This window comes from Planococcus citri, chromosome 4 (genome assembly GCF_950023065.1).
Source record: "Planococcus citri chromosome 4, ihPlaCitr1.1, whole genome shotgun sequence".
Taxonomy (NCBI): domain Eukaryota; kingdom Metazoa; phylum Arthropoda; class Insecta; order Hemiptera; family Pseudococcidae; genus Planococcus; species Planococcus citri.
The window spans coordinates 12,775,965-12,847,608 of NC_088680.1; the positions used below are offsets into that span (position 1 = coordinate 12,775,965).

The 71,644-nt window shown below is 35.5% G+C and overlaps 7 protein-coding genes and 1 long non-coding RNA gene across 11 annotated transcripts; all 8 read left to right on the plus strand.

Annotated features, from left to right (window-relative positions):
- The first annotated feature begins 10,143 nt into the window (after positions 1-10,143).
- LOC135843909 (galactose-3-O-sulfotransferase 3-like) lies at positions 10,144-16,191 on the plus strand. 4 transcript variants are annotated; one of them, XM_065361956.1, is made up of 3 exons: positions 10,144-14,025; positions 14,131-14,617; positions 14,894-16,191. In XM_065361956.1, the coding sequence occupies exons 1-3, from the start codon at positions 13,814-13,816 to the stop codon at positions 15,176-15,178; spliced, it is 984 nt and encodes a 327-aa protein (XP_065218028.1). In that variant the 5' UTR covers positions 10,144-13,813; the 3' UTR covers positions 15,179-16,191. The 4 variants fall into 4 exon arrangements, 2 of the variants coding, with proteins under 2 accessions (XP_065218028.1, XP_065218027.1); XR_010558410.1 differs by having other exon boundaries at positions 10,144-14,029; positions 14,131-16,191; XR_010558412.1 differs by having other exon boundaries at positions 14,097-16,191.
- Positions 16,192-19,733: 3,542 nt separating this feature from the next.
- LOC135845384 (uncharacterized) lies at positions 19,734-21,453 on the plus strand. The gene is made up of 2 exons (XR_010558748.1): positions 19,734-20,340; positions 20,418-21,453. It is a non-coding gene; the product is annotated as an uncharacterized LOC135845384 (long non-coding RNA).
- Positions 21,454-26,200: 4,747 nt separating this feature from the next.
- LOC135844521 (galactose-3-O-sulfotransferase 3-like) lies at positions 26,201-27,771 on the plus strand. Its single transcript, XM_065362743.1, has 2 exons — positions 26,201-26,454; positions 26,560-27,771. The coding sequence occupies exons 1-2, from the start codon at positions 26,294-26,296 to the stop codon at positions 27,608-27,610; spliced, it is 1,212 nt and encodes a 403-aa protein (XP_065218815.1). The 5' UTR covers positions 26,201-26,293; the 3' UTR covers positions 27,611-27,771.
- A 3,141-nt stretch (positions 27,772-30,912) lies between these two features.
- On the plus strand, positions 30,913-33,714 carry LOC135844677 (galactose-3-O-sulfotransferase 3-like). The gene is made up of 2 exons (XM_065362989.1): positions 30,913-31,219; positions 31,308-33,714. The coding sequence occupies exons 1-2, from the start codon at positions 31,068-31,070 to the stop codon at positions 32,332-32,334; spliced, it is 1,179 nt and encodes a 392-aa protein (XP_065219061.1). The 5' UTR covers positions 30,913-31,067; the 3' UTR covers positions 32,335-33,714.
- A 637-nt stretch (positions 33,715-34,351) lies between these two features.
- On the plus strand, positions 34,352-37,217 carry LOC135843427 (galactose-3-O-sulfotransferase 3-like). Its single transcript, XM_065361308.1, has 2 exons — positions 34,352-34,544; positions 34,622-37,217. Exons 1-2 carry the CDS (start codon positions 34,408-34,410, stop codon positions 35,652-35,654), a joined length of 1,170 nt encoding a protein of 389 aa, XP_065217380.1. The 5' UTR covers positions 34,352-34,407; the 3' UTR covers positions 35,655-37,217.
- Positions 37,218-46,396: 9,179 nt separating this feature from the next.
- LOC135845297 (galactose-3-O-sulfotransferase 3-like) lies at positions 46,397-48,844 on the plus strand. Its single transcript, XM_065363777.1, has 2 exons — positions 46,397-46,549; positions 46,632-48,844. The coding sequence occupies exons 1-2, from the start codon at positions 46,407-46,409 to the stop codon at positions 47,662-47,664; spliced, it is 1,176 nt and encodes a 391-aa protein (XP_065219849.1). The 5' UTR covers positions 46,397-46,406; the 3' UTR covers positions 47,665-48,844.
- A 2,306-nt stretch (positions 48,845-51,150) lies between these two features.
- On the plus strand, positions 51,151-55,517 carry LOC135844148 (galactose-3-O-sulfotransferase 3-like). Its single transcript, XM_065362273.1, has 2 exons — positions 51,151-51,462; positions 51,589-55,517. The coding sequence occupies exons 1-2, from the start codon at positions 51,305-51,307 to the stop codon at positions 52,646-52,648; spliced, it is 1,218 nt and encodes a 405-aa protein (XP_065218345.1). The 5' UTR covers positions 51,151-51,304; the 3' UTR covers positions 52,649-55,517.
- A 7,746-nt stretch (positions 55,518-63,263) lies between these two features.
- Positions 63,264-66,130, plus strand: LOC135844865 (galactose-3-O-sulfotransferase 3-like). The gene is made up of 3 exons (XM_065363248.1): positions 63,264-63,419; positions 64,117-64,345; positions 64,426-66,130. Exons 2-3 carry the CDS (start codon positions 64,227-64,229, stop codon positions 65,492-65,494), a joined length of 1,188 nt encoding a protein of 395 aa, XP_065219320.1. The 5' UTR covers positions 63,264-63,419; positions 64,117-64,226; the 3' UTR covers positions 65,495-66,130.
- Positions 66,131-71,644: the final 5,514 nt, after the last annotated feature.

Here is a 71,644-nt window from a genome sequence, read left to right on the forward strand (position 1 = left end):
ACTGCGACACCCGGTGACGAATTTTAAATCCAAATACGATTTTTTTCAAATGCCACGAACAACAGGCATGAGCTTACAACAATTTTTAAACGCACCGATAAAGCCGCCATTGCTCGGAGTTGATAGTTTCAAGGCGTACAGAGGATACAATCAAATGAGCGTCGATTTGGGCTTCGACCTGATCCAAAGTACGAATCAAACTGCGATCGCCGAATTTATCGCAAAAATAGATCGAGAATTCGATTTAGTAATGATCATGGAGTATATGGACGCGTCGATGGTAATCTAATGGGATGGCCATTGGAGAATGTGGCTTATTTGAAAATGAACGAGAGACTGCCTGGATCGGACGATTACAAATTGACCTTACGTGATGAAATTACCATCATGGATCTGAACGGAGTTGATACGCTGCTCTATCATCATTTCAGGAATAAGTTTCTGAACTGTGTACGACAATATGGTGAACAGAAGATGAAAGATCAAATTCAACAATTGAAATCGATTAACGAGCAATTTATACGCAGATGTGTGGCCGAAGATGTTAAGCAAGGGGTATGGTACGGTGTTCCAAAAACAGTCGACTACATGTCTAAAAATCAATCAGACTTAGAATGCGTTTACGCGGTTAGTCCGCAGAATACGTTGGATTCTATAGTTGGATACATTCAATTTAAGAGGTTTGAAGGTTTGAAAACGAAATAAAAAAATGTAAAAAAAATGAACCAAGAATAGATAATTTTTCAGAATTAGAAGCCATATCATAATGTACATCGTAGGTCAAATGTGAATTCAAAAAAATAAAAATAAACTATAGCTCTGCAGGAATTCTGAATTTTGTTGTTAGTAGCTCATTGCTAATATTTTTCTCTTTGAGAGGTTGTTGATTTAGCTTAGGTTCCTCAGACACACAGAATATATCCTCAAATTTATTTTTGACTGGGATTAACAAAGATGATTGAGATTGTAAAAATATGGTACCCTCGTCGCGCAAAAATTTGATTGTAATTGTCTGTGCAACGACATTATTCAAATGGAATTCAATTTCCGATTTTTTGGTATGAAAAAAAAAATGAATTTCGACCATTTCCATCGCGATAAATCCAATTTTTATGTAGCAATTTTTACCCGTTTTCAGCATTTTACAACATTCTATTAAAAATTGGGAAATATATAATGGCAGAGCAAAGTTCAACGACGAAATAGGGTGTTTGCACAACCACCATAAATGCACGACGGCATAAGTGATTTGAACGACGAATTTAATAGGTTTTCGAACGACGGCCAGTGTCACGACAGAGATATTCACTTTGCACGCCGAAAAACAAGTAATTCCCGACAATAATACTTTTAGAATTAACCTTTTAATTTTACGAGATTAATGAGACACGAAACACTTAAGACAAACCTACTACTGAAAGAAAGAAGGGAGGTAAGATACCTCCCAGTAGCTAGATTAATTCATAATCTCCAAAAAATAAGAAGCTAGTGGGAGGGAGGGGGGTCATGTGTCCTAAGCTTTTTTCATTTATTAAGGTTTGCCGAATTCGACAATTTTTTGACAGAAAAGTCTATGTAAATACACAAATTTAAATTTTGAGATCCGAAGGACTCGGCAAAGCCTAATGAGCGAGAGAAGGAGAGGGGTTACATGCTCCAAAAATTTGAAAATGGTACATATTTCAATACGTTTGGTCATCACATTGACTTCTTAGATCCTATGAGTAATTGCTTGTTCATCATTGTCAAAACTTAGCCAATTAGCAAGCAGTATTTTAGAAGATCCAAGTAACGAGGAGTATTTGTATAATGCTAAACAATAGATAATATTTTGGGGCCAAATTCAAAAAAGTTACGGCAGTTGATAATTTGACATTTTGGAGCGGGATTCATGAAAAATTCCCAAGCAATTTTTAAATGTTGCAATTGCTTAGTTGAATGTTCTAATTGACGAGAGATTTTTTGACTTTATTTTAATAAAAATAGTAGGTACCATGGTATATTCTACTCTATAAATTATGAAAAATATCTAGAAATGAGAAAATCAGCTCCAAGTTGATATATAAAAGCGAACTTAGCAACCATAATGCAACCATCAACCAATAAGTAAGATGAAAGCAAATGCAAAAACTATCTTGCGATCAGCGAATAGCTAATGGCTTATTGTTTACAGTTATTATAAATTTGGCACTTTTGAACCATAGGCCAGACAAAATATTCTCTTCTTCTAAATGTAAATGTGAGATCATGCGCGTGGTTGGTGCGAATGCTTTCTTTAGCTCCTTGAGTATTCATTACTATAACAGGGTGTCCACTCATTTCTGAAAATGATTTTCCCTGACTTCTCCAGGTTTTCCAGGCTTGTGGACGGCTGGACACCCAGTATAAGCATTTCTCATATAGCTTTATTTAAATACTTAGATGTTGACACTGTTGTATCTCAAATACATAAGTAGAACTACGATATTTTGAATCAATCCGCAATAATTTTCAATTTTCATCCCTTCTAAAATTTTCTTAAAGCAGATTTTCAGTTCTGGAAAATTTTACAAAAAAAAAAATCAAAATGAAATCAGGTATCTTTTCAACGCGAGAAAACATGAAAAATCTGCTACAGACCCCATAAGGGTTTAAAATCACCACTAATCAATATGCAAGATATGAAATAAGCTACACATGAATCAAATTTCAAATTTCTACATTTGTTTCATCGAATTACGATTTAACCAGGAAAATTTACATTTAGACAAACAATTTTTAAAAATTTATCAAAAATTAAAAACAGAAAATTCAGCTACTAAAATTTGGATTTCGTCAAAACGCTTTATTCCTACAAATTTCAATCCAATATCAGTCAAATACACTAGTTCGCAATCTAAATCCTAATCATTCCCACGTCTCTAGTAAATACACTGTACATGGTATAGCTAAAAAAAAAAAGATAACACTTTTGTTTTCGAGTATTTTTATCACTTCGATTAACAATTCTGGCTCAAGGATGTGCCAAAGCAATAAAGTTTTTTTCCATAGGTCCACAGTTTTTTCAAACGTAATTCTGCAAACGTCATTCAATATAAGAGGCCTATAGAATATACCTGGGTAATTCTCAAAAAGTGGTAAATTTTGTGTCCACAGCAAATTTCTCAATGGGTTTTGCATGATTTTTTTTTTGGTCCATACAAGCATCACCTCCCTCGCATTTTACACTTGATACTGAGCTGTTCAGCCCCCTCTTTCATTGGTGTACATTCGATTTTATACCCCAAATGTCCTTCGACTTCTCACACCATGCTTTTGAAAATGAATGTAATAAACTATTATGAAATCTTTTTTTTTTTTTTTTTTTTGAAAAAATTTACACATTCTCATCATCATAGAACACTAAGGTATATAATTGTGCAAATTGCAATCTCAATAAGTCCATAGGAAGCTCACATTTCACATTTGAAAACTGTCTCATACTTTTTGCGCCAATTTTAGAGCGATTTTTAATTATTTTTGCTGACTTCCCAATCAAACATTTTTTTCTGGTGAGTGGCTGCACTGGTTCGCAATGTACAGTCCCAAAGACTTCAGAGCCAAAAAAAGTAGATTTCAACTTTCATGTTCGGTTTGCAGCTACAAAAATAATTAGGTATGCCGCAAAAATTGCACGATAGTTTTTTTTTTCAAAAATTCAATTTTCAATGCACGTTGAGAGTGCTGAAACTGGTTTTCGGGCACAAGGTGTTCGATTTCCTCACACAAAAGAATTTAAGTTTCAAACAAATTATTCGAAATATATAATTTTTCATTTTCAATTTTAGCTATTCAATTCTCACACTGAAAAAATGGAAAAAATATGGCATTTCTAAAGGCTCAATTTCGATTGTAAATGACAATTTAAAAATTCAGAACTGAAGGAAGAAAGACTTCTCCTAGGCTTTTTTGAAAAAGGACGACCATCGAGCAGAAAAAAACGTACATTCAGCTGACTACATTATTTCATAAAAATCATTGAAAATTCAAGAAAAAAGGTTTCGACTTCGACGAAATTAAGAGGTGCATGGAATGCAATTATATAAGATTACCTCAAATTTGGGCCAATTAGGTATTTTGCTCTTTAGTAATTTACAAAAATTTGATAAAATTGACCCCTCATTTGCAAAATAGTTTTGAGGGGCAGGGGGGCATACTACACATTAAAAAGATATTCATGTAAGTTCCATTCAACAAATTAAAGGCATTTTTTCGGATCACCTCCAGTTTGGTTCAGGCCTTTAAGGGTTAATGATACTCAGTCATAAGTCATAACTCATAAGTTGATAAAATGCAAGACTCCAACAATTTTTGCAAAAAACAAGACTTTTGGGTATTTAACAATTTATGACAAAACTGATTAGCGAAAAAACTGTCTGAGGTGAATTTTTTCATTATGAGAAATGGAAAAATCTGTTTGAAGTGACCTTTCACCGTCGACCGTATATAATGGACGAATAATTCAACGGTGAAAAAATGACAAAATGTGAAGCGTAGATTTTGGATGCAGAATCCTGGAAACCTTCTGCTCATGCGCCAAACATGACGTTTACGGAGTTGGTGGAGAGAGAGACGGTTTACTGGTTGAACATGGGTTGAACCAGGGAACCGTCTCTCTCTCCACCAGCGCCGTAAGCATCATGTTTGGCGCATGTGCAGAACGTTTCCAGGATTCTGCATCCAAAATGTGGGCGTCATTTCCTGCCATTTGAATTATTCGTCCATTATATACGGTCGACGCCTTTCACAAAATTCCCTGACTTTTGAGTAAAAAATGCTGTAAATTCCCAAAATTCCTTTTCCAGACCAACCAAATACCCTGACTTTTCCAGGTTTTCCAGACTTGTAGACACCATGTATTATCAAAGGGCTGCCCGGTACCCGTACCCACCCGATGAAAAAATCAATGCTACCACGTCTACGCCACTGAAATGTATCAAAAATAGTAGACTTAGAAACGGTTTGAGGAAAAAAGGGCTGTTTGAATTGCGGTTTGTTGAATTTTACAAAAGAAGGATCGATATCTAACTCAATTTTCGTCGTTTTGAACTTAATGCAGTTTTGCACTCATTAGCTCATTGCTTCGCGATAATTTCAAGCCGATAACACGTTCCTTTCTAAAAATTTCGTACCTTATCGACCTTGAGGAAAACGAACAACGTCATTATAAAGTAACTTCCCGTGCATAATGCATATTTCGTTGGAAAACGGCGATTGAAAGTACATACGTAAAATGTATTGTTTGAAAAAGAAAATTTTTTTCAAAATAAAAAATGTTATATTGAGGCACAAAATAATTTTACTTTCGTCATTAGGCGTCTCAGTTGTGTTACTGATAGTGTTATCCTTGAACTTAGAGAGCTTACGACCAAATCCGATACAACAAAGATCGTAAGTACAGAAAGTTTCCTTGATGTTATAACGTGAGCAATACATAGGTAAATAAAGTATTCTAAAGTACAATAATTCATCAACACCAAATAAAACCCTAGGTCTGCCATTGGAGATACAGCTGAACCATTGGCTTACGCATGCTGTACATCGTCGTTGAATAATTCATTTCGTACGAACGTGTATTTCGTCAAAACTCATAAGACCGGAGGTACGACTGTTAAAAATGTAATAATTCGATTCGCATTGAGGAATTCGCTCGATGTGATGAACGTTATTTACACTACATACTACTTGCCATTTTCTGATTTGTCCATATATCCCTATGCCAAGACACCTAATAACAAATATCACATCATGGCACAACACCTAAGGTATAATTCCGTATTGAAATCGTATCAGTACCCGGATACATCGATGGTGACGATTTTACGACACCCTGTAACGCAGTTTCAATCAAACTACGAATATTCCGCGCTCAATATGACAACAGGTATGCGCTTGGAACAATTTTTAAATGCGTCGAAGAAACCGCCATTTTTGGTTGGACTTGGTAGTCAGTTTTCGTACAGAGGATATAATCAAATGAGTGTCGATTTGGGGTTCGATGTGAGTCAGAGTGAGAATAAAACTGCCATCGCCGAATTCATCGAGAAAATTGATCGAGAATTTGACTTAGTTATGATTATGGAGCACATGGAAGCGTCGATGATTCTACTCGCTAATCTACTGGGATGGCCATTGGAGAATATGGCTTATTTGAAATTAAACGCCAGGGTAACAAACTCAGATAGTTATGAACTAACTGAACGCGATGAAATTACCATTATGGATCTCAATGAAGTGGATACTCTGCTATATGACCATTTTTTAAATAAATTTTTTAAATGCATTCGACAATATGGCGAACAAAAGATGAATCGTGAAATTGAACAATTGAAAATTATTAATGGACAATTTGCACAACGATGTGCAGTTGAAGAAGTACAGAAAGTCATGTGGAATGGTGCCCCGAAAACAGTCGAATACACACCTAAGAACGTATCTGACCTGGAATGCATTTATGCAACTGCATCGACCACTGCATTGGAAAACATTCTCACGAACACCCAACTTCAGAAACTTTGGTTTTCAAAAAAAAATATGACTACCATCTCGACTTTGCAAATTTAGTAAATAATAGTAGATTGGTATTCTGCATGAGGTAGAGAAAATTGTAGCAGCGGAATTTCAAATTTTTCATACTCATCGAATTAATTTTTTTGTATTGTTTTTTTGTAACATTTAAAAAAAATACTACTATCTAGAGTAGAACGAATTCCAAAAAATAGAATAAGAAGCCAGGAGTTCATTTTCCATAAATTTTTTAAAAATCAAAGTTTACCTCATTTTTAGTAAAAAAAAAATCAAAATTTGATCAAACTGACATTTTCAATTTCCTGAGTGGATTGGTGATTATTTCGAACTGTTCTGGAGCCTTCAGCGTATTTTCAAATTTTCCAGTTTTCGAAAAAAAAGAAACGGTGTAAGGTACAATAGTGATTTTCTGTTGTTTCAACCAAGTATGAGTAGATTCGATAAGCAATACTATCAGGCACCATTCATCTCAAAAAAATTTCCGATCCAGGGTGTATCGATTTTCAATTTTTTTCATATTTTTGGTTCAAATATTTAGAAATGAAAATTTACAAAAACTGGTAATTTTTCTGGTGATTTATGAGGCCAAAAATTGGCTATTATTTGAACAGGTACGTAGAGTCGATAACAAAGTCGAAAATCCTAAATCAGACATGAAAAAATATTCATCAGGTAGAACTGGAAAATTAAAAAAAAAACACGTTTTTCAATAATGTATCTACATTTGGTTCTAAGCTCAAACTAAACCGAACGAAACCACACGAGCGACGCTGGGGAAATTTTTTCCAAAATAAATACTTACACCAAAACAACTTCAATTATCAAAAAATTACAGACAAATACTTTCAAAAAATTCCCTGGCTTTAGAGGAAAAATTGCTCGAAATTTCTGAAATTCCCTGACTTTTCCAGGTTTTTCAGGTTTTCCAGAAGTTTGGACACCCTGCAATCGACTCGGGAGGTCAAAAACAGAGTGAAAATTTAAAACCCAACTTGCCATTAGTGGAGGCAAATTAGCATCATATTTCGAAAATAAAAACATTTTTGGCTACCAAAGATTTTATGATGAAAAATGGTCAAGGGTGGTCCCCTGAATAATCCCTGAGAATTGCCACCCCACAGACACCTTGCTAATTTTTTTATGGGGGGGTTGAACCCCCCCCCCAATGGGTTTTTTGCAGTTTTATCCTCAGGGGTTGATTTTACGTGAAAAATAGCTTTATTTTTGAGTTCTACGTCAAATTCCCGATCTAGTGACATATCAACTGTCTTTCTACCTCCGGGGGGGGGGGGGGGTGGGGCTGGAACCATTCAAATTTGAAGGGTTTTCTAAAAAACACAAAAAAGCTATGGGCGCGTACGAGGGGTGAAATGTGTCCCGAGAGTGTTCGGGTTGATACTAGTATATGGAAGGTAGATACCATCGAGAAACTACCGCGTGAAAAATTTCAGATCCACACCACCTCCCCTTTTTGGGGAACCCCCCTTTTCTGAAATTTCAATAACACTTTTCTCAGCCCCATTTTAACCGATTTTGAAAATTTTTCAGGATGTTATGTATACCCTTAGTAGGTATCCCTAAAAAAATTTCAACCCCCTTCCCTCTCTTTCCATTCTCCTTTCCACACTTTTAGAAAAGAGAGCTAGGCTTTTTCGCAACATTTTGATAAAAGCAGGACTATTTGGCAATTTTTGACACAAAAGTGAGAATATTTGGAAATTTCAAGCGACAATGCAAGATTTTGAAAATTTCTTCAGAAGGCAGAGCTTTTTGACATTTTTTGGCAAAAAAGCGAAACTTTTTAGCAAAATTTTCAACACAAATGCGACAATTTTTCTGTTTTTGATACCGCAATAATTTCCAAAAAACGAAATTTGCAAGTTGTCCATATCAAAAATGTAACCAAAAGGTATGTTTAGTAACTTTGGTAACTTAATTACTAAAAATGTAACCGAGTACCTACAAGCCCTGCAAAATAACAAATTAGTCAAAAATTCGTTTCTGAACTGGTACTCCTGGAATTTTGGGGTAAACACCTAAAATCGTTGAAGGGTGCTAAATAAGCACCGACTCAAGTTACAGGTCCTATAGTTCATTACTTGAAGGTTTCTGGAAAAATTGGAAAATTACTGGAGGCTCCAGAATGGCTCAAAACTAGTAGGTAGATGTTGATATTTTGGGAGTTGAAATTGAATTGCAGAAATTATTTACATTGCTTCACTTTGCTTCAGTAAATTGGCTCTTATAATTCATGAAAAAATTTTCAATCACCCTTAAAACCATTTCGCTTTTTCTTTTCCAATTTCCAACGCTAAAATTTTCCTAGAACTAAATGACTCACCTATTCAGGTGCCTGGAAACCCATTCGACAACTTTTATCGTACTTTTATGATGGAAATTTGTGCTTACCTGAAACAAGAAAAAAAAATACAATACGGATTAGCTCATGTGAAGTAATTTCTATACAATTCCACACGACAATAATAGGTTTCAGGTACTGCATAAGTGTGCTTCTTCATTCAGAATAAAAATGGAAAAGGATTATAATGATTATAATTTCAACATTCTGTGCATAAAAGGTACACTCTCGCATACCAAATTTTGAACCTGTCCTCAGATACGATGAATCTTCAGTTTTAAAATTTTCATCAATCTAGTCTAGTCTGATAGATGGACGAATGGATTGCTTACCGAGCTATATTCACTTTCAATGCATTCCAGCTAAGATTCCACTTCACTCACAATCGTGAAAAAAAAACCGTATCAAGTCAGGTGTGAAAAGCTTTAAACAAGAAACTTGTCTTCAACTCTCAAGAAATTCATGAACATCGGTGGCAAGTCTGAAACTTTTTTCCACTCGAAATTTCTTTATCAACTCACAATAACTCCATACTTTCATAGCCTGCCTTTTATAGGACGTTCGCTATGTACAGCACTGTTATCGCCAATAATCAGTTGAGGTATTTTCTGTAACACGACTCATTAGGGACACTTGACAACAATACATGTGGCTACAAAATACCAGACTTTAGTTTCATGAATGCCATTTTGAAGCCAACACGATGTACCTTTTGAAAAATAGAATTCTGGTAAAAATGCAAATTCTCACTTTGAAGCGCAAAATAATCTTATTTGCATCGTTATGCACCGCTGTTGTGGTTTTGATTCTAGTATTCGTGGATTTGAACACTTCGGAGACAGACTTCGTACAAATCACATCGTAAGTACCTACACTTATTTTTCACGCATATAAACACAGGTATACCCATGCACATAAATACTCATTGTGGTCAAAAGCACTTCTGATTTATACATAATTATAAACATTATGTTGTTAGATACGCAGTCGAACCATTGGCTTACACATGTTGTATCCCATTGAATAATTCAATACGTACAAACATATATTTCTTAAAAACTCACAAGACGGGAAGCACAACGGTTCAAAATATCATTTTACGATTTGCGTTGAGGAATTCGCTGGATGTGATGAATACAATGTACGCCATGTACTACTATCCGTTTTCAGATATGTCCATTTATCCTCAGACGAAGACACCAAACAACAAATATCACATCTTGGCACATCACGTAAGATACAATTCCATTCTTAAATCGTATCAATACGCAGATACATCAACAGTGACAATAATGCGCCATCCAGTAACACATTTCGAATCATAGTACACTTATTTCGAAATGAACAAAACAACAGGAATGAACTTGCAACAATTTTTAAACGCCCCCAAAAAACCGCCAGTCTTGTCCGGACTTGGCAGTTTTATAGCGTACAGAGGATACAATCAAATGAGCATCGATTTAGGATTTGATCCGAAGCAAAGTAAAAATAGAACAGCAGTTGACCAATTTATCGAAAAAATAGATCACGAGTTTGATTTCGTCATGATAATGGAGCATATGGAAGCGTCTATGGTTTTACTCGCCAATCTAATGGGATGGCCATTAGAGTACATGGCTTCTTTGAAGTTGAACGCGAGATTACCCGGATCAGATGCTTATAAATTGACCTCGCGCGATGAATTCATCATAATGGATCTGAACGAGGTGGATACTCTGCTATATGATCATTTCAGAAATAAATTTCAAAAATGCGTGCGACAATTTGGCGAACAAAAGATGGAACAACAAATTCAACGATTGAAAATTATCAATGAACAATTCGCACAGAGATGCGTAACCGAAGTCACAACTGGTACATGGTTCGGCGTTCCAAAAACCGTCAACTATGTTCTTAAAAACGAATCAGACATGGAATGTGTTCATGCTACGTTCGTCATATCACTAGAAGACATTGTTCGAAACACACAATTTCAAAGACTCTGGTTTCAGCGTATGAAATAGAAGTGAATGATCATGCATCTTGATCTCATTTTGGAATAGTCACAACCAGGCTTTTTTTGTCGGTTCTTTTTTGGGAGCACGCTAATTCTCGAAAGTTGTAAGTACATAACTTTTTGAACCCCCATCCCAAACATCAACAAAGAATTGATTTGCGCCTTATCCGTTTAATTGTGCGATTTCTGATGAATTTTTGAGCGGATTTCGCAACTAGCGACCAATTGGGCTCCACGTTTTTTTGGGCGAATAATCGTTTGCGCTTCTGATAGTAACATATCACCAGAAGCGCAAACGATTGAAAATAATACATCGTCTGCGATTTTCCTAAAATTTCGTCAGTAGGTCTAGGTATAACAAGAATTTCCAAAACGCCACTAAAATGCGAAACACCACATTCTTTGAATCATTATAAGTTCACTTTTACAGTGTATCATATTCAAAAAATCTGTATGAAGTTTTCAGAAAATTGGAATATGAATCGTTTCAATTTTTTCAGTATTTTATTTTTATACAATTACCCTTGCCTGAAGTAATTTTATTGCAAAATTTAAGGTCACTTTTTTGGGAAATTGCCTTCGTGACGGAGTGGTGCAAATTTCTGGTTCATTGTTGCCAATTTTAAAACTTCAAGAAAAATAGTTTTTTTCCTCTTGTGTGGTCGGCAATACTAGAAAGGTATCTAAATTCCCTTCTTGTGCCAATACTCGAGGAACTTTATCCCCTCATCATCAATTGTCCGGTCCAGTTTGTCTGTGTCGAAGTCACCATATAATCAACACCTGAAAAGGTGTCTGTCATCTTGTACCTCTCCACATTTGCACAGATTGTCATCAGCCAAGTGCCATCTGTGTAGGTTGGATTTTGAGCGTGTTGTTCCGCTTCTAATAATTCTATTCAGCGTTTTCTAGAGGCTGTACTTCAGTTGGTTGCCTTGGGGCAATGATTCCCTCATAGTATTGCTACTTGATGCTGTGTTCCAGATTTGACAGCGTTCAACTTCGGCGGGAGCACTCAATTCATTCACTGTTCTCAGGAAACTGTGTCTAGATTTTAGTCTGCTCTCTGGTAATTCGTTGTAGCCATGCATGGGGTGTAGGGGGTTGTGTGTTTCTTTAGTTTTTTCTGCTCTGGCAGCCACCTCCCTACGCACTTCCTGTGGTGCAATCCTCCCTAGGCAATGCAGAGCTATGAGTGGAGTTGATCTGAGGCATCCTGTCACCAATCACCAGGCTTCATTCAGGGGCACATCTACTTTTTTAGCATGTGCTGATTGTCCCCATGCTGGGCAAGCATATTCTGCAACTGAGTAACACAGCGCTAGTGCTGATGTGCGCAGGACCTGTGGTTTAGCTCCCCATCTGCTACCTACCAGCTTTCGGATCAGATTTGTTCTAGCAGCCACATTCATTTTGGTTTTTTCACAGTGTTGCCAGTAGGTGAGTGATCTATCCAGTGTCACTCCTAGATATTTGGGGCGGTCATTGTGGTTCAGAGCAGTGTTTCCCCATTAGATGTTGAACTGTCTCTTGGCCTCACAATTTTGCAGGTGGAACAAACAGGTTTCTGTCTTGGATGGATTTGGCCTGACGCCTGAGGTGGTTGGCTTTATATGTAGTATTTGTTCAGTTCTTCTATTGCCTGATTCAGTGTGTCTTCCACTGCTACAAATGTGTCACACTGTGCTGTGAGTGCCAGGTTCACCAGGTACAACAAAAGAAACAAACCCTTCGACTACAAAATATTAGTTGAATTCACGCTGTACCCGTGTAAGCTTATTAAAACCGAATATCTCTCCATGAACTGGTCTATTGGTTGGTCATTGGTGTAGATATTAAAAAGGATGGGTGACAGGACACTTCCCTGCGGCAAGCCATTCTTTTGCCTTCTCCAAGTGCCGTTCTTTCCCTCTAAAGTCACATAGAACCTCTGGTCTTTAAGCAGTGTCGTGATGATTTCTGTAAATTTGTAGTCCCTGGTCAGTTCATAAATCTTGTACCGAAGTAACTGATGACACACTGTGTCAAACGCTGCAGTGAGGTCCACAAACACAGCACCAGTGACCTTGCGCTGTTCAAAACCATCCTCAATGTGCTGTGTTAAACTCAGGACCTGGCCAGTGCAAGATTTCCCAGGTCTGAAACCTGCCTGCTGACTGATTAGGTTGTTGTCAATATGCTCAGCTAGTCGATGTAGGACCACACGCTCAAATATTGTATACAGGTGACATAGTAATGATATAGGGTGGTAACTTTTAGGGTTGTTTGGGTCTTTGCCTGGCTTTTGGATAGCAGTGACATGGGCCTCAAAAACTTACAAAAATTTTCTATAATGACTAAAAAATTGGTACCTTAAGTTTCAAAATAGTTCTCCAGTTTCACGAATTGTACATTTGTATGTACATATATATTGATTTTTTGGCTTGACCAATGCAAAATATTGGAGAAAGCAAAATTCTCAAAACTTGAATTTATTTAAAAAATGGGCGACTTGAAAATTTTCAACTGCTGAGTATCTTCTCCCATTCAGGGACACCTCCGGAGCTAAAATGTTTTCTGAGTAATTTTCAACTCAAAATGAAAATTGCTGCTGAATTTGGTCTAAATCTGCTGATTTTTTTTTTTTGGCGATTCATTCTACTGTAGGTATTTACGAGATGCTGTTGAAGGTAAGTAAAGAAATGCCTCCACATGAATTATGTATACCTTCCAGTAGGTTTTTGAGATGATATCACTAGAAAGTTTGGGAACCCCTGCTATTCAAAAGCGTAAACGATTTACGAAAAGCGCAAAACAGTTAGTAGCCTTCTATTGTTATTATCACAACGTTTCGAAAAAAAAACCATTATCTACTGCTATCACCACTTTTTAAACCAAAAAAACCATGTTAAACACTTATCATTAGCGAAAAAATGTTCCTTTCTTATTCAATCAACAGCAATTTGAAGGTGTATACGCGTAAAATGTATCTATCCAAAAAGAAAATCGCTATTAAAATACAAATTTTCACATTGAAACACAAAACACTTCTATTTTCGTGTATATGCACCTCACTCGCGCTATGGATTCTGCTATCTCTGAGCACAAACATTTCGTCCGCGTTTGATCAGATACAACTCAAATCGTAAGTACGTACACATAATTCTCAAACATTGATATTGATTACATTAAACTTCGTGTTCGAAAAACGTATAGGTCATGAATGCAAAATTGAATGTTATGTCTCCAGAAATCAAAATGAACCCTTGGCTTACACTTGCTGCACGCCGTCAAACAAATCATTACGAACAAATGTATACTTCGTAAAAACCCACAAAACAGGAAGCACAACGGTCAAAAATGTTATATTACGATTCGCTTTTAGGAATTCGCTCGATGTAATGGACATCATTTACAACACGTATAACTTGCCATTTTCCGATTCTTCCATGCATCCCCACGCGAAGACACCGAATAACAAATATCATATCATGGCGCAACACGTCAGGTACGACCCTGCATTAAAATCATACCAATATCCGAATACATCGATGGTAACAATTTTGCGACACCCTGCAACGCAGTTCCAATCCAAGTACGAATTTTTAGTACTGAATAAGACGACAGGCATGAACTTACAACAATTTTTGAACGCACCTGAGAAACCTGATTTGAGTAAGGGTGGTGGAGCAGTATACAGAGGATACAATCAACTCAGCGTCGATTTGGGATTCGATGTAAGTCAAAGTAAGAATGAAACTGCCATCGCCGAATTCATCCAAACAATAGATCGAGAATTCGATTTAGTTATGATTATGGAGCATATGGAAGCTTCGATGATATTACTCGCCAATCTAATGGGATGGCCATTAGAGTACGTGGCTTTTTTGAAATTGAACTCCAGGAATTCCCAGTCAGACCCTTACAAATTGACCTTACGCGACGAAATTACTATAATGGATCTAAACCAAGTAGATACTCTGTTATATAACCATTTTAACGATAAATTTCAGAAATGCGTGCGACAATATGGCGAACAAAAGATGTTAGATCAGATTCAACAATTGAAAATAATCAATGAAAAATTCGCGCAGAGATGTATAGGCGAAGAAATTAAAAAACCATTGTGGAATGGCGGTTCGGAAATGATCGAATTTAAGCCAAAGGATTCATCAGATGTAGAATGCGTTTACGCAGTTGCGTCCACCTTTGCACTCGCAGATATTCTCAAGAACTACACAAAGTCAAAAAATGGAAAGTTCAATAAGGGATGGAATTTTTTACAATTTGTTAACTAAATAGTACGAATATGTGGTGCTGATTTACATATTTGGCCGATTCAATTTCTTCACAGAATGAACTTCCCATCGGATTAAAAAAATTGTAATCATGGTTTCTATCCTCAACATGTTGTCTTTGTCTGCGAAATCGTAAAACAAAATTTGTCTCTTTCTGGCTTCATATTCGAAAAAAATTTCCTCATCATCACCCCCCTCTCACACGCCTCTGAAAAATTTTAAAAAAACGCGAAATTTCAACATTTCTATGTAGCATAAGTATTTTGTTTGAAACAGCGAAACTTTTTTTTGAAATTTTTCGCTTAAAAAAAGACTTCTCGGCGGTAAAATCACTATTTTTTCGCTGCCATTTTCCAACCCTATTTTCAGAAATCTCTTCACTCCCTCTCCCCTTTTCCCCAAACTAAAAAATTACCAAAGCCACATTTTTCACAATAAAATTATCAAAAAAATTGAAATTGGAAGAAAATTAGATAAATAATTTTTCAATTTCATAAAAAAAAAGTTCGCATACAATTATTACAATCTCCGAAGTCCGAATATTGTAGATAAATCTTGCATTATAGCTATATGGGTAGACAAAAAAAAAATTAATAAAAATTACTATTTCAGTACAGTAACCGGATCCCATTCAAAAATAATAGTGATTTTTACTCAGCCAAAAAATACATTTTAACTAGAATTAGGTAAAAATTTATTATTTATTTATTACTCTCATACTAAAATTTAGTAAAATTTACTATTCTTATAGTAAAAATCACAATATTTTTGAATGGGATCCGGTTACTGTATGAAATAGTAAAAATTATCCATACTTTTTTTTTCGTGTATACGTTCGTCGTATGCGTAGTTTCTAATCATCTCGATCTAAATAGGCTAATTTCATCTTATATGTATTTAAGGTTTTCGTTCTGGTATATTATGAACTCAAATTTTTTACACGTGCAGTAACATTATTCTTGTAAAATATAACAGTGTAGATGCGCGAGCAGATCGCGTTATGGCGTTTTTTATTCAGACTTCGCTTTTTATTTCAACCCTTTTCGACTTTTTTACAAATTATCCTGTCCACTAAGCAAAAAACTTTTGTTGCGCGTTTGAATTTTTCATTTTTTCACCACCTTTTCGACTAAAAGGTTTGGCAATTATTGCCACAAGACGTGATATTTTTTCGCAATTTTGCAACTGTTTGATAAAGAGCAGGAGTTGAAGTACATACATCACTTAGACTGCTATCTCGTTTAAATTGACCAAAAACCCCTTGAGGTGTAAAACTTTTTGCCGAAGTTGTTAATTTTTTCGTCTTTTTTCAGTACATAGATGAACTTGAATTTCAAAAAAATGGTCTTCTCGAAAATGTTTGTTATTTTTCAAGGAATTCAAAAAATTTAACAAAAAAGTCATAAATGCAGACACGCCCTTTTCCTGCGCCCAAATGCCTCTTTCCCCGCAGTTTTGCGGAAATCTGACATCACCAGTCGATCCGCCGCCGTATTTCAAATTCCACATGACCGTGAAATTTTTTTTCTGAAATTGTGACTTGGTCCCTTTCTGTTCTCACCGATTCAATTATGATGATCAATTTCAACATTCTGTGCATAAAGGGTACACTCACATACCGAATTTTGAACCAAAGTTGACCCTGGCACAAGGTCTGTACGTAATTAGCCTATTATAAATAATGAATCTACAGTTCCAAAATTTTCCTCATCCCAGTCTGATAGGTGGATGAATGGATTGCTTACCGACAACTTTAGTTTGTTTATTTTAGCTTAAAAATTGGCTGAAATTCCGAAACTTTCACAGAAGAAAAAAAGTCGAAAGCACGGTATCAAGTTTAGATCGATACGTATCGATAAGTATCATGATATATCGGGTATCATTCCATCCCTACTTACCGAGCTATTCAATGCATTCCAGCTAAGATTTCACTTCACTCACAAACGTAAAAATAGAAAAAAAGAACGTATCAAGTCAGGTGTGAAAAGCTTCAAACAAAGAACTTGCCTGCTTAATTAACTCTCAAAAAACTCATGGACATTCGTGGCGAATCTAAAACTTTTTCCACTCAAAACTTCGTTATCAGCTCACGATAACTCCATACTTTAAATAGCCTGCCTATCATAGGATTTTCGCCATTTCGAGCACTGGTATCGCCAATAATGAGTTGAGGTATTACAATGTGAGTGGCTAAAAAACACCAAACTACAGTTTCATGGATGCCATTTTCAGGCAAACACGATGTACCTTTTCAAAAGTAGAGTTCTGGTGAAAATACAAATTCTTATTTTGAAGCGCAAAATATTCCTATTCGGATCCTTATGCACCACAGCCGTGGCTCTGATTCTGATATTCGTGGATTTGAACACTTCGGAGACAGACTTGGTACAAATCACATCGTAAGTACATACACTTATTTTTTACGCATATAAACACAGGTACCCAAAACCCATCACTCATAAATTTAAGTACTCATCGTGGTCAAAAGCACATCTGATTTTATACAAAATTATAAAAATTATGTTGTTAGATACGCAGTCGAACCATTGGCTTATACATGTTGTATTCCATTGAAAAGTTCACTACGTATAAACATATACTTCATAAAAACTCACAAGACAGGAAGCACAACGGTTCAAAATGTCATTTTACGATTTGAGACCTGATAAATTTCTTATCAAATGACTATCAAATTCAAAAAACGAAATTTCGTACTCTTTCGTATTTTTTTCATGCGGCATAATTTTCAAGTTATACTTTGTCACGCCTCACGTACCCTCGCTTACTTTTTAGACATCAAAATTGAGTAAGGGAACCTACTTTGATGAAAAATTTTAATATCAGGGATGGTACTCAAATTGCTCTCAAAAAAATAACTGCAGTAACCAAAAAGTAATCAAAATGTGACTAAAAAAATGTTTAATGTAATAAAAAGGAGGTGAGCAAAAAACTTTCCACACAAACCATTACATTTTATTTTCAGAGGCGTGGAGAGGGGGTGAGACTGAGACATTCTTCCAATTTTTCTCGCTAGGGTTTCCCAAATTTTTACTCCAACCCCCCCCCTCATCCACACCAAGATTTTTTCCAAACAATTGACCAGATGTGGTTCGAACCATTTTTTAAAAAGGGAAGTTGGGAACAAAAATGTCGAATAAAAAATTTATTTGAATTTTTCTTTGATTGGATTATGTTTTTGGAATTTCTCGAGTTGATTTTTCCATTCTAGGAAATGTTTGAAAATTGTTGTAGCTGCAGAATTGCAATCTGACTGAGCGAAGCGAGGGCGAAAGCTGTGAAAAATTGACACTTCAAAACATGAAACATCATTTTTTATGCAAAAAGTTGATTTTCATAGCTTCAAAATTTACAAATTTCAAAAGTTTTCAGGAAATTGTACCGGTAGGTCATGCGCCCGCAGCTACCACCATAAGTGGAAGTTGTGAGCTTTCATACGCAGAATCGCGCAGCTCCATTAGCGGCGCAATCTAGCGGTGTAGTTCGAGGAAGCTTCACCATATGGATGCTGTGAAAGCAGCATCAGTATGTTTTCAATAGCTTTGCTAGTATTAGGTAGAGTCTGAATTCCAGCTATGCTGATGAGTAAGCTCTACTTAGGGATTCGTTTATTTTCTGTATTAATTGTGCCTATACTCGTTCGTTGTATTTCGTGTAGTCTTGTGTATTATAATTTAATGGAGCAGTGTAATATTTATGTAGCTGTTTCTGACTCACGAATAAAACGTCCTAACGTACCGCCGGTATCAACTTTATTGTGTCTACGTTCACTTTATGATCTAACGCAGCTGTACTCCAGCCATTGGCCTAATATAAGAGTAATTTCCCGATTCTCTTCCCCTTCGGAGTTTGCTTAAAATATTTTACGTAGGTAGCATCTTCGATCAATGTAGCAGGAATCCACCTAAGTGGTACAAGTGGGAACCGCCCACACCTCTACAAAATTTTACTGGTATTCATCGTAGTTGAAAATATGAATAAACGCCCGAGCGAAGCGAGGGCAAAAGCTATCGAAAATTCACAATTCCTGAGTAGTGCAACAGGATTATTTTTGATTAGAGGAGTATATTTTTCTACCCTTTATTAACTTCGGTCAGAGAAAAGAAAAGAAAAATTTCGCACGGTCGAAAGCTGTGGAAAATTGATACAATATGAGACGTAAAAGAACACCATTCCTAATTTTTTTTAAATGACAGAATTATTAGAAAATTCGGAAAAAAGAAGGACCTTAGGGCAAAAAGAAGGTCTTTTGAAGGACTTTTTGAAAAAGAAGGACCAACAGGCAAAAAGAAGAACTTTTACTGACCTGGAAGGACCGGAAGGACTGTTAAACACCCTGTTTATGTGCACATCAACCCATGGAGCCTCATAACTCTGCAACAAGCTTTTGAAAATTCAGTATACTCAAAAAGTATTATAACAACACTATTATTAATGGAAGTCAATTTTTACACCTATAAAATTTCAAAAAATTTAATAAATATTTGTCAAATAGAATAACTTGGAGGAATACCCATTTTGTCCGGGCTAGCATGAAACAACATGAAACCCATTTATATGTAAGTCGACAGGGCATTGTTCGGGCAGGTTCTAATGCTATCTTCATGCTACCGTATTGCCATGAGCGAAAATTGTGCTATTTCCATTATAGGGTTTTCTACGTCGATAGACAGTAGACACCCTAAAATCGTTAGGAAAAACACATTTTGAATCGAAAAATTTCAATTTTTTGACAACAAAAATCAAGTTTTTGAAACAATGAAACCGTGTCGATGTGGTGCTATTTTACACCAGCAATACCATTTTCAATGTTAACACTTCTCAATCAGTTTACGATAACTTCAATTCGATACCATTTTATAAGTTTAGTTGAAAAATGTTTTACGTGTACCTTCACAACATAGTTTCCACAACTCTGAGCATAACAAATAAATTCATTTCAACGCAATTTCTCAATTTTAACAAAAGTGGTAATGAATAATGTCTCATTTCGAAACGAGACTTTACGTCAAGATAAAAATTTTCATACTCCAATACAGAATAATTTTACTTTTATCGATAGGACTATGTGCCTCAGCTGTGCTACTAATCTTGCTATCTTCGAAGTGGGAAATTTCGCGATATGATCTCATACAATCCACATCGTAAGTACAGACTCATAAATCTACCACACGTCAATGATCCGGTATTAAGAATCGAATATTACACATTTTGTTACTAGAAACGCAGCAGATATTGAACCAACAGCTTGCACGTGCTATACTTCATCAAACGATATGTACTACTTGCCATTTTCCGATTGGTCTATATTCCCTCACGCGAAGACACCTAATAACAAATATCACATCATGGCTCATCACGTAAGGTATGAATCCGTTTTGAAATCAGATCAGTATCCGGATACATCGACTGTGACAATTCTGAGACATCCTTTCACGCATTTCGAATCCATTTATATGTAATTACTTCAAAATAAGCGAGACAACTGGTATGAACTTTCAAAAATTTTTAAACGCGCCAAAAAAACCAGCTTCTTTGTCAGGACTTGGAAGCACTTTTGTGTACCATGGATACAATACAATGAGTGTCGATTTAGGATTTGATCCGAAGCAAAGTAAAAATAAAACAGCAGTTGACCAATTTATCGAAAAAATAGATAACGAGTTTGATTTCGTCATGATAATGGAGTACATGGAAGCATCTATGATTTTACTCGCCGATTTAATGGGATGGCCATTGGAAAACGTAGCTCATTTGAAGTTGAACGCCAGACTACCCACCTCAGGAACTTTCAAACCAACTTCACAGGAGGAATTCATCATTATGGATCTTAACGAAGTAGATACGCTGCTGTATCACCATTTTAGGAACAAATTTCTCAAATGTATACGACAATATGGCGAACAAAAAATGTATCGTCAAATTCAACGACTAAAAATCATGAATGAAGAATTAGCTCAGAGATGCATAGCAGAGGACATCAAAACTGTCGACTGGTTTGGAATTCCGAAAATAGTAGAATACAATCATAAAAACAAAACAGACCTGTTGTGTGTTTACTCGACCATGAATATGTTTGAACTACAAGATGTAGTCTTAAAAGCACAATTTCAGAGACTTCACCTTCAGCGTGTGAAATGAAGGTGAATGGTCACGAATTTTTAGCACATTTCCCAAAAGCACAAAATGATGATGTTATTGATCTAATAAGTTGACATTTTTAAAGAAAAATTGAATTACACAACTCGTACTTTTCACTCATTCTCTTTTTTTCATCTCATCACTTCACAAGGAGTACCAGCTAATCGTAAATTTTTGAAACTGGACAAAGCTAAATCGAAAGAGTATGCAAAAAAATACTTACATCAACCGCCAAAATTTCAGGTTCTGAGATGCATCTTTCAATAATTTATTTGCCCAAAATGTGGGAAAATATCAAAATTTCGCCAAATTGGCCTAGAAAGCTGAAATCTAGTATGTGCTATATTTTCATCGCCCCCCTCCCACCAACCCCAATATGCACAGTCGATTCGAAGTACCATGTTCCTTAGAGCGGGCTAGAGTCGCAGTATGTATTTTACTAGGTAAGCTTACCTGAACACGTAAAACAAAACTGATATGGATACATAATTTAATGTAGGACGACAGTCATTAAATTTACTCATCAGCTGGTAGTAGTTTAAAATCGATAACAATGATTTTTTGAAAATGTTTATGACCTCGCTTTATGTTATTGTCCCTCATACAAGTCTAGCAAAACGAAAAATATGATTTCAACTAAGGAGGTACATTATTTCTAAAATGTATATAGGTACTCAAAAGGAGAGTTCACATCAAAATACTGACTTTTATACTGCATCATAGGAAAGCTTTACTTTCATCATTGAGTATTTCAGCTGTATTACTGATTCTGTTATCGTTGAATTTGAAGTTTTGATTCCATCGTCTGATCCGACACAGGCCATATCGTAAGTATACAAATTTTTCACCCAAGTTGATTTTCAACCTTCCACCTTTGACGTACAAGAGTAATTTTAAAGGGATAAATTTTTCAAAAACGTTTCAAAAAGAGAAGGAAACGTGAAATAAGGTAGGTACTGGATCGCAATTTCTGCAAGAAACCGAAGTTAGTTTTGTGAATAACATGTTCTTTCAGTGATCCAAATATCAGTTCAACCAGAGCAGAGTAGTTGCAAAGAATCTCTCGTTACATCGTAAATTCACCTGGCTCAACAAAGCCATATTTTTCAAATTCATCCTTTGAATTCAAAGATTGTGATAACGCCATATGTCCAAAACACCACAGACAGGATTGGAAAGATTCTCAGGAAACATAACATAAAACCAGTGTTCAAACCTCTCAAAACCATCATAGACACAATCCACTCAACAAAGGACAAAGTCACCTTGGAAATAGAAGGAGTATACAAGATAACCTGTGGATGTGAAAAACACTATGTTGGGCAAACTAGAAGACAGATAAAAACAAGGATAAAGGAACATGAAAGTGACACAAGACATGCAAGGGTGAAGAAGTCAGCTGTGGCTGAACATTCAGCAGAATGCCAGAAGACAGTGGACTTCACCAAAGCCAAAGTATTGTCAAGAGAAACAAGGCGGACTGACCAAATGGTGAGAGAAAGCATCAAAATCTACAAGTATGGCAACAATTTCAACAGAGAAGATGGGTTCACCCTACTAAGAGCAATAGAGCATGGAAGCCTATACTCCAAACAGACAAATCTCAAAAAGCCACTAGGCTGAAGATTGGGAAGAAAACTTCAATCAAGGACACACCCAGGAAATGAGACAAGGACAGGACAACACCCCAGACTCTCACTCAGAGGACCACACCCATGTGACAGGCCACACACTTAGTGCTGGGACCAATCAGGAGAGAGACCACACCCAACTTGGACCTATAACCAGATCTCAATCAAGAAGGAACCCTCAGTGGTGAACACATATGCTCTGAAGAAGCTAGATGTAATTCTTGCGAAATATTAGCAAAATTTATTGTTGTAATTCAGCATAATACCAGTTAATAAAGTTTTTAAACAAATAAAAAAAGGATTGGTTTTGCCTTGATCTCCAATCTCAACAAAAATTATCCTCTCTGATTTTGGAATTATGGCACTGATGTTGTCGCTGATTCTGGTATGTATTAATATACCCACTTCTAGTTTGTGTGTGTCCTTCCCAGCATAGATTATTCCATAATCTTTATCTACCTACCCAGTTTCTACCATTTCCTGTCCATCAGGTCTCGCTTATTCCTAATACATCAACATCAATTTGTGATCTCCTGGCTTCCATAACCACATTAGCAAATTTTCCGATTTTGTTTAAAGTTCTCACATTCCAGGTTGCAACGTGTTGATGTTGTTCCACCTTGTTTCAACTCCGCATATTCTTAGCACCCTATTTGGCTGCTTTGGCAGATGAGGATCAGCCTGATGGAGACTTAGGGCCATGGCTAAATTGATGTCCATATAATTCTAGGGAGGTGTAGTGGTGTTGGTTTCCTGTTGCCTTCCACCATGATTTTCTGTTGGGGTTTACTCCCTTAGCCAAATTCGCCAGTTTTTAGACGCTGGTGTTCGCCTTCTCACTCTGAAGCTCTTGCGCTTCCCCGGGGCTGGAACGAGTGAGTTGTTGGCGTTCTGCAGCTCTTATGCACTCGCGTATGTGTGCAGTCTAATTTACTGACTCCGGGGTCCCATCATACAATTGGTGAGCAAGAAGTCATGACCGTTGTTTTTAGTGTTGGGGGGCGTTGTGTCCGCTCACCTCGGCTTCGCCTCGGTTGCGCGGGTCGCTTTGTTGTTCATACCATGTCTGTTAACTTCCCTCGGCCTTCGGCCTCGGTGAGTACAATTTTTTTATAAACAACCGCAAGTGCTACATACATGGTAAATGTCCAGCCTCCGTCTGAACTCACCAAGGGGAGTAATGCTCATCGAATGAAATGTAAATTTTAAACGGCTCGGCTTCGCCTCGCCTAATTCGGCATATAATTTGAAAAATAATATTAATAAATTTATTTATTGTTTGAAAGCAAAAAAAAAATAATTTAATTACATTTTCTGTAAAAATTGAACTCGTAAAAATAAAAATCGCGAAAAAAAATTTTGAAAAAATTCCTGCCGGACGTGGGAATCGAACCCACATCTACTGCACAGCGATCCGTTACCTTAGCCAAGCGTCTACAGAACAGCTTGCCGAAATGCGTTTTTTAACGCTATATATGTAGCTATACACCGTCGAAACCTACCCCCCCCACGCGCGTATGTATACGCATACGTGCGAACAACGGGACCCCGGAGTCAGTAAATTAGACTGCACACATACGCTAGTCTCTTACTCATTCTTGTTTGTAATCCGTATTTATGCAGAGGTTTGGCCTTCAGCTTGCCACTCCTCCTCGTCATTCCACCAACTGGAGAATAATGCTTTGGCCATGTTTATCAATTCCGAGTCCATCAAACAGCAACATGTTACCACTCTGCACAATGTGGAGGCGCAGAATACTCCTGGTGTTGTCTTCGCCTTCTCATCTGTCCTTGGGTACTGGCTCCTCGTGATGATCCGAGCTACTACCTAGAGACTACCTCTAGGGACAACAACCTGTGCCCTTGCGAAGCTTCTACACACTAAGGTGACAAAAACATGATATGAATTTTTTGAAACCAGGTTCATTAATTTGCAACTGGTTAACGAAAAATACCCAAAAGTTGTATGTAGATAGAGAAAAAAGTTTGACAAAGAAGTTGTAGAGCGTGAAAAATTGCACAATTTTATCTGATCACATTTTGAAACCGGTTCATTGGTTCGCATTTAGCAACCAGTTTTTGACAATCACCTAAAAGTTAGAGATAAAGAAGAAAGCTTGAAACAAAAGTTGTGGAGCATGAAAAATTGAATCATTTTCACTAATCGGATTTTGAAACTGGTTCATTAGTTTGCAATCAGTTATCAAAAAGTATCTAAAAATCAGAGATTGAGAAAAAAGCTCGAAACAAAAGTTGTGGGACATGAAAAATCACACAATTCTGTTCAATCAAATTTTGAAACCGGTTCATTGATTTGCATTTAGCAGCCAGTTTTTGACAATCATTTACAAATTGAAGGTAGAGAAAAAATATTGGAACAAAAGTTGTACAGCATGAAAATTTAAACAATTTTTGCTGATCGGATTTTGAAACCGGTTCATTAATTCGCAGCCAGTTATCAAAAATTACCCAAAACTTGTAGATATAGTGAAAAAAGCTTGAAAATTGACATTCCGATCCTTGATTTGATCTCCTTTTGATCTCTACCGTCATTATTTATCAGCGCTGCAAGGTATCTAAACTGATTACCACTTTCAATTTCTTGTGTTCCGATGTTGATTTTCACCTCTTTATCTTCTCTTTTGATGAATTTCATAACCTTTTTCTTGCCTGCGGTCATCTTCATTTCGTATTTCAATCCGGCGCTGTTTATTTGGTTGATCATTTACCTGCATTTGTACTTCAGTTCCAGCAAGAATCACTTTGTCGTCTGCGTAACTTATTTCATTGAATCTTTTGCCATTGATGTTGAGTCCCATTCTCTCAATTCTTGCTTCCCTCATAATTTCCTCTGCATACAAGTTGATCAGCTTAGGTGATAGCGGACATCCCTGCCTCACACCTCTTTTCATATCACATCCGTTTTCCGAGTATACAATTCCATTGTTGATGTTTGCACTCTGTTCCCAGTACAAATTCTTTACTATTCGCAATCAAAATTGAAAAAGACACACGCCAGTCTTCAGAGGTGTTGTTCTGTTGTCATTATCTGAAAATGAAAGTGATGGTTTCATTTTCAAGTTTTCAATTCTGATATATCAACCCACGTCAAAGTATACACGGTATCTTTTTACATGTAATTTTTATCGGTTGACCATTATTTCAAACAAATCGTAATCGCTCCCTGCATTTGAAAAAAAGTATACATGGTTCGAAAATTTGTAAAATACAATTTAACAAGGTCAAACAGTACATAAGACGTCAATACAAATATGATAGCTCAGTTCCACATTGGCAACCACGCCTATTCCCAGAAACACGCATCATGAACTTGTTCAGAAAGAAAACAATTATCAGAATACAATTTTTCATATCGAAATACAAAATTATATTTTCATCTGTTAGCACATTGGCTTTATTGCTCATCCTGGTACATCCGAGATTGAGGCTTTTACAAGACAATCCGACACAGCCTTGGCAAACCAAGTAAGTACACCTTGACCTTCCTATAGTTCCAAAGCGTCAAGTTTATCTTTTTTTTTTCACCATACATAAAACAATAAAGATTCTAACTCGAGTGGAATATTCCAGATACGCCAATGGAACACCAGAATTGGCTGAACCACTGGCTTATCAATGTTGTACTCCATCAAGTAATCCATTCCGTACAAACTTATACTTTGTAAAAAATCACAAAACAGGCAGCTCGACTGTTCAAAGTGTAATACTACGATTCGCGATGCTGAATTCATTGGACGTTCTCAGCCTAAATTACGCATCCTACTACTGGCCACTGTCGGATCAGTCAATACATCGCGAAACCATAACACCAAATAACAAATACCACATCTTAGCCCAACACACGCGATATGACCCAAAACTGAAATTGTACCAGTACCCAAACACATCGATGGTGACCTTACTGAGACATCCAGCCACGTTATTCCAATCAGTGTACAATTTTTTCAACATGGATCAAGAGATGGGTATGAGTTTTGAAACTTTTATAAAAGCTCCATCGAAGCCAGCATTGACAAAAGGTGTAGGCGGTTTCGTAGCATACCGAGGATATAATCAAATGAGTGTAGATTTAGGATTTGATTTAAAGCAGAGTAATAATCAGACCGCTATAGACAAATTTATTGAAAAAATAGATCGAGATTTTGATCTAGTTATGATCACAGAGCAGATGGAAGCTTCGTTCGTTCTATTGGCTAGTTTAATGGGATGGCCTCTGGAATACGTCACTTATTTGAGCTTGAACGTCAGACCTCCGGAATCAGACCCTTATAAATTGACGAAGGAGGATATTGATACTTTGATGGAGCTTAATCAAGTCGATACTCAATTATATTATCATTTTCTGAAGAAATTTATGAAATGTAAGCAACAGTACGGAGAAGCTGAGCTCGATGAGCAAATCAATCAACTGAGACTTATCAATCAACAATTAAAAGACAAGTGTGTGAAGGAAGAAGTCACACGAGGCTTACATTATGGTCGAATGACATCAGTCGAGTATATACCAAAGAATGAATCTGACTTGGAGTGCGTTTATTCGACCCAACTCAATCCAACGTTATCGAAAACTGCTCGAATGGTACAAGCTGAAAGACTACGAACCTTCAGGAAGAAGAAATGAATTGTGATACAGCATCTCGAGGCAAAAGTTCAAATATTTTTTGTAGCCAATCATGTTCAAAATTCAGCCAAGTTATCATCTCAATCTGTTTGTCTTTTTTTTGTTTTTTTTTACAAGTTTATAATTTGAAAAATATACGTTTAAATTGTTTCAAAATTCAATTCTTTGTTGGATTCATTATGAAAAATTGAAAACTTAATAAAAAAAAATACAGAAATTTCCAAAATAAGATATGTACATGAAGGTTTTAGGCCGCTACATTAATTTTTTTTTTAAATTTCCTCTTAAAGGAGGCATCTAGACCAGCAGGAAAAAGCTTTCTAAATAATTACTGCTTCTTAAGCTGACTCATTCCCAAAAAACAAACACCATCGACACCCCACTCAAATTTAAATTGGCAGATGCATTTTAAAAAACTGTGCCTATATCGATCGAAAAAGATCTGAGTTTTCGTGCATTGAAATTTTGGACTCTTGGTATGGGACTTTTTGAACATCTACAAGAGATCCAGAAATCTACGGTCAATGAAGTGATTTGGAAAGTAAATTTACCAAAAATCAAAAAATGAATTTTAATACCCAAATTTTTCTTCGACTAATCCAAAAATAGAAAATGAATTGCTTGAGATACCTCTTTTGGTGCAAAATTTGTGAAAATTCTAGAAATGTTCTTTTTAACAACCCGCTTGAAATGCACCAGCATGTCAAACGAATACGTCAATGATTCCTAACCATGTTTACTTTGACGTAATCACATTACTTTTTGAATTAGTTTCCTTAATTGTTTCACTGATACTCGCTTACATCGCCATGTTTCTTTACAAGGTTGCAAAAGGGAAAAATTTTCGAGGTCAAGTTCTATGAAATACTTGAAAAACAACTAGAACGGAACTGAATTGACGTTTTCAAAAGTAGGTAAATTTTATGACGTCTGTAAAGAAAACTTTAATGTTTTTTTTTTTTTTCAAGACTGAATATTAACAATCATGGTATTATGATGTTTAGGTTGAAGGAGGGGGGTTTGGCCCAGCACTGTTTAAAGTTTGAGCGACGCGACGCAGATTCCTGTAATCGTGATCCACCTGATGCTGACTTTTGGAAATCCTGTTAATTTTCAGATATTATGTCAAACTTCACATCCTGAGTTCAGAACTCGGAAATAAGTACCGAATTATACTCACGAAAAAAAAATTGAACTGTTGGTTACTCGAAAATCATGATGGGTGGGGAGTTACATTTTGCGGTGTTGAATAGCAAATTGTGCACAAAATTTTCCTACATCTATAATTGATAGCTAGTTGATCAGAAAGCACACGAAAATATTTGAAAAACTGCGCAGAAAAATGTTATTATTTTCATAATTTTTCTTAGAAATTCTCTCTCGCCTCCCATCCCATCCCATTGGTGAATTTTTGAAAATCTTTAGCCCAAAAATGAGAAGAAAAAATCAACATTTTACCAAATTGACCAAGAAAGCTGAAATTTGGGATATATGTACGCTATTTTCGACATGCTAAATCGATTGGAAACTGTTTCAAACCGTTTTGAGCAGTTCTGGGGTCTCCAGAAGATTTTTGAAACTCTTTCATCAAATGGAGATGGAAAGCCAAAATTTATTCTGCGAACTAACGACTGCAGGTGAATTTCAATTCGTTTTGGAGCGTCCAGCGACTTTTTGAAAATTATTGGAGCCTCCAGTAGAGGAGTTGGACGGCAGAAATTCATTCTGCAAATTAATTTCAATGCGCTATGTAGCTGACTGCTAGTGGATTTCAAGTCATTTTGGAGCGAAAATTGAAACTTCCAAAAAGTAGCTGGAAGCATCAAAACCATTTGAAACCATTATGCAGTCGACTTCATATCGTATTGAAATCAGTTTAGGAAGTAAATTTCAGCTTGCCAACTCCATTTAATAAAATGTTGTGGCAATTTCAAGTTTCAAAAATCTGCTCGAGACTCTAGAAATTTTCAAAAAATTGCTGTGACTTGAACCCACCAGAAACCGTATTCAGAGAGTGCTAAAATTGGAGTGCAGAGTAAATTCCCGCTTTTCACCTTCATTTGATGAAATTTTGTGAAAATTTCAAGTTTCAGAAGTCTACTGGAGGCTCCAGTAATTTTCAAAAAGTCGCTGCAGACAATAAAACGACTTGCAATCCACCTGCAGTCGACTTCGTAGCGTATTGAAATTAGTTTGCGGAATGAATTTTGTCTTTTTAACTCCATATGATGAAATTTTGTGGGAATTCCAAGTTTCATAAATCTGCTGGAGGCTCCAGAACTGCTCAAAACGGTTTGAAACAGTTTCTAATCGATTTGGCATGTCGGAAATAGCGTATAATCCAAATTTCAGCTTTCTTGGTCAATTCAGTAAAATTTTGATTTTTTCCCTCGTTTTTGGCCTAAATTCGATTTTCAAAAATTCACCAAAAATCGAAAAAGGCACTTCAGCACTTGAAATTTTGACATGTGATGAATTTTTGCCTGATCTTTCGATCTACCTTTGTACGGTTTGAAAAATTTCGTGCAAGTCCTATGTTGGAACGCAAATTCTGCGATTTTGGCTGACCTGTCAATCAATTGTCCTGGTGGATCGACGGGGGTAGGGGTGCAAAAGATCCTTGTGCGGGCTCCCCGCTAGTTACTTTTTGAAGAATTTTGAAGTAATGTGGAGTAGGGAATTTACAAATAGATCAAAAATTCACTTGTGCCTTGGTACTCCTGGAATTTCGGATAACTACTAGAAACGGTCAAGAAGGTTAGTACCAACACCGAGCAAGTAGCTTAAAGGTCCTTATAAATTCATTTTTGGTCCTTTTAGACTTACAGGTTTCTGGAGAAAATTGAAAAGTCGCTGGGGGGTTCAGAATGGTCTGAAGCTGGTAGGTAGTATTTGATGTAAGCTGAATTGAAGGAATTACGTATGTAGTCACATTGGTTCATGTTCTTCAAAAAAATACTTCCTGAAAAAGCCTACAAATCGCCCTCGAAACAGATTTTTTAAATTCTAAAATTTTTTGAAAAATCGTCAAATTTTGGTAATGAAAGTTTTAGGACATGCTGTTTCGATTATTCAGCATTCGTTCTGTTTGAATCACAATACTACTGGCTCTAAAAAATGTCTTGTAAAGTAGCACTTTGTGAGTGGCAACACTGCGTGCGGCCTTTCAGTCCATTAAAACCAGAAGGCCTCGAGGAGAACCTTCCTATTTTTCAAGCGAAAATGTTTTTATAGTTAGCTCAACATTAAAACACACGACAGGCATTCTTGACACGAGCACCATGTTTATCACCAATTCGCGATAATTTCGAATCGATTACCTTCAGTAGATATGTATTACTTTGTGAGTGTTTTTTTTAAACAATTAAACCACGAAAAATAGAAACAGTTACGTCATTTAGATATATTATTGTAGATTTAGTACGACGAAAACGATTTAAAGGCATACACGAGTAAAATGTACCTATCCATAAAACGAAGCGCCGTTGAATTACAATTTTTCCAACTGAAACACAAACTATTTATATTTTTAAGTGCTTCAGCTTTGCTACTGATTCTGTTACCTCTAAAAGTGACAATTTCGCAAACAGATCAAATACAATTCTCATCGTAAGTACTACACATGATTTTCATACATGTAAACATTAGATTTATACGCTGTAATTATTAAACACTGAATTAAATGTTGTGTTATTAGATATCCAGTAGAACCATTAGCAAACACATGCTGCACCCCATCAAACAAATCAGTACGCACAAACGTGTACTTCGTAAAAACCCACAAAACAGGAAGCACGACGGTCAAAAATGTCATATTGCGATTCGCTTTTAGGAATTCGCTCGATGTAATGGACATCATTTACAACACGTACAACTTGCCATTTTCCGATTCTTCCTTGCATCCCCACGCAAAGACACCGAATAACAAATATCACATCATGGCGCAGCACGTCAGGTACGACCCAGCATTAAAATCATACCAATATCCGGATACATCGATGGTGACAATTTTGCGACACCCTGTAACGCAATTTCAATCCAAGTATGAATTTTGTGCAATAAGTAAGGCGACAGGAATGAGCTTCCAACAATTTTTAAACGCTCCGGAGAAACCTTCAGTTTTGCAGAGCCTCGGTCGTGAATCAGTATACAGAGGATACAATCAAATCAGCGTCGATTTGGGATTCGATGTGAGTCAAAGTAAGAATAAAACTGCCATCGTCGAATTCATCCGAAAAATAGATCGAGAATTCGATTTAGTTATGATAATGGAGCATATGGAAGCGTCGATGATATTACTCGCTAATCTAATGGGATGGCCATTGGAGTACGTGGCTTTTCTGAAATTGAACTCCAGGGATTCCGAGCCAGAACCTTACAAATTGACCTTCGGCGACAAAATTACCATAATGGATCTGAACCAAGTGGATACTCAGTTATATAATCATTTTAGCTATAAATTTCAGAAATGCGTGCGACAATATGGCGAACAAAAGATGTTAGATCAGATTCAAAAATTGAAAATAATTAATGAAAAATTCACGCAGAGATGTATAGGCGAAGAAATCAAAAAAACATTGCGGAGTGGCGGTTCGGAAATCATCGAGTATAAGGCAAAGAATTCATCAGATGTAGAATGCATTTACGGAGTTGCATCCACCTTTGAATTGGCAAACATTCTCAAAAACTATACCATGTCGAAGACACGAGTATTTGAGACGTAAATTAAATAGAACTTTTAATATTTCGCAACAAGACAGCAGCACGTTGTAAACTCTACTCGAAAGTGACGGATCCGAAATTGAATTTAAAGTTTATAGGTAGGATTCTGGAGATCCAGATCCATTGCTATTTTACACAGGATCTATAACACTGCCTGCAGAAAGAATCATCAAAGATTCTCATAATATTGGTTTTTCGTGCAAAAAAAGAAAAATCATTTATTATAATCACATCACATCTCATCTCCATTCTCTCTCATTCTCATAAAACCATTCTATCACGAAAAACTTTGTTATTAATAGAACCCTCCATAAAGATTTTGATTTCTTTGCATCCGATAAAATCAAATTCAATTTGAGAAGTCCAACAATCCAAAAAACTTTATTCAATTTCCCAAAATTATTCAAAAGATAAGTCTGCGCTGAAGTTCAGCTTAGCGCTGCTTCACATTTCTAAAACAAAGCCACTCTTTCTCGAGTTCTCTAAAGAAGAGTTGAAGACACGTTTAAGATTATTTAAAAATAGTCCAGCAATTGGAATTCAACAGAAAAATTGGAGCAAAATTGAAAGACATTTGAGTCAAAAATTGAATATTTTAGATTGGGTTGATATGGAAATATTTCAGATTGAGTTGATATGGAATCAGACGATACCGAGATATAGGATAGGTTTACAGTTTTTGAAAAAAAGTTGTGTGATCGACGTCAAATGACTCGCAACAAATTTTGTGTTAGATTTGAGCTTGCCACCCTCCTCCTGTAACGAATGATGACTGTAGAGAAGTACAATAAAGCTCTTTCAGGGTTCAATTCAACGTATCAGATCCAATCGAGAGTAAAATTTTTCTTGATTGATCTGCAATTTGGTTCACCGAAATAGTATCATCCGTTCCCCGAAACCAAATTTTGAGCTGCCGAACTTGATTAGTCGATTGTTTGGAAAATTTTTGAAAATGAGAAGGATGTAGGATTCAAAACAGCTGGAGGAAGATCTCAACTTTTTTTGAAGGCGAAAAATCAACCAGAAAATAGTAAAAATTGATTCGGGAGAAGGAGCTCATTTCAGGTAGTGAAAGTTCATTTCCGCTATTTTCGAAAATTCTCCAAAAATTTTAAAAATCAACCTCAGCAACATGAAATTTGGTTCTGAGGTTTGGGTGACATGCTCTTTCAGTGAGACAAATTTCAAATCAATCGGAGTCGACACATAGTTGTAAAAGTTCCCTTTGTTGGCAACTTTACAGATTTTTTAGAAAGTTTGCAGCATTTAAAATGAGTCTCAAATCACGTCACATAGTTATTTTGTTTTTAGAACTAATATATTGTATAGTTTAAGCTGTATACTTCAATTCTTTTTATTGAATTAAATTCTTCTTTTTTGTACTCTTCTTCTTACAATCCTATCAACTATCACCAGCGTTTCCAAAATGTCCATGATTTCTTTGAAACTGCGACGAATCAACCTACATAGAATGTCAATAATTATAAATAGGCTAAACAATCAAGGGATACCCTTGACTTCAGAATTTCCGATTGTGATGAAACTAACTCGGACGTGCAAAAAGAAGATCATTAAAAAACACCATCCTCAATTTTCAGCTGTTGAAGTTTTAATCTTAATTGTTTGATCTCTGGCGAATTTTATAAGTTTGTACGTTCAATTGATAAATGTTATGCAATTTTTGCATTCGATGATGCAGTACTTACAATTTTTCGCTTATTAGTCAGGCTTGAACAATTATCTGTCGATCACCACCCGCCTTCCTTACTAGGTACTAAATTTTGTTAAAATCTGCGATATGTTTTTTTTTATCACCTTGCTCAAATGTACGTAGAAAAATGACAAACGATTACGTCAAGCGGTTCTTAATGACATAATTAGACATGTATTACCTTAGAAATCGGTTTCCTTAATATTTTACAGATACCTGTTTACATCGTCAAATTTCCTCACGAAGCTACAAAATTTCAAGGTGAAGTTCTCGTCTATCGTTGAAAAACATGTTACACGAAAAATGTTCTTTACTTGTTCAACAATACCTAAGTAGTACAACTAATGTGGGAAAAAAAACTGAAATGTATTTTTGCAACGAGAAAGTTCGTGTAAGACTAAATTTTTCTATCAAAAGACGTAGAGTTATATTTTTTAGCATCTGCCTTTCAGTCTTACTACTGCTTCTGATTTATTCTCCTGATCGGACATTATTCATAAGGTACGTATGTGTTTCATTGAACATAATTATTGAACTTGATAGATACAAGTATAAATAAATGCGAATTTTTTCTGCAGAGGACGACTGCTGAACGAACCACCGGTTTATAAATGCTGCAAGCCAACAAACAATTCAATCCGAACCAATGTCTACTTCCTAAAAACTCATAAAACCGGAGGTACGACTGTTCAAAGTGTCATCACACGATTCGCCATAAATAATTCGCTCGATGTGATGAATACAAAATACGACACTTACTATTTGCCAATTTCCGATTCGTCAATATATCCCGAACTGATGACACCCAATAATAAATACAACGTGTTTGCGAAACATGCTCGATATGATTCAAATTTGAAATCGTATCAATATCCTGATACATCAATGGTGACAATATTGCGACATCCGGTTACATTATTTCAATCATTATACATTTTTTTCCGTATGGACAAGACCACAGGTATGCCCTTTCAACAATTTTTGAACGCATCAGTCAAACCGTCAATTTTGACAGGCTTCGATAGCGAAGTAGCGTACAGAGGATATAATCAAATGAGCGTAGATTTGGGATTCGATTTGACGCAAAGCAAGAATACGACCGCTGTCACTGAATTTATCCAGAAAATAGATAGAGAATTTGATTTCGTTATGATAACCGAGTACATGGACGAATCGTTTGTTCTATTAGCCAATCTAATGGGATGGCCCTTAGAGTACGTCGCTTCTTTGAGATTAAACAGCAGACTCGAAGAATCAGAACCTTATATTTTGACATCATACGACGAATCAACCATAATGGATCTTAATCAAATCGATGTTCAACTGTATGATCATTTTTTGGAGAAATTCCAAAAATGTAAGCTACAATACGGTGAAAATGACCTGAATCAACAAGTTCGACAACTGCAAATGATCAACAGAAACTTCAAAGAGAGATGCGTAGCCGAAGTAGTTACGCGTTTGAATAAGGGTGAAGTGGCGAGAATCGAGTACGAGCCTAAAAATCCATTAGACATGGAATGTTTTTACTCGATGCAAGAGTCACCTAAATTAGCAAAAATTACTCGCAAAATACAAGCAGAGAAGCTGCAACGACTGGAAAAAAAGTAGGATGGCTAGCAACGCGCTTTCGACTATCCAAGTTTGTTTTAGATGTCGCTGAACGTAAGCAAAAACAAAGAGGCCAAGGAAATGTGATTCAACGATGTGAAAATCAATTATATTCCAAAAATTTACACCTGAAACTGAAAAAAATACTCTTCACGAAACGTGTAATGGACAACTTTCCAAAGTTTTCAGTAGAGTCCATTTATACTTACTCAATAATCTTCTTGTTCTAATTTCTATAATAGATGTACGAGTACACTTTACTGACCCAATAAATCAATCAACCATCATTCATCATCATCATTGAACTTTGACTCGGTGAGCTGTTCAGCCAATCTGGGAAACTGTAGAAGAATTGCTCGCCGATGCGTCATCAAGTTTTTTCTTTGGTCTTCATCTGCCCCTCCTGCCAGTTGGAGTGTATTCTTTGACTTTTCGAGGGGACCGTTCGTCAAGCATTCCATCAATGTGTCTTTGCCATTTCTTTCAGTACTCTTTCACCCATCCAGTGATTGACTCTGGTCCTAGCTCCTTCAGGATGTCTTCATTCCTGTTCCTGTCGTGTCTCATATATCCTGCGGTGGCTCGCATGAATCTCATTTCCTGTGTGGTCACTCTGCTTTTCATATCCTTTCTCATCATCCATGTTTTGCTTCCATACAGCAGCATTGGTCTTGCCAGCGTATTGTACATTCTTATTCGAGTTTCAGCTCTGACTTTTCTTGGAGGGATGCCTTGATTTATCGCCACCCTTACACCCAGGAATTTGTTATTCTTGAGTTGTGCGTCGACCTCTCCTTCATCAGATAGCTCACACCTTAGATATATTTAAAGCTTCTGACTTGTTCCACTGACAGTCCATTTACAACAATTTTACTGCATATTGGCTCTTTCCCCTCAAAGTCAATCACCTTTGTTTTTGATGACGAGATTCTGATTCTGTATTTATCAGCTACTTTCTGAAGGTTGCACATCACTCTCTGCAAGTCATCTTTGTTGTCAGCAAAGACCATCTGATCATCAGCAAATAGCAAGGTTATTGACATGTGTGTCATTGATGTCTAGCCCTCACTGGCTCATCATCATCATCATCATCAAAAGTTTCATTTTATGATGTCCGGCATGTTGGCCTTTAACGTCAACAATCCAACAGAACTTAAATTAACAAATAACAAAAATATACCTAACAACAAAATAATCTCAACAAAAGTATAGCAAAATTCATAAAAATATAACAAAAGTTCAACAAAAATATTTTGGCTTAGTTTTCAACCATTCTTTAAGCATGCTGTTGACGTAGATGTTGAATAGGCTACATGACATTGGACATCCCTGTTGTTGATGGGTATGATAATTTTTGTACTACATCCCTGTTGTTGATGGGTATGATAATTTTTGTACTCGTTTTAGTTGTAAATTCGATTAGTTTGTGGTATCGAGTGCGCCACTGTTGTAGCAACGCACTCTAGCTTGCTAGTTACGATGTCTAGTTTGAATTGTTGTTGTTATGAACTCGTTATTATGTATTTATACTCGAATTATATACAGTCCACTGTTCGTGTTGAATTATTTCAAATTTTCTATTCGAATATTGAGTAATTATTTCGCGAATAAATAAACATGGTCCTTCGGGCCGGATATAATTCCGGATAAATTGTGTAGTTCGCGAAGTAAAATTCATAAAATTCGTAAAATTCGTAAATTTCGTTCGTTATGTTCGAAATAAAATTCGTTGTAATTGTGCAATTTCGTTGATTGTGCAAAAAATTTGATTGGTTCGTATTCGTATTCGTAATCGTATTCGTTGATTTTAACGTTCGTTGAAAAATGGGTGAATCTGCTGCCGAAAAACAGCAGAGACTTGCTCGAGAAAAAGCTGCTAAAGACAAGGCTGAATATGAAAGGGCTGTCAACAGCAAACGAAGACTGCTCCATGCCTGCGAACGGGATAAAGCTCACCTACAAGCTCTGGTTGAGCAAACGGTATCGAATGAAATGATTTGTCAACTCGAAGTATTTATCGATTTGTGGCGTAAAAACTTGATTGAACTAGAAGCTGTCGATGAAGTTTTTTTGGTACTAGTTTAACTGCTGACGAAATATTTGCCAAAGAAAAGGAAATCATGAAGGATCGTGATGACCTACTTTATGAACTCAATTTAATCGTTGCTCGAGCTAAAACGTTCGCGGAATCATTGAAGCCTCCAATCGCTAGCAGCACCCCTTCTCGACGATCTGGTCCAAATACTTCGTTTTCGGATCCAGGTTTTGGATTTTCTCCAACAATTCGATTGAATGATATTCCTCTACCAAAGTTCGATGGTAATTATGGTGAATTTATCGATTGGTTCAACGAATTTTCGAGTACAATTGATAAAAATGAAGCCTATGACGATTATCAAAAATTGTATTTGTTGAAAAGATGTATGGTTGGTAAAGCAGTCGAATCGATGAAGGACGTTGGTACTGAGGGAAAGCTGTATAAACCTACGTTGCAAGGTTTATATAAATCGTTCTTCAATCGCAGGCGAATAATTGCTGAACATTTCGTCAATATTGTTGATCTTCCTGCGATTAAAAACACAAACATTCGAGAAAGTGTCGAGAAATTAAAACGATGTCTACGTGGGTTGAATGCTGCTGGATTAGATACAAATTCGATTTCGCCAATGGTTACATTTTTAACTGCTCGAAAATTGCCAGACAAGCTGAGAATGGATTGGGACACAAGTAATCACGATTATTCAGTGTACCCCTCGTTCGAATCACTCGCATCGTTCCTGATAAATAGAAGCTTTGCCTATGAAACTGCCAATCTAGGCGAGCCAAAGGAGAAAACAAACTCATCACCTCCTGGTAAACAAAACAAGTCGTCCGAAAAATCGAATCAAGGTGACAAGAAATCATTAGCAGCTGTGAAACAACCTTGTAACATCAAATGCATCGTGTGTGGTGATCCACATTTTCTAAACCAATGTAAAGTGTTTGGTGGAAAAACTGTCAACGAACGCTTTAGTATTGTCAAAGGAAATCGATTGTGCCTGAAGTGCTTCAACCCTTTTCATGGCATAAGCGCTTGTAAAAGACCAAATTGCTCCAAGTGCCAAGGGGCTCACAACGTTTTGCTGCATCGTGAATATGTTGCACCTTCGTCACTCAACTCTAGTGCTGAAACCAATTCGAATTCGTCGTCTCAGCAGTCAAATAATTCGACCAACGATCAAACTGGATCAACCTCAACTACTATGTGCGCCACTTCCTCAGCTCGGAAATGCGTATTGTTATCAACTGCGGTGGTTAAGGTAATTTGTGGAAATAAAATAGAATTAGCTCGAGTATTGTTTGATCAGGGGTCTGAAATTAGTTTGGTTAGTAGGGAGTTTTGTGTTCGAACGAAATTACCTATGTTTAAAAGTGAAAACGAAACTTCTCTGGTAGGCATAAATAATACTTCAACTAAATTGAATTCGTCAGTTCGTTGTGTTTTGAAATCTCGTTTTTCAGAATTTTCTATTGCTATTGATGCCGAAGTAATTGGTAAAATTCCATGTAATGTTAATCGTAATGATGTAAAGCCTATTATTGATAAGTTTTCACTTGAATTCGCGGAAAATTTCGAATTACCTTACGATAATGTAGACATATTGTTAGGTAGTGAATATGTAGAATTTATTTTAGGTGAACAACGTCGTTTTGTTGAAGGTATTTGCTTGCGTGATTCTCAATTCGGAGTTGTAAATTCTGGTTCCCATTCGAATTCGAAATCTGCCTTTTTTGTTCAGCAGAATACTTTTTGTGGTTTTTCTAATGTGGAGTTGTCTCGTCAGTTTGATCGGTTTATGAAAATTGATGAAGTTTCTGATGAAAAAACTTTGCATGATGAAAAGATCGCCGAATTCGAGTTAATTAACAAGCATTTCGAAGATACAGTTGAAATTGACCCTGAGTCAAAACGTTTTGTTATTTCGTTGCCTTTGAAACCAACTGTAAATTTATTGAAAGGTTCGTTTTCGAAAGCAAAATCGATATTTCTGAGGTCAGAAAAACGTTTGTCTGATGTTGCCAAAAAGGCATACGACGACATTTTTGATGAATATTCAAAGCTAGGTCACATGCAGGTAATTTCGAATGTACCTAGGCCAGATGCGTATTTTATCCCGCATCATTTAGTCACAAAAATTTCACCTGGTTCTATAAATTATCGTATTGTTTATAACGCATCCTGTAAGGATGAATCTGGTACTTCGTTGAATGACCACCTGTATGCTGGTCCAGTTATTCAAAAGGATCTCTTCTCTCATTGTATTCGTTTTCGCGAATTTATTTGGGCTATTTGTGCTGATATTTTTCGCATGTACCGTTCAATTTTGGTACACAAAGATGATAGAAAATTTCAATCTATTGTTGGTAGGTTTGAAAGAGGAGAGATTAGTATTGCTGAACTGACCACTCTTGTGAATGGTATAGGTCCAGCTGCGTGGATAGCTACGAAATGCTTAGAAAAAACAGCAGAATTTACTCGTTATTTCCGGCCAATAGCGGCTGATTCGATCGCGAAAGAGTTTTACATGGATAATTGGATGTCCGGTGCTCGCAAAATTGAAGAATTGATTGAGTTACAGAAAGCTGTACATTTTTCTCTCGCAAAATATGGGTTTAATTTGACCAAATATCAAAGTAACTCGCCTGAAGTTCTTTTGACACTCGATTCGTCACTTGTAGAACCCTTGAAAACGAAAATAATTGGTGGTACCGATTTTGTGTATGTTTTAGGGCTAATTTGGTCCCCAGAAACTGATTCGTTGAGTATCAATGTAAAAATTGATGAACTCCCTGAAATCATCACAAAACGTGTGATGCTTAGTGATACTTCTAAGCTTTTCGATATTTTGGGTATTTTGGCACCTGTTTCGGTGAGAGCTAAATTAATTTTGAAAGAGCTTTGGTTAGAGGGGAGAACTTGGGACGAACCTGTGTCAGATGAACTGAAGGATGCATTTTTAGCCTACAGGGCTGATTTGCAATTACTTGATCGATTTTCTATACCTCGTTGTTTGTATCTTCGTGTAGAATACCCTGAAAATTGTACTCGTCAGCTTGTTATTTTTGCTGATGCGTCTACAAAAGCCTATGCTAGTGTCGTTTATTTTCGTTCGATTGATCAAAATGGTCAAATAAAAGTTGCGTTTGTATGTTCAAAGGTGCGAGTCGCGCCAGCAAAGAAAACTCTACACATACATCGTCTTGAACTTATGGCCGCTGAGTTAGCTTCAATTTTGGGGAAGCGTATTGCAGGAGAATTGAAAATTGAAGCAGGGAACGTCTTGTATTTTTCCGATTCTCAGGTAGTACTTTCATGGCTAAAACTAGATCCGCTAAAACTTAAAATTTTCGTCTGTAATCGTGTGAAAAATATTGGTAAAAATTCGAATTTGCAAAACTGGTACTATGTACCTACCAAAGAAAATCCAGCGGATCTAGGTACTCGAGGTATTTCGGCTAATGAGTTTTTTGAACAAAAATTGTGGGTTTTTGGGCCAACTTGGCTAAATAATTTTGATGAATTTGGAAAAATAACCTCATGTACATTCGAATTGGTACGTGAGATACCTGAATTAACCAAAGTAGGTATGGCTATTTTTATCAAGGATGAAATATTCCTACCTATTTTGAGCCATGGTTTATCTTGGTATAAAATTATTTCGGTTGTTGCTTTTGTTCGAAGATTTATTTCTAGATTACGATCTGAACGGCTAAAAACGATAGCCAATCCAAACCGTAAAGATAGGATATGTGATCGTAAGTTGGTAGGTATCAAGCAGATACTACCACTAGTTGTACCATTGGAAACGTGTGAACGCAATGACGCGTTTATTACTCTTGTTAAACATGTTCAACGAGAACATTTTCAAATAGAAATTGAGTGCTTATCTTCTAGTGAAGATAGTCACGTAGATAAGAAAAGCAAGTTGTTCGAATTAGCTCCGTTTCTCGATCCAAATGGTATTATGCGAGATGCAGGTCGCTTATCAGCTGCTGCATTATCGTATGAAAGTAAGTTTCCAATTCTGGTTGATGCCAGGTCTAAATTTGTCGAACGCTATATTGAACATTTGCATCAAGCAAATTATCATGCCTCTCGTTTGTATGTCTTGAACGTTTTTCGTACACGTTTCTATGCAATTGGTAACGTTATTACGGTTATCAAAAAGGTAATTCGTAAGTGTGTTTTATGCACACGTATTCGAGGTGAAACTTTGCGCCAATTTATGGCGGATTTGCCAAGGAGTCGAGTTGAAATAGGTAGACCTTTTGCTAAGATAGGTGTTGATTTAACTGGTGCAATCAATGTAAAATGCACTGCACATCGTTCTGGTAAAATAAACAAGGTTTATCTTGCGTTTTTTGTTTGCTTTGTGACACGTGGTGTTCACATAGAGATTGTCGAAGACCTTACGGCTGATGCGTTTTTAAATACTCTCGAACGTTTTGTTTATAGGCGCGGATTGCCTAAGGCAATTTACTCAGACAATGCCACGAATTTTATTGGTGTTCGTAGGTTTTTAGAACAGAGCAAACTCGTACGTTTTTTGAGTGAACATTTGGTCGAATGGCATACTATTGCACCTCGCAGTCCTCACCAAGGTGGAATTTGGGAGGCTGCAGTAAAATCTGGTAAGAAAATACTCGAAAAGGCTATTGGCAGCCAAGTTTTGAACATTTTAGAACTCTCAACGATCGCTACAAAGGTAGAGGGTATTTTGAACTCTCGCCCTATTTCATATCGACGTGAAAATAGTCTCATTGAACCTATCACACCTGCCCATTTTCTAATAGGTACGGCGTTGATGGAACTTCCGATTGTTGAGGATTCTAGAACTGTTAATTTACGTAATCGTTATCGCTTATGGACAAGCGTTGTAAATACGTTTTGGTCGTTTTGGAGAAAAGATTATCTCAATCACCTTCGTTGTAGATATAAGTGGAAAGTTGAGGAACGTAATGTTGAGATTGATGATGTTGTTCTTTTCCGTTCAAAAACTGAAGGTATTTTTCAATGGCCTATGGCTATAGTCATTGACGTTTTCCCAGACGAGTCAGGTCTTGTTCGAAATGTAGAATTGAGGTTTGCGAATGGAAGTACTCGAAAAACGTCTGTTCAGAATCTTATTTTACTACCTGTTAAGGATGATTTGTAAAATTTTTTGTATTCTCGGATTTGTAATTTTTTTCTCCTGATTTTGTCATGTTTTAACTCGTAATTATGTCGATGTATCATGTAATATGATTAAAATTTTGATTGATTTTTGTCAATTGTTAACTTGTTGATAATTTTTAGTTGTTTAGATTAATTAAAAATAAGGTGTACCTTATTTTTGAGGGGAGGATGTTGATGGGTATGATAATTTTTGTACTCGTTTTAGTTGTAAATTCGATTAGTTTGTGGTATCGAGTGCGCCACTGTTGTAGCAACGCACTCTAGCTTGCTAGTTACGATGTCTAGTTTGAATTGTTGTTGTTATGAACTCGTTATTATGTATTTATACTCGAATTATATACAGTCCACTGTTCGTGTTGAATTATTTCAAATTTTCTATTCGAATATTGAGTAATTATTTCGCGAATAAATAAACACCTGTCTTACTCCTCTTTCTTCCATTGGGTGGGCTTTTTTGCCTAATCAAACTAAGAATGGACTCCACAGGTTAAAAGATGAAAACTTACAAGTACGAGTACTTTCTTCAAAAAATTTGTTACATTCCTAATTCCCCCCCTCCCCACAATCCTCGCGCATACTCCCCATCTCTAAAATTTTGACAAATTTGAGGGAATACCCATGCAGAAAGAAAAAAAGAAAAAAATACATTGTGATATGAGGAAATATGCCTTCATTGCCTTGTCCCTAAGACTGAAAGTATGGTAACGTGAGAATTCTATGACATTTAGGTATACATCTGTGGCTCGCAGCTTGAAGGCTTGTGCATTGGATCTCTAACCAGCAACCTTACTTAGTTTTGGCCATAGGCTGTGGAGGCTTCGGCCTTCATCCCTCTTTCCTGTCTTTGCCCACTTATTCAGCGGTTAATTTTGATTATATTGTGATTTAAATAATTGTACATGATAAATTGTGGTAACATTGGGTGTTTCTCCGATCCTGCCGGCCATCGGAAATACTTCTCATTGAATAGGTGTTTTGTGTAATACATTTCGATCAATGTTGTCTATTATTGGGGACAACTCGCGAAAGAGACAGAAAAAGCGTACCATACAGTGTTAGGGTTAAGTAATTACTCTGTGCTCCATTAAAGTATATCAATTATATGATATTCATCGCTACTTAATAAGAACGCTTAACATTATTATTAAAATTATGCTATTAAATAACGCGAGTCGTAAGGTAGAAGCCAGAGCTTGTACCTATTATAAAATAATCTAACAATTATTTTATATTCGATTAACCCTTAATATGCATTTTTCTATTAGGTATTCTTTAATATCAATAAATACATAATAACACTTGTGTCGAATGTGTGTATTGATTTGGTAATTTAGAATGATTAATGTGAAGAGTAGATGGTATTGATTGAAACCTCTCCTATTATCTGAGCTATCCACGGCAAGGTAATTATTCCTTCTCTAAGGAATAATTATTGACTCAACTACGTAAATAGGAAGTATTATAATTCCCCTCTATCCCAATTACATATGTTAAATCCCACTCTATCAATTGAATGAAAACTATCGTCTTCTGTGTAGGCTATGAATTTTTCTAAATGTCTTCTTTCTCAAAAAATATCTTCCAATTCCACTTCCACTAGCAAGGATCCTCCTGTACCCATTTTCAAAACAAATTATGCAGAATGTCCACGCTTGTCGGAAATGATTTTCTCTGACTTTTCCAGGATTTGCAGAACAATTTCTCCAAATTTCCAGCCTCTTGAAAAATGAATTACACATGCTATCAGTCGGTGGAAGGGGGGGGTCAAATTTTTTAAACACCATGAGCGCTAAATATCGTTATTAGGTCTACTGCAGTTGTGTCCTTCTTTTCCAAGCACAACTGTATGCTCAATAGAGTACCTTTATTTGAACTTGGTGGGATTTTTTTTGTTTTTTGTGGAACCCCCTCCACCACTCCGCATAGTTTGGTGCCACTCCATGGGAAAATGACACCTAAAAAATTTCAACTCAATCGATGCATCAATTTCAACTTGTTTCTCAATCTTATAACGTTCGTGTACTTATTCTATAATCAGAGGTGAATCGAAGCCATACTGTGGGACGGGGGGTGGGTGGGTGGGTAATGCCATTTTGCAGATAGAAATGTAATTTTTCCGACAAAAATCAAGATTTTTAACGTGCTGAGCTCATTACATGGTACCAAAATTCTTAAAAATGGGGTAATTCTGTTGAAAAAAAAAACATAAATTGTGTTAATAAATCGCATTTTTTTTGGTTTGAGAATTATTATTTTTGTAATTTTTCGATTCAATTATTTTATTTTCTGAAGTTTCGAAACGGCATGTTAAATGACCTGAGCGAAGCGAGGGCAAAAGCATTAGAAAATTTACAATTCAAAAAATGGAACGACTTCATGAAGAAACCAATTTTTTTAATGTCAACATTTTTTTCAATCGATAATTTTCTAAAATTCCAGGACTCCAACTCACTTTTTTCAAATTGCAACTTTCTGATAGCAAAAAAAAACCGATTTTTTAGCAATTTTGGGCCAAAAATTGAGAATTTTCGCGATTTTTGGCAACAAATAAGACACTTTGCACAATTTCTGCAAAATAAATGTTTTTTTTTGGGGGGGGGGGCAATTTCTGACGAAAAAACGCCACATTATAACACCATTATTGGAAAACAGTAAGAGTTTTCGGATGCAAAAAACAACACAATTTTTAGCAACTTTTCGCAAAAAAAAAAAAATTCTTGACAATTTAGGCTATAAACGAGAGACTTGAGAATTTGACAAAAGAGACCTGCGAAAAATTGTCTGAGTAAAGCGAAGGTGAATTTTATCATTATGAGAAATAGAAAAATCTGTTTGAAGTAACCTTTTACAAAATTCCCTGACTTTTGAGTAAAAAGTTCAACTTTTCCGTAATTTTTCCAGACCGACCAAATTCCCTGACTTTTCCAGGTTTTTCAGGCTTGTGGACACTCTGTTACGGGAACCAAGGGAGATTTTTTTTAAAAAAAGGACAGTTTTTGAAACTCAACAAATTTCGATTTGATAAAAGTTTATCAAATTTACAATTTTTAAGCTCCAAAAACTTATCAAATTTTAGAGTAAGTAAGAAAAAAAATGACATCGACAATATTTGTTAATTTTTTGACGTAGTATTATTTCCGCATTCATTTTTTTTCATCGCGATTTTTTAAAATTAAAAATCATTTGTAGTCCCTTCAATTTGCAAGCTGGGCAAAAAGTCACAATAGGCAATTTTGTTAATTTTTCAGAGTATGTACTATCGACCACCCCATGGTCAAAATTGGATTTTTCCTCTTCAATTTTGAAGAAAGACCAAAAACCAAAAAAATTCCAACCATGACCTTCTTATAAATTTTTAAAACCTTCAACTACCTCCCCCTACCCTCATCCTTCCACACACCAAAAAACCTGAAAGTCATTTTTTTCCACATAACGACACAAACATGTAAGAAATTCTAGATAATTTTGTCTAGCATTGAGAAATGTCCACTTGTAACTTTTTTGATAATAGTCCAACCAACGCGAACAGAACTGAAATGTGTTTCTTTAAAAGCAGAGCTCTTCTGCGAATGAATTTTTTCAATAAAAAACGTATCATTGTATTTCTGAGCACTTGTCTATTAGTTCTAATACTTCTGCTGCAAATCAATTCAAATTGGAGGCTCTTGGATACAATGCGGTAGGTATCCTGATATTTACTACATGCAATAACACGTCAATTACTGGGTATTCAGAAAAACTTGACATTTTGTTCGATGCAGGGGACCACCAGACAGCGAGCCATTGGTTTATCAATGCTGCATTTCGATGAATAATTCGATCCGGACAAATATATTCTTTCTGAAAACTCACAAAACTGGAGGTACAACTGTACAAAACGTCATCGTACGATTCGCCATTAAGAATTCGCTCGATATGATGAATACAAAATACGACACTTACTATTTGCCAATTTCCGATTCGTCAATATATCCCGAACTGATGACACCCAATAATAAATACAACGTGTTCGCGAAACATGCTCGATATGATTCAAATTTGAAATCGTATCAATACCCTGATACATCAATGGTGACAATATTGCGACATCCGGTTACATTATTTCAATCATTGTACATTTTCTTCCGAATGGACAAGACCACAGGTATGAATTTCCAACAATTCTTGAAAGCGCCAGTAAAGCCGGCATTTTTAACAGGCTTTGATAGCGAAATAGCGTACAGAGGGTACAATCAAATGAGCGTAGATTTAGGATTCGATTTGGCACAAAGCAAGAATACGACCGCTGTCACTGAATTTATCGAGAAAATAGATCGAGAATTTGATTTCGTCATGATAACCGAGCACATGGACGAATCTTTCGTTTTATTGGCTAACCTAATGGGATGGCCTTTGGAATACGTCACTTCTTTGAGATTAAACAGCAGACTCGAAGAATCAGAACCATACTCATTAACTTCACAAGACGAATCAACTATAATAGATCTCAATCAAGTCGATGCTCAATTGTACGATTATTTTTTGAAAAAATTTCACAAATGCAGACAGCAATACGGTGAGAATAATTTGAACCAACAAGTTCAACAGCTTCAAATAATGAATAGAAACTTCAAGGAAAGATGCGTAGCTCGCGAGGTAACGCGCTGGAATAAAGGTTTTGTGAAAAGAATCGAATATGTACCTAGAAATCTATTTGATATGGAATGTTTTTATTCCATGCAAGAGTCACCTGACCTAGCAAAAATTACTCGTCAAGTACAGGCCAACAGACTGAAGGCGCTAAGAAATGAGTAGGATCGTTGGTTGAGGTACTTTTGACCCAACAAGTCCGTTCCTATCGTCACCAAATCTGAGCAAAAAAACAAGAGGGAACAAGGCAGTAGTGTGCTTCCACTTCAAGTAGCCTTTTAAACTAGTCCAGAAAAAAATACTACATGGTAACTAGGCCCAATTAGGAATTTTCCAAAATTCTGAGTGATACTCGAAGCCTACAGGAAAAATTCAAAAACCATGTTCGATGAATGGAGAAAACAAGATCACCCAAGCAGGTTCTCTACAACATAGTCCCACAAGCAGGAGGAGTAGAAGAAGATCCAAAGAACTGATCGATACTTAGGACTCCATCGCAAGTTCCATGCCATAGCAGACAGGCTGAGGGCGACGTTGAATCAGACAGACTCAAAGCCAAGAGGTCAAACCATGTAAATCAGCGTACTGAAAAAAAAAGTGTGGTTAACACTTTGAAAGCGATTCCCAAAAATTCAAAAAACATGTACTCGTCTTGTACTTTGATTTCCAAAATTTAGATACCAGCTATGTCCACGCCTTTTGCAGCATTCGTTTCACTTGAAACATTCATTCTGTGGTGAAAGTCATTCAACGAATTTTTTACGTAGCTCCGGAAGGAAGATGGAGACATTTCTAAAAACAAAAAAAAACTGATTCTTCGCTCCAGTTTATTAGCTACTGCCAACGTGTTTTGTAGAAAACACCTCAGTTCTAATAGATAGTAACTTTATTCAAGATTTTACATCGACTTAGCCCATTGCCATAAAAACTCACAAGACCAAAGAATCTATTGGAACTGAGAAATTTTCCCCATAACACTTTTTTTTCAGAAATATTCCCTCTAAAAATCATAGCTTACTTTTCAGGTTAGGAAAAAAACTCAGAATGAGTTAACATTTCAGAGTTTGGTCTTAATTGTACATCTCAATATAACAGAAAATATATTTTTCAATTAGGTAATTTTTATTCTAAATTTAAACATCGAACCAACAGAAGCATCGTTGCTACATTTCGAATACTTACATAGCTACTCAAGTATTTTGCGCACACAAAATGATTAAGAAATGGAACGAAAACGAATGTTTCAAGATTTTGAAAAATTTCATTGCTATGCCCTGATAATTAGTTTTTTTGAGATATGAGAATGGATGTGCAATATCGTATACCTTTTTTATGGTCATATTACAAGACAGAAGAACAGAAACACATTAAAAAACTTCGTTGCCCAATTCAATTGACTAAAAATACACGACAAAGACATTCGATCTGATCATGGTTGCCGAGAACATAGACGACGTCTAGGTTTTCAATTTTTGTAAAACTTTATTTTGAAATTTCAATTTCAAAAAAAAAAACACCTAGTAAAAAATGGAATTTATTGAAAATTTTTGAGAACTAATGTACCTATTTAAAATTTGTATTGAAGCAGCTCAATTTTAAAAAAAATTAACTTTGGATATAATCAAATTCCAATTGAACCGGTGAGAACAGAAAGGGGCTAAGTCCATTTTCGCAATTTTCACGAATAACAAAAAACAGATTTATTTGAAAATCAAAAATTTTTGGTAAACATGTTTAAGGTCATTGAAACAGGATTCCAAGACAAAATTTTTAGCACTGTTTAGAAAAAAAATATTCACGTGCGCCGACGCTGTTGCTGCCTAAACAAATGGGACTTAGACCCTTTCTGCACTCAATCGCCAAAATTTCTCTTGAAATTGCTCGGGGACGAATGGGGCTTGATTCTACATCTAAGTACATCACTTAGACTGCTATCTCGTTTAAATTGACCGAAAACCCCTTGAGGTATAAGACTTTTGCCGAAGTTGTTAATTTTTTCGTCTTTTTTCAGTACAGAGATGAACTTGAATTTCACAAAATGGTCTTCTCAAAAATGTTAGTTATTTTTCAAGGAATTCAATAATTTTTTTTTAAAAGTCACCAATGCGAATCCGGCCCTTTTCTGCACCCAAATACCACTTTCCCGACAGTTTTGCAGAAATCTGACATCACCAGTCGATCCGCCGTACTTTGAAACCCCCACATCCGTGAAAAAAAAATTTCCGAAAATGTGACTGAGTCCCTTTCTGTTCTCACCGATTCAATTAATAAATTTTATAAAAATATTGAAAATTCAAATTGATAGGTAAGTATATTTCCCATACAAGTCCAGAAGTTTTCTAAAATGAAAATCGAAAACCCTAGAATTACGTTTTATTTCAAATTTTGTTGAGATAGAATTTTACGACAATTTCCGTTAACACTGCTTTGTGTTTCCATTTGCATCCTATGAATTTGGATTTTGAAATTAACAATTATAATTTGAGTGATGACTCAGATTCAATTTTTTCTTCAAGTATCAAAATTTGATTGCTCAGTCCACTTTCTTTCATGAAAATCCTATAAATTTACCAGTTGAACTTCTCCGGTGGTGTAGGAATAAGTCACAACTCGATTTTTAGCTGCCCCAAATTGATATACGAGTACACATCTTCTGAAGAAATTTAAGGTCGCGGATTGAAGATTCCAGAATAACCGGAAATGGCTAGACTCTGTTTAGGACTAGTTGTTTTCATCACTAGAATTCATTGATTTTTTTTTCGAAAAAAACACCAAAAATTAAAAAAAAAAACTACTTGAGCAGCTGAAATTTTTGTTGGGTGAGAGGGGGTTTAGACCATTATACAATATCATTCATGGTTCTAACAATTTTTTTTTGTTTGAAAAAAATCACTACTTTTTTTCAACCAAATCTTCACAAAACTCTCCGCTTAACACCCCCCCTCCTCCCCCTCCACACAGACATACACAAAATCAACAAAATCAAATTTTCACAGGAAATTTTTTGAAAAAAATTCGTATTATTGGAAGAAAATTTACCGACTAAACTGACGTCACATATTCCAACACTGTTACCAATTTCATCAAAAATGAAATTTATTTTTCAATGATTCGAAGGTTTTTGTTGCATGTTTGAATTTTTTTTCATTTTTTCACGTACCTTTTCGACTATATTCACAACTTTTTCACTACTTCTTTCACTATCCATTTTTAAAATCTCTACTTTCACTACCTGTTAGATACCCTATCATTACATTTTTAATGCAAGAAATCTACTTTTTTTCCAGCTTCGATATTATTAATAAGAACATAAATTTCTCAGAAAATTAATAAATTCACGTCCTAATAATGATTTATATAGCAACTTATTGTTATTCGCTCTAACAAAATCGACCATTTCGACTATTTTTTTTTTTTTTTTTTTCAAAAATATAATCTTTGAACCCTTAAAATCTATTTTAAACGTCATTATTTTGGAACCTTTTTCTAGTGGAAACGGTCAATTTTGTCAGAGTGGGTCACATGTAATGTAGCGTAGGTATAGTATGGCAAAAAAAAATAACATAAAATAAATTTGTGATTTCAAATAAATTTTTTAGTGGATTTCACGACTAACGACCAATGCCACATGTTGTTGTTATTGCGTTTCAAAGAAACCCCCATTATATGTGCACTGTTATCGCCACGTTTCAAACCAAAAAACAATGTTGGACACTTATCATTCGCGGAAAAATGTTCCTCCATTTGCTTTCCTATACTCAAGTAATTCAATTCAGCCAACAGCTGGAAGGTGTATACTAGTAAAATGTATGTATCTATATGGAGAATCGCTATTAAAATACAAATTTTTACACTGAAGCATAAAACACTTTTATTTTCATCTTTATGCACCTCACTCGCGCTATGGATTCTACTTTCTCTGAGCACAAACCTTCCGTCGTCTGATCAGATACAACTCAAATCGTAAGTACAGATAATTCTAAAACATAATTGTATGATAACGTCATTAAAACTTTCCTTTCAAAAAAGTATACGTACCTACTTAATTAGTTCTTAAAAGCAAAATTAAACATTATGTTATGTCATTAGAAATCAAGATGAACCATTGGCTTACACATGCTGCACACCGTCAAACAAGATGTCATTACGCACAAATGTGTACTTTGTAAAAACCCACAAAACAGGAAGCACAACCGTTAAAAATGTCATATTGCGATTCGCTTTTAGGAATTCGCTTGATGTAATGGACATAAATATTAAAACATACAGCTTGCCATTTTCTGATGCATCCATACATCCCCATGCGAAGACACCAAACAACAAATATCACATCATGGCACAACACGTCAGGTACGAATCTGCATTAAAATCGTATCAGTATCCGAATACATCGATGGTAACAATTTTACGACACCCTGCAACGCAATTTCAATCCAAGTACGAATTTTGTGCAATGAGTAAGACAACAGGAATGAGCTTGCAACAATTTTTAAATGCTCCGGTGCAACCATCAGTTTTGCAGAGCCCTGCAGGTTCAAGTGCGTACAAAGGATACAATCAAATCAGCGTCGATTTGGGATTCGATGTGAGCCAAAGTAAGAACCAGACTGCCATCGCCGAATTTATCCGAAAAATAGATCGAGAATTCGATTTAGTTATGTTAATGGAGCATATGGAAGCGTCGATGATATTACTAGCTAATCTGATGGGATGGCCATTGGAGTACGTAGCTTCTTTGAGATTGAACTCCAGGAATTCCGAGTCAGAACCCTATAAATTGACCTTACGCGACGAAATCACCATCATGAATCTAAACCAAGTGGATACTCTGTTATACAACCATTTTAGCGATAAATTTCGGAAATGCGTGCGACAATATGGCGAACAAAAGATGAATGAACGGATCCAGCAATTGAAAATTATCAATGAAAAATTCGCGCACAGATGTATAGGCGAAGAAATCAAGAAACCATTGTGGTACGGTGGTTCGGAAATGATCGAATATAAGCCAAAGAATGCATCGGATGTAGAATGCGTTTACGCAGTTGCGTCCACCTTTGCACTCGCAGATATTCTCAAGAAGTACACAATGTCAAAAACTGGATGGTTCGATAGAGAATGGAATTTTTACAATTTTTTCATTAAATAGTACGAAGAAGTACTGCTGATTTACTCATTTGAGCGATTAATTTTCTTCACAAAATGAACTTTCAATTGGATTAAAAAAATTGAGATCATGGTAGCCATACCTTCAACATGTTGTGTTCGTCTGCCGAATCGTAAAACAAAATTATTTTTTTTTGGGGGGGGGGGTTCATAATATTCCAAAAAGAAATTCCTCATCATCACCCCTCCCCCCTCCTTAATTCTCACACACATCTGAAGAACTACTAAGGTCTCTCCACACAAATACGAAATTTCAAAATTTCTAGCATTTTATATAAAACCACCATCGAGAAGTTTATCGAAGAAATAGATCGTCGAGAATATGATTTAGTCATGAGATAATGGAGCAAATGGAGGCGTCGATGATTTTACTCGTCAACTTAATGGGTTGGCCTTTGGAATATGCGGCGTTTTTGAAACTGAATGCGAGGCCTCCAGGATCGAACAATCACACGATGAGACCACAAGATGAAATAACTACATACAATGAATCTCAATCGTGTAGACTCTCTGCTATTTATAGTCACTTTTTGAAGAAATCCCAAAAATGTGTCCAGCTATACGAAGAAGACAAAACGAACAATCAAATTCTACGATTGAAAGCCAGCAATGAACAATTTAGAGAGATATGTGTAGCTCAAGAAATTATCGACAGTAATCGATTTGAGAAAAATGATGAATAATTTTATGGCGTTTATTCAGAAAACTAGAATCATTCAAATGTTTTTTGAGACTCTAGACGAGTCGAGTTGAAAGCACCCACAGTCAACTCAGTATGTTGAAATTAGGCTTTCCAGGTTAATTTGGGAAAATTTAGATTTTTCGCCATTTTTTGAACCAGATTTGATTTTTAAAAGTTCACCAGGAATTAAAATTCGGTTAATGGAATGAAATATGCTGGGACAGAACATTTGTATCTTCTTGCATGCAAATTTTTTCGCTTATTGGAATAAAAAGAGAATTTCATTCGGTTAATAGAATTAAAAAATCTTCAAAAATGGGAAAAAATTATGAATTTTGGCAAAATTGAACAAAATTTGAATAAAAACATGTAAAAATGGCATAAAAACGCGAAAATAAATATTTTAAATAGGTAAAAATGGGTATAAGATGATAGAATTTTTTTTTAATTTTATAAAAATCGTTCAAATAAGTGTTCAAAACATATTAAAAGGCTAAACGTGACTAAAAAACCAAAAAAGTATTAGAAGTAACTTCAAAACACATCAGAAAGTGATAAAATCTCAACATAATTTGGAATTTTGCATTTTTTATCCTTCCGCATTATAGAATACTCCGGTTTATAGAATCAAACATATACCTGGTCCCAAATCGATTCTAATAAGCGGGACTTACTGTAGTAGTAGTAGTAGTAGTAGTAGTAGTAGTAGTAGTAGTAGTAGTAGTAGTAGTAATATTATTTATTCAATCTGATACTTGAGTAACATTCAGACAAACACAGGTGAAGAGGGGTTTAAACCTCTAAAAATTAAATAAATTATATAAATCTAAATTTTAGGTCACTTATCAATATATATATCGCCGAATGTTACTTACTTACTTACTTACTGGGTGATAGAAATTATTAGAGAAACTATGATAGCTAGAAAGCTCAAACTTGGGGTGTGGAAAGGTGTGGATAACAGGTTGTCAGGAAAAATCTAAAAACTTTGAAAAGTTAATTAGGAAAGCTTCTAGAGCGAGTTGAAAGTTGAGAACTTATACAGCCGAATCCAGTAAAACGACGTTTTGGAACGTTTAGAGATGTTCAACATGTCATCATGCACTAAAACCGGTTTGGTTGGCGAGTATTCTGTGGCTCTTTCGCGAATACCTGACTGTGGTATCTCACAACAATACAAAAAATCGCCTCTTCCTCTTCACCCTACATTTGATTTAAAGCATTTCACGATACAATGTATATTTTTTTTGCCGTTTCCAAACACTCTACAACACCAGACACATGCATCAATGATATGAATAAGACAATAATTAACAGCCAAGCCTTATTGTACACAATTTCCACGAAAACCAGATCACATAGGCTTACATACATTACATACATACATGTATACATTATGCACCAGTAACTCTGAATTTGCATTTCGAAGGAAGGAAGGGAGGGAGGGGGTGAGTTGGGAAACACAGAAAGGATAGATAGAGATATTAGATACATCAGATTTTAGAATATTTCGTCTGCATTTTAAGAACTTGAAAAAACAATGTTTGAAATCTTATTCATATTGAAATAGATTTTTACTTATCACTCAAGAAAAAAATCATTAAAGGGTGCCCCTGTTGTGATAAGTGAATAATTCGGTGATGAGATATCGTGGGAAATTGTAAAATAGGAAAAAACATGAGAAATTGATTCTCAAAATGAGAAAAAAATGCATGAAATTTTGATATTTCGACCAAAAAAGTGAGAAAGTGAAGAGATTTTGAGATTTGAGTGGCTTTACTCTTAAAAAAATTATAATAATATCGGACCATTTTTTATACCAAAGTTTTAAAATTAGCAGTTGTGATTTTTATTTTTTCCTCACTTTTTTCTTTTTTTGTTTTTTTATTAGTAGGTACTTTTTTCGTAATTTTAATTTCAAAAAAATGGGAAAACCAAGGGAAATAATATCATGAATTTTTGTCGGAAAAAGTGGGGAATTTCCCGCTTCTAAAATCGAAGATAAGGGGGAAAATACAATTTTGATGTCCCATCACTGAGTGAATAGGTTTTTTAAAGCCCAAATTTTGAAAATATTCATATGTTCAAGAATATGTTATCAAATTAATAAATCGCAGAGTATCTTTTGGGGAACCAAAAAAAAAAAAAAAAAAAAAAATAGAATTTTAAACTTCTGTGGTGTATAGAAATAGGGAAGGTGAATTCGTAGATTTTTTACAAATTTCATGGACTGTATGCCAGGCAAAAAGCCGAAAAGAAAATAATTTTAATCTGCTATTACTTTAAACCTAAAAGTGGTGCAAACCAAAGTACATAGGTATTTTTTTTCAAATTTTTTGAAGTGGTGGACCTCGGTCAAAAATCCAAAAAACTTATTTCTTGAGGGTTCTTTCATTTGTTTTCGAGCTTCTTAGTTACATTTTTTATGACTGTATGAAAACAAGAGTAAGAGGCTTGAGCAACGTGAAGATCAGGCGAGCAGCCCGAGCGAAGCGAGGGCGCGAGCTGTTGAGTGAAAGGAAGAGGTAAAGCCTGAGCGAAGCGAGGGCCATGCGAGCAGCCCGAGCGAAGCGAGGGCGCGAGCCGGGGGTTGGAGCCGCGAAGCGGCTCAGGGGGCGTAGCCCCCTAGTATACGATATCTGCTAAGTCTATATGTATCTACAGAGTTCACCGTTTCTAACATAAGAGAGTTGGGGTGTTTATACAATTGTTTGACATATGATTCGCTAAGAATTGAAATTTCTTTTTTGACAGAAATAATTTTAAAATCGTTGCGTAGTACTTGATTTTTTACATACCATGGCGCATTTGTAATCTTGGGAAGAGTCTTGGACTGGAAGCGTTCTAGAATTTCTATGTTTGACGAACTGGTTGTTCCCCATATTTGACAGCCATAAGTCCAGATTGGTTTGAGAATGACTTATGTAGACTAAAATTTTGTTCTTCAGGCTCAGACTAGAGCAACGACCAACAAGCCGGTAGAGTTGTTTGAGCCTGAGTTCGAGTTGGGTCTTTTTCATTGAGATGTGTTTTTTCCAGGTCATGCAAGTGTCGAGATGTAGACCTAGATATTTCACATCCTCTTTTTGTGGCAAGGCGGTATTATTCAAGTAAATTAGCTGAGAGCTTTCTTTTTTCATTTGAAACGTGATGTTTGAAGATTTACTCTCATTGACACGAATGTGCCACTTTTTGCACCATTTCTCAATTGCTGAGAGTTCACAAAAAAAAGTTTTGATAAGTGAAGTTGACCCATCATCATCGAGTTGCATAACCGCTCGTGGTGGTATCGCGTATAAATCAACGCGTACCCTTATGCCGAATTGGGTATTTGGGCTAACATCCTTTATGTTGGTGTTGCCTCTATCTAGTTGATGACATATCTCATGGAAATTTATTTTCGAGCTTCCACTAGTAGTTTCCAGTTGCTTACTAATGACATCTACACAAGCACCTTGGAGCTAGCCGGGTAGTTTAGAGACCCTGAGCTCCTCAGTGTTGACCTCTATAGACGCTCGAACCAGTTTCAGCTTTTTGATTCTGCCAACAGATGGCGTGCATTATCTGTTAGCTCGGCTAATAACTGGTAGTCCCCCGGTACTTGGCGTGTAATGTTGATAATTGCACGAAAGATTTTTAATTACATGCACAAGCTTGCCTCTGTAGCTGGGTTTGAACCGGGTACCTCGTGAACGGAGGTCCGCGGCTCTACCTACTACACCACTGAGGGACAAAAGTTGGCCCATTTCACCCCTATTTTTACGTATCTGTTGAAAAACTTGAAAAAACCCTTTCACTCGATGAAGACATGAACTCCTTACAAAAAAAATCGCAATTGGAAATGGAAAAAGTTTAAATTTATTCAGTTGTCTTATTTTGACCTTTTTCTGACTTATTTCATGAAAAAGTTGATAAAAATTACACTCACAACAAAAAAATAAAAATTTATTCATTTTTTGAATCTTTTCAAATTTTGATTTTTTTCTGAGGAGTTCATTTCATCGAGTGAAAGGTGGTTTTCAACGTTTTATAAGATTCAAATTTTCAACGTTTTGTTGATCGGTGACACAGGTATAGAAATACGCCATTTTCGGTTATACCTACATTTCGTAGTTTTGACGGTGATGTGATTTTTTCATTTCAGTCGTATAATGAAATGAAATCAAAAAAAAGGGTGGGAAAATGTTTATTTTGTGTATTAAAATGAATATGAAGTAAAAAAAATAACATAAATTGGCGGTATCATTAATAAATTGAGTCTTTAAAAATGTTTTTCTATAACCAAAGATGGCGTATTTCCATACCTGGTTCCTTAGTGACACCAACTCTGAAAACATAAATAATTTATATCTTCAGAGTTGGTGTCACCGATCAACAAAACGTTGAAAATTTGAAAAAAAAAATTGAATTATCGGAGCCTCCACAGTCCACATGATCCAATAAGTATATTTGACAAATTCGATTTGACCAGTCGAGTTTGTCAAGCATATTGGATCGTGTGCACCAGGCTTAAAGCTTAACAGGTCTAATTACATGTACCAAGAAAAGGATTACAGTTTAAAAAGTTGCACGTCGTTGAAAGGAAATATTTGTTCAAAATGAACATTTCAGTTTCAAAACACAGAATAATGTTATTTCATGAACAAATTTTAAAATCGTTCCTATGACCAGATGACTCACCTATTCACATGCCTAGAAACCCATACGACCAATCGACAACTTTTATACTTTTATGATGGAAATTTGTGCTTACCTGAAACAAAAACAAAAAAAATGGATCAGCTCATTTGAATAATTTTTCCATACAATTCCACTTGACAATAATAGGTAAGTATTAGGTATACAGCATAAGTGTCCTTCTCAGATCAAAATAAAAATAACAAATTATCACAATGCACAATCAACTATGATGATCAATTTCAACATTCTGTGCATAAAATAAGGTACACTCACATACCGAATTTTGAAACAAAGTTGACCATGGCACAAGGTCTACATGTGATTATGATACAATGAATCTACGGTTTCTAAATTTTCATCAATCTAGTCTGATACATGGACGAATGGATTGCTTACCCAGCTATTCAATTTCAATGCATTCCAGCTAAGATTTCACTCCACTCACAAACGTAAAAAAAAACATATCAAGTCAGGATTGAAAGCTGTGGCGAGTGCTAAAACTTTTTTCCACTCAAAACTTCTTTATCAACTCACGATAACTCCATACTTTTAATAGCCTGCATTTTATAGGGTGTTCTCTATATCGAGCACTGTTATCGCCAATAATGAGTAGAGGTATTTTCTGTAACACGATTCATTAGGGACACTTGACAACAATATGTGTCGCTAAAAAACACCAAACATTAGTTTCACGAATGCCATTTTAAGGCAAACACGATATACTTTTTGAAAAATAGAATTCTAGTGAAAATGCAAATTCCCACTTTGAAGCGCAAAATAATCTAATTCGCTTCCTCATGCTTCACAACCGTGGTTTTGATTCTGGTATTCGTGGACTTGAACACTTCGCAGAGAGACTTGGTACAAATCACATCGTAAGTACACTTATTTTTCATGCATATAAACACAGATACTTACCCATCACATAAGTACTCATCGTTGAGAAAAGCACTTTTGATTTATACAAATTGTAAACATTTGTTGTTAGATACGCAGTCGAACCATTGGCTAAAATACATGGTGTATCCCATTGAACAATTCACTACGTACAAACATAACCCTATACCTACTTCTTAAAAACTCACAAGACTGGAAGCACAACGATTCAAAATGCCATTTTACGATTCGCATTGAAGAATTTCCTAGATGTGATGAATACAATTTACCCCATGTAACTACTACTATCCGTTTTCAGATATGTCCATTTACTCGTATCCTCAGACGAAGACACCAAATAACAAATATCACATCTTGGCACATCACGTAAGATACGATTCCATTTTTAAATCATATCAGTACGCCGATACATCAACGGTGACAATACTGCGCAATCCAGTAAAGCATTTCGAATCATTGTACACTTATTTTGAAATTAACAAAACAACTGGAATGAACTTTGAACAATTTTTAAGCGCCCCCAAACAACCGCCAGTCTTATCGGGACTTGGCAGTTTTATGGCGTACAGCGTCGATTTAGGATTTGATTCAAAGCAAAGTAAAAATAAAACAGCAGTTGACCAATTTATCGAAAAAATAGACCACGAGTTTGATTTCGTCATGATAATGGAGCATATGGAAGCGTCTATGGTTTTACTTGCTGATCTAATGGGATGGCCATTAGAGTACATGGCTTCTTTGAAGTTGAACGCGAGATTACCCGGATCAGACGCTTATAAACTGACCTCGCACGATGAATTCGTCATAATGGATCTGAACAAAGTGGATACTCTGCTCTATGATCATTTTGGAAATAAATTTCAAAAATGCGTGCGACAATTTGGCGAACAAAAGATGGAACAACAAATTCAACGATTGAAAATTATTAATAAACAATTCGCACAGAGATGCGTAACCGAAGTCACAACTGGTACATGGTTCGGCGTTCCAAAAACCGTCGACTACGTTCTTAAAAAGTTGAAAACGAATCAGACCGGGAATGTGTTCATGCTACGTTCGTGATGTCACTATAAAAGACATTGTTCGAAATACACAATTTCAGAGACTCTGGTTTCAGCGTATGAAATAGATGTGAATGGTCACGCTCACGCATCTTGAGCGCATGTTGAAATGGTCATAACCGACTTTTTAGTGTGCGTAGCACACTATTGGTTTCGCTTTGAGAAATGAAATTTTATTGGAACTGAATGTTCTCTTAAGCTATCCAACCGTTTTTTGTACCTATTGGACACCATTTGAGAATCATTAAGGCGGAGGGAATAGATTAATTTTCATTCAATTCGGATGGGTAATTGCTGAGTAATTGCAATTTTAGTTCATTATTTTAATGCATTAAATCCTAAAAAAGGGAAAAGGGGACTTGTAGAACACCTGCCGCTCATTGTACCCTGCTATACCCCCAGTCTATTCCATCACCAGCTGTGTTTCATTGTACCCTGTTACACCCCCAGTCTGTTAGCTGTAAATTCCAAGTGGGCGTGGTTTGGTGGGGCGTTTACCAAACAAATATATTATTTTAATGCCCAAACCCTCGTAGCAAAGTTGTGGCTGAGTGGTTAGGGCATGTAGGTAGGAATAGGAAATTTAGGGACCCAGGTTCGAATCCCCGTGAGGTAAGTAGGTAGGTGACGGATTTTTCGAAGGAAAATTGGATAGGTAAATGCTTTGGAGTTACTATGTAGTACATGGTAATGGGGCAAAAATAATGCTGAAACTGAGTTATGAATTATGATATCATTTGCTAACTAAAAATTCGTTTCATTAATTTTTTGTCTACCTATAACCATAAGTATAAAGTAAGAATTACTTGACATGAATAATTTTTAACTTTTTACTTATAATTTAAAAATTACTTCAAAATGAGAAATTAAACTAATTTTTGTACAATTGAAACATGTAATTTTTATTATCATGATTTAGTAAAAATTATTAAAACAAAATGATTTTTACTATTGGTACCTATAGCAAAATTTATTAAAATGATAAGTTTTACTATACAATTACAGTAAAAATTATTGAATGGGATCTGGTACTTAATTGTGAGTATTTAGTTAAATTTTTTTGTAAAAATTACCCATATTTTTTTCGTGTAATAGGCAATGCAAATTCTTAACATAGGTATTTTATAAGATTCAATTCTTAATTTAGAATAAAAAGCAAGTTCTGAAAATTGGTTTGAAAATTTATAAATTTGAAGACAATGGAAATTCTAAAAAAATAATATGAAAATTTGTATTTAGAGACGCTGAGAATTCCAAAAATTGATTAAAAGTTCTGTAAGTTGCAGATAATGTGAACTTGAAAATTATATGAAATAAGTATTGTAATATTTATGAAGAAGATGGGAATTCTGAAAAATTGGAGGCAATGTGAATTCCAAAAATTGAGTAAACGTTTTACAATTTGTGGACAATATGAACTTGAAAATTGAATTTGAAATTTTTTAATTTAAAGACAATAAGAATTCTGAAAAATTATTCAAAATTTGACTATTTAGAGGCAATGTGAATTCTAAAAATTGATTGCAAATTTCCTAACTCAGCAGCAATGCAAAATTCTGAAAATTTATTGAAAACTATGAAATTGTAGCGATGGGGAATTCGGGAAATCGATTTGAAATTTTGTAAATTTTAAAACAATGCAAACTATGAAAAACAACTAGAAATTTCTTAATTTAGAAGCAATACAAGCTTATAAATTATTCTGAAATACCTATTGTAATTTGGAAAATATGAAAACACTGAAAAACAATTATTATTTTGAAGCATTGAGAGTTTCAAAAATTCTCATCACTGTGACATGGTTGATTCACTTATGCACTACCTAGATGCAATAACGGTTATAGTTTATAGTTAGCTGTAGAAAAGGCAGCTAGCTACGCACACTTTGCTGTCTAGTTTTTGTCAGTTCTTTTTTGGGGGCACGCTAATTCTCGAAAGTTTAAGTCTATAATTTTTTGAATCCACACCCCAAACATCAAAAAAGAATTAATCCTCGCCTTATCCGTTTAAAAAGTTCTGTTTTTGTTCCAAAATTGCCGAACAAAAATAGTTGAAATTTTTTTAAAAAATTGAATTACAACTCGTATTTTTTACACATTAGTGTTTTTTTTTTTTAATCTGACAAGGAATCCAAGCTAGCTGTAAATTTTCGAAATCGGACAAAGCTAAATCGAAAGAGCAAGCAAAAATACTTACATCAGCAGCTAAAATTCCAAAAAGTAAGAAAATATTGAAATTTCACCAAATTAACCCTGCTGAAACTTTGAAAGCTGAAATCTGATATGTACTGTATTTTCTCCGCCCCCTCACCGGTTCCATTGCCACCAATCAGCACGATCGTTTCGGAGTACCACGTTGTCCAAAGCGCGCTGGCGTCGCGGAATGTATTTTACAAGGTAGGTATACATACCTGAATACGTAAAACATTGATGACATAGTCTTTTGAAAATGTTCAAGACCTCGCTTTACGTTGTCTCTCATAAGTCTAGGAAAACGAAAAATGCGATTTCACTTCAGTATAGGTGCATCATTTCGCGTAAACAATTTGAAGGTACATAAAATGTACATACTCAAAAGGAGAATTTACATCAAAATACAAACTTTTACACTGCAACACAGGAAAGTTTTGCTTTCTTTTTGACTATTTCAACTGTATTACTGATTTTGTTATCGTTGAATTCGAAGATTTTGATTCCATCGTCTGACCCAACACACGCCATATTGTAAGTACACACAGTTTTCACTCAAGTTAATCTCAACTTTCCACCTTTAACGTCCAAGAGTCCCACAAATTATTTTTAAAAATCTCACTTTTTATCAAAAACAAAATGAATGAAAAAATAACCGGACAAGTGAAACATGTCAAGTAGTAAGCTTTTTTTCTCTTCAGCTCCGAAAGTAGCCGAGCCATCGACTCGTGTGAAACAACTACCTACACTTTTTGTGAAGTTCTGGTTAATATGTACATACAGGGTGCCCAGAAATATCGTGAACCCCTAAAAAAGTTTTCTGCTAAATGCTTCGGTTGATCACACTGAACGATAATAATGATAAATGATAGCATATGATTGGTTGTTAGACTAAGGCGATAACATTGCACCAATCATATGCATCAACTTCACGTTGCCAACCTATATTTTTAATAAGGTAAAAAACTTTCTTTAGGGTTCACGATATTTCTAGGCATCCTGTAACTGCTAGTTTTTTACATCGAAACGTGACAAACTTTTTCTATTCTTCAAGTGACATCAAGGACACCCATATAGATAGTCCTATCATCCATTCCTTATCAGTTTGCCAAGTAGCTACCTACTTGATTTTGTGCAGTCTTTTTCTTGGGCGACCCCAATTTGCACTTTTGTCGAAATTTTCTCCATATGAATGGTAACCAAATTTTGGTTTTGGGACCAAACTGCTTTCGAAATTGGAATACGGTAAGCTTTTTCAAAAATCTGTATTTAGGTATCCATATCAATTTTCAAACAGTTGAATATTTTTTCTTGTTTTTCCCACATATTTTAGTGATAAATATTTCAAAAATACTCAAAAAAGTGCACAAAAATATGAGAAAACCACACTATATTTTCTTCAGGGCATAATAATTCTACATAGTTAAGAGGTTGGAATTATCGTGTAATGAAACAATCCCCAGAATTAGATATAATTTTCCAAATTTTGGGCTTCAACATCCCTCTGAAGGACTCAATTTTTAGTTTTGGGTCAAACGATTTTCAAATTCAACGTCCAGCAAGTTTTTGATGCCCGATATTCCGTTTTTTGGGGTTTTTTAATATTTTGAGCTGAAAGCCCTCATATTGGGCTTGAGAGTGGGCTCAATACTACAGAATCAGAATCAGCACATTATAAATTCCAAATAGGTACCTATTGCATAAACTAGAAGGTGTATAATTTATTTTATGAAATCATTCTACTTCAACATTCAATATTACTTACGTCAAATGTTCCTAGCCCTTTAATTATGTAAGTTTAAACAGTTTGTTAAATAATCTCATTTTTATGTATGTACTTTTGAAATTGTTTCCCAAGGGTAATTCATTGGCAATATCTACGTATTTCTCTATACCGCCATGTCTCTTCAGAAAGACACATTAATGTATAACTGTGTTCAAGGTGACGTACTGTTCAATATCAAACAACATGCAAACCTAGAAAGTTTTTTTCTCTGCGTTTCAACAAGATGAACGTAGTACGTACTTGATATCGGATGTGAAGAAACCGAAATGCATTTGTTTGTAAAAAAAACTTGCCGAAGACTGAGTTGTCTCTTGAAGAAACGTGTCATAATATTCTCAAGCATCTGCATTCCAGTTTTAATCCTACTTGGAATACAGTTCATGAGGTAATTATGATTATTCAGTTTTAAAAATAAATAAATGTGTATATACCTATCTGTACAACTGAAACATTATGTTATCATAGGGAATCACCGCTGAGCCAACCATTCGCTTACGAATGCTGTCCCCCGACCAGTAATTACACCAGGACAAATTTGTACTTCCTGAAAACTCACAAAACTGGGGGCACAACTGTAAAAAGTGTCATGGTACGGTTTGCCATTAAGAACTCGATCGATACACTGATTCTTCGCGGCAATTCTTATAATAAACCATTTTCAAATTTGTCACTACATCCTCAAGCAATAACACCCAATTATAAATTTCATATGTTTGGGCAACATGTTCGATATGATTCCAACATGAAACTATTTCAATACCCTGATACATCAATGATAACCATATTGAGACATCCAGCTACACTATTTAGATCAATGTATACCTTTTTCCGATTGGAGAACTACGTTGGTATGACTTTTCAAGAATTCTTGAATGCACCAGTCAAGCCTGCAGTTTTAATAAGCGAGGATAGTGATAGGAATATCAGAGGATATAACCAAATGAGTCTAGATCTAGGATTTGATTCGGAACACAGTAATAATCAGACCGCTGTCACAGAATTCATTATGAAAATAGATAGAGAATTTGATTTGGTCATGATAATGGAGTACATGGATGAGTCGTTTGTTATGTTAGCCAATTTAATGGGATGGCCTTTGGAATATGTAGCTTTCTTGAAACTAAATAGCAGACCTCCAGGAGAAAACACGTGTCCTCTAACAAAGCAAGATGAATTAACTTTAATGGAACTCAATCACGTCGATACCCAATTATATAACTATTTTCATGAGAAATTCCTCAGATGTAAGAGACAATATGGAGAAGATAACTTGAACCAACAAGTAGAGAAATTACAAATCATCAATAAAAACTTCGAGGAAAGATGCGTGGCTGAAGAAGTTATACGTTTGAGTAGGCGTAATACGGAAAGAATAGAGTATATTCCTAAGAATATGTCAGATATGGAATGTGTTTACTCGCTGCAGACGTCTGCTGTACTATCACAAATAATTCGCAATATTCAAATTGAAAAACTGAACTCGGGTGAAAATGAGGTGAGCAGGTCCACACTGAACTTACTACAAAATTACTAGTTTCCTTGTGGAGTTTACTCGTAGATAAAAATACACCTTTTTGGATTGAGAATGGGCCCACTACTGGAAACAGGGTCATTTGGGCTATGAGGCATTGTATTTTTAAATTTTAATTACTTCTCAATATGAAAATAATTTGAAAAAATTGCCATTTTGGAGTCTGATTTTTATAATTTTCCAGTTGATTTTTCTGAGCCAGGCATATCTGAGGAAGATTAATTCACATAAAATAAGAAAAAATTGTTTGAAATTGGAAGAAAATTTACCGGCTAAACTGACGTCACATATTCCAACACTGTTGCCAATTTCATCAAAAATTGAAAATAAAAATCATTTTTCAGTGATTTGAAAATTTTTGCTGCATGTTTGAATTTTTTCATTTTTTCACTACCTTTTCGACTGAATTCACTACTTTTTCAGTTCTTTCACTACCCATTTTTAAAATCACTACTTTTTCACTACTTTCACTTCCTGTTAGAAGCCCTGTCATTACATTTTTAATGCAAGAAATCCACTGTTTTCCCACCTTCGAAATTATTAAAAGCTCGAACAAATACTTTCTGAATAAATACATAAGGTAAGTGCATGAAATACGAAAAAAGTAATAAATTTAGTATACAAGAAATAAAAATAAATCTCTTAGAAAATTCATAATTCACGTCCTATGATTTAATATAATGTAGGGTATTAGGTAGTATGACAAAAAAAAAAAACAAAGAAATTAATTTTGTGATTTTCAAAAATTTTTTCCGTGGATTTCACGACTAACGACCAATACCACATGTTGTTGTTATTACGTTTCAACGAAACCCCCATGTGCACTGTTATCACCACGTTTCAAACCAAAAAACCATGATGCTGAACACTTATCATTCGCAGAAAAATGTTCCTCCGTTTATGTTTTTCTACCTACTCGAGTGATTCAATTCAGCCAACAACTGGAAGGTGTATACGTATACCAGTAAAATGTGTGTATCCGTAGGAAAATCGCACACCCGTAATGGGAGGGGGGTGAAATCGTAAGTACAGATAATTCTAAAACATAGTATGATAATGACGTTGAAACTTTCCTTTCAAAAAAGAATATACTTAGTTCTTAAAACCAAAATTACATTTTTATGTCGTTAGAAATCAAGATGAACCCTTGGCTTACAAATGCTGCACACCGTCAAACAAATCATTACGTACAAATGTATACTTCGTAAAAACCCACAAGACAGGAAGCACAACCGTTAAAAATGTCATAATAAGATTCGCTGTTAGGAATTCGCTTGACGTAATGGACATAAATCCTAAAACATACAGCTTGCCATTTTCTGATTCATCCATACATCCTCATGCGAAGACACCAAACAACAAATATCACATCATGGCACAACACGTCAGGTACGAATCTGTATTAAAATCATATCAGTATCCCAGTACATCAATGATAACAATTTTACGACACCCTGCAACGCAATTTCAATCCAAGTACGAATTTTGTGCAATGAGTAAGACAACTGGAATGAGCTTGCAACAATTTTTAAATGCTCCGGTGCAACCATCAGTTTTGCAGAGCCCTGCAGGTTCAAGTGCGTACAAAGGATACAATCAAATCAGCGTCGATTTGGGATTCGATGTGAGCCGAAGTAAGAATCAGACTGCAATCGAAGAATTAATCCAAAAAATTGATCGAGAATTCGATTTAGTTATGATAATGGAGCATATGGAAGCGTCGATGATATTACTACTAGCTAATCTGATGGGATGGCCGTTAGAGCACGTGGCTTTTTTGAAATTGAACTCCAGGGATTCCGAGTCAGAACCTTACGAATTGACCTTAACCCTTAAACACCCCGGCTAATCCTGAGATGTTGTGTAAAAATGCTTTTAATTTCCTGAATTAGATCATCACAAGCATCACTTTAACCCACAGTTCACCCCCCCACCCCTTAAAGCCGTCTCGTAAAAGAGGTACCGATTTTTTCAATTATCCTCAAAAACCGAGGAAGCAAAAACCCCAATGAGGTCAATCATCGAACTGATAAAGTATCATTAGATGTACTGAATGAGTGAAAGCGTAATCTCAAAGAACACCCCCCCCCTTTTTGGGGGGCAAATTTTGAAAAAAGTTGGGATAAAATACAGGGACCCATGTCCCATTTTTGGATGAACATATTGATGGTAGAGCTTTCACGAAATGAAATCATGAAAGGTGTGTGCAGGGTGGACCAGAGCGATTTTTTGAAAATTTTTAATTTTACCATTCGATAGTATATAGAAATTTAATTTGAGTCTCTCTACTTGGATTTCTTTTAAAATCAAATTTGCTGACCAAATGAAAAGCGCAAATGATTTAAAGCGCAAACAGTTCACAGCCATTTTTTCATTAAATAATGTGAAGAAGTAGTGTTGATTTGCATATGGGCGATTCAATTTCTTCAAAAAATGAACTTCGAATTGGATTAAAAAAATTGAAATCATGTTAGCCATGCTTTCAACATGTTGTCTTCGTCTGCCGAATGATAAAACAAAATTTGGTTCTTTCTGGGTTCATATTCGAAAAAAAAATGTCTCATCATCACCCCCCCCCCCAATCACCGTTCTCACACGTCCCTGAAAAATTAAGGTCTGTCCGTAAAAATACGAAATTTCAAAATTTCTAGCATTTTCTGTTCAAAGCAGCACATTATCAATTCACCCTTCATAGTGCCTCTATCAAAAAATACATTTACAAAAAAAAAAAAAAATGTTAAAAATTTATAGACCAGTGTTCCTTACATTTAGTCACCTCCTACCAGCATATTTTCAACGCCTTGTTTGCGATATTATATCTACCTACTTATCACATCACATTCACAATTTATCAAGGAAAAAATTGAGAAAAATAGACTGACATACCACCTCGTGTTCTGATAATTACCTAAAGCCTGGTACACATGATTCAATATACCTACATTGACAAACTCGATTGGTCAAATTGAATTTGTCAAATATGTACGTACATACTCGTACATATATTGGATCATAAGGACGCTCTGATAATTTACATACGTTTCAAATTTTCAACGTTTTGTTGATCGGTGACACCAACTCTGAAAACATAAATCATTTATATATTCAGGGTTGGTGTCACCGATCAACAAAACATTGAAAATTTGAAGAAAAAAAAACTTGAATTATCAAAAATGCATGTCGTTGAAAGGAAATATTTGTTCAAAATAAACATTTCGGTTTCAAAACACAGAATAATGTTATTTCATGAAAAAATTTTAAAATCGCCCTTAAAACAGTTTCACTTTTTCTTTGTCAATTTTCAATGCTAAAATTTTCATAGGACCAAATGACCTACCTATTCACATGCCTGGGAACCCATTCGACAACTTTTATACTTTTACGGTGAAAATTTAAGCTTACCCAAAACAAAAAAAAAAAAAAAAAAAAAAAAAAATGGATTAGCTCATTTGAATAATTTCTATATACTGGACAATAATAGGTAGGGGTATATTAGGTACAGCATAAATGTCCTTCTTCGATCAAAATGAAAATAGCAAATTATCACAATGTACAATCAGTCAATCAACTGTGATGATCAATTTCAACATACCTACTGTGTATAAAATAAGGTACACTCACATACCAAATTTTGAACCAAAGCTGACCCTGGCACAAGGTTTACATGTATAATTATGATATAACAAGCAAATATTACCCGTCCTTATTTTAAATAAAAAAAAGTGATGAAAAATTGCTGTGCAAGGTTTCATAACTGCTATTTTTCCATTTTTTTTTTTTTTTTTTTTTTTTTTTTTTTGGTATTTTCAACGTGAAAACAACTATTAAAACGAGGAATGCGCGAGAATAGGAAAATACCACGTGTACTTGGTACCTTGGTTTGAAAGTAAAAGCATTCAAAAAAATTGCACATTGCTTTCCTCCTTGATAAAATTTCTTTTTTTTATATACATTGTATGAAAGGCTTGGGATCCAACCATCCAGAAAATAAAATTCAGCATCCTAAAACATAAAAATCACATACATTCATACCCAGGGCATTTTTTAAGATGTAACTGCTTGGCCAAATGGCCACCCAGTGACCAAGTTTTGGCCACGCAGTAAATTCGATTTAGCCACAAAAGTTTTTCCCTTTCAAAACCAATGTAAGTTTGATTTGCCCCAGAAAATTTTTGATTTGCACTCAAAATCACCAATCTATCCTCAAAAGTTTTATTTTTCCAAAAGCTTTTGCCCTCGCTTTGCTCGGGCTCACTTGTTATTTTCTGTTTCTCAAATTATTCATGACTGTACTTGGAAAGTATTTCTGTTCAAACTTTTAACAATGACTGTGATGGAAAAACTGACTTTTTTACTTTAAAATTATTGCTGTTTTACTTCTTGAAACTATAAACTTTGAAACGCTTTTGTCCTCGTTTCGCTCGGGCCAAAAAACCATTAATAAAATTTAGAAGAAGTTGAAATCAGAAAAATTGAATTCTTACTTCAAAATTGAGGTTGTTCTACTTACTTATTGAACAACAAATTTTCCGAAGCTCTTGCCCACGCTTCGCTCGGGCCAATTTGGTTCTCTTCTGCAGAATTAGAATTTCAAAAAACCTATGATTGAATTTGAAAAATGTTGAGATTAGACAAACCGAACTACTTTTAAAATTACATCTCAAGGAGGGGGCAAAACCGGATTTTTAGGCATGAAAAATCAAAATTAGAGGTGATTTTCTGAAAATTATTCATGATGTGTAATGATTTTATAAAAACAATGGTAGAATTACTGCTCGAGTAGAGCGAGAGCAAAATTTTTTTTTAAAAATGGGTCCCAACGACGAAAAAAAAACAATTTTTGCATACTTTATTTCAAATTTTTACTCGCGAGTGGGGGCAATGACCCTCTTTGTCCCTCCCTCTGGCATTGCCACTGTCTCTTGGCCACCTAGTGAAAATTGCTTAAAAAATGGCCTGTTCATACCATGTTGAATGTTTTGAAATTTCATGTTTTGTACCACCCCTCCCCCCTTTGAGGGCTCACATAATTTTAAAAGAAACTTCAGTCTCAATCTCAATGAGTAAAAGGCTAATTTATCAAATGATAATTAAACCAGTATGGACATATGGGATACAGTTATATATGGGGATGTGCCAAACCATCAAATCGAAAAATCATTCAAACAGTTCAAAACAAAACTCTGCAAACAATCACGGGTGCAAGATGGTTTCAGACCAACGAAGCACTACATTAAGGTCTTAAGATAAAGTGGGTGGATGAAATCGTTAGAGAATATGCAACAAAGCATGAGAAACGACTTCATGGGCACATCAACCCAGAAGCTTTTCAACTAACAGATACTAGTATGATGGTTAGGCGTCTTAAACGTCAAAAGCCTCATGACCTAGTGATGTAATATAATATGTTATGCATATAGCAGAGTGGTTCACTGGAACAAATCTGCGCATGTTACTAAATAAAATTAAAATTAAAGTTAAATGTATTACTTATTTAAGAAGTATCTTAAGTAAATATGTCAAAAAAAAAAAAAAAAAAAAAAAAAGTCTCAATCTCAATTATCAAAATGAAAATAAATATTCGGAGGAAAAATTAAAGCTCTCGATGACGTCATATTCGTGACGTCATCAAAACTTTGAAGCTTAATTACAGCTTTTTAAGGCCTCTAATCGCGAACAAAATTTCAGTACAACATCACGCTGAACATTTTGAGTATTTTTTCACAATTTTTTACTCACTATTTTTTTTTTTCATCTGACAAGGAATCCAAGTTCATCGTAAGTCAAATTTTTCACAAAATTTTTTTAAAAAATACTTTTCAATTTTAATTAAAATTATACTTTTACTTAATTAGAAAAAAATTATACAAATGAACGCATTAATGAATTTTTTCATTTTTCACTACCTTTTTGACAAAATTTACTACTTTCACTAAAAAAAGGTGATTCGCGAACGTGATTCTTGGCTGGCTGCCTCATAATTTGTGAATTATGAATCACGAATCACAGCCAGAAAAATTGTTTGAATAACGGACCACGAATCACGAATCAAATCACGAAATTTTTATCCGAATCGTGATACTCTCAATCCTGCCAATACGCACCGACAGAAGTGTTGTAGATCCCTTAATTCATTTTTGACTCTTTCAGAGC

What these genes read in the sequence shown, in the direction of transcription:
- LOC135843909 (XM_065361955.1), top strand. Translation starts at nt 13,814, where the DNA reads ATGTTCCTTTCTTATTCAATCAACAGCAATTTGAAGGTGTATACGCGT. An exon ending in GATCAGATACAACTCAAATC is followed by an intron (nt 14,026 to 14,130) that starts GTAAGTACGTAC and finishes TTATGTCTCCAG; the next exon opens with AAATCAAAATGAACCCTTGG.
- LOC135844521 (XM_065362743.1), top strand. Translation starts at nt 26,294, where the DNA reads ATGAACTTGTTCAGAAAGAAAACAATTATCAGAATACAATTTTTCATA. An exon ending in ACACAGCCTTGGCAAACCAA is followed by an intron (nt 26,455 to 26,559) that starts GTAAGTACACCT and finishes GGAATATTCCAG; the next exon opens with ATACGCCAATGGAACACCAG.
- LOC135844677 (XM_065362989.1), top strand. Translation starts at nt 31,068, where the DNA reads ATGTACCTATCCATAAAACGAAGCGCCGTTGAATTACAATTTTTCCAA. An exon ending in GATCAAATACAATTCTCATC is followed by an intron (nt 31,220 to 31,307) that starts GTAAGTACTACA and finishes TTGTGTTATTAG; the next exon opens with ATATCCAGTAGAACCATTAG.
- LOC135843427 (XM_065361308.1), top strand. Translation starts at nt 34,408, where the DNA reads ATGTATTTTTGCAACGAGAAAGTTCGTGTAAGACTAAATTTTTCTATC. An exon ending in GATCGGACATTATTCATAAG is followed by an intron (nt 34,545 to 34,621) that starts GTACGTATGTGT and finishes TTTTTTCTGCAG; the next exon opens with AGGACGACTGCTGAACGAAC.
- LOC135845297 (XM_065363777.1), top strand. Translation starts at nt 46,407, where the DNA reads ATGTGTTTCTTTAAAAGCAGAGCTCTTCTGCGAATGAATTTTTTCAAT. An exon ending in AGGCTCTTGGATACAATGCG is followed by an intron (nt 46,550 to 46,631) that starts GTAGGTATCCTG and finishes TGTTCGATGCAG; the next exon opens with GGGACCACCAGACAGCGAGC.
- LOC135844148 (XM_065362273.1), top strand. Translation starts at nt 51,305, where the DNA reads ATGTATGTATCTATATGGAGAATCGCTATTAAAATACAAATTTTTACA. An exon ending in GATCAGATACAACTCAAATC is followed by an intron (nt 51,463 to 51,588) that starts GTAAGTACAGAT and finishes TTATGTCATTAG; the next exon opens with AAATCAAGATGAACCATTGG.
- LOC135844865 (XM_065363248.1), top strand. Translation starts at nt 64,227, where the DNA reads ATGCATTTGTTTGTAAAAAAAACTTGCCGAAGACTGAGTTGTCTCTTG. An exon ending in CTTGGAATACAGTTCATGAG is followed by an intron (nt 64,346 to 64,425) that starts GTAATTATGATT and finishes ATGTTATCATAG; the next exon opens with GGAATCACCGCTGAGCCAAC.